Source organism: Diadema setosum, chromosome 19, assembly GCF_964275005.1.
Source record: "Diadema setosum chromosome 19, eeDiaSeto1, whole genome shotgun sequence".
NCBI lineage: Eukaryota > Metazoa > Echinodermata > Echinoidea > Diadematoida > Diadematidae > Diadema > Diadema setosum.
The window spans coordinates 27,705,581-27,776,083 of NC_092703.1; the positions used below are offsets into that span (position 1 = coordinate 27,705,581).

General features: G+C 39.0%; 3 protein-coding genes across 3 annotated transcripts; 2 read left to right on the forward strand and 1 right to left on the reverse strand.

The window, feature by feature from the left end:
• The first annotated feature begins 494 nt into the window (after positions 1–494).
• Positions 495–12,581, forward strand: LOC140243139 (probable inactive peptidyl-prolyl cis-trans isomerase-like 6). Its single transcript, XM_072322866.1, has 8 exons — positions 495–610; positions 2,234–2,396; positions 3,192–3,313; positions 3,746–3,808; positions 4,710–4,863; positions 5,297–5,353; positions 7,814–7,949; positions 8,818–12,581. The coding sequence occupies exons 1-8, from the start codon at positions 521–523 to the stop codon at positions 8,933–8,935; spliced, it is 903 nt and encodes a 300-aa protein (XP_072178967.1). The 5' UTR covers positions 495–520; the 3' UTR covers positions 8,936–12,581.
• A 1,639-nt stretch (positions 12,582–14,220) lies between these two features.
• LOC140243031 (sorting nexin-12-like) lies at positions 14,221–30,361 on the reverse strand. Its single transcript, XM_072322771.1, has 4 exons — positions 30,176–30,361; positions 26,378–26,473; positions 24,193–24,320; positions 14,221–19,746 (listed from the first exon to the last, which is right to left on the reverse strand). Exons 1-4 carry the CDS (start codon positions 30,344–30,346, stop codon positions 19,641–19,643), a joined length of 501 nt encoding a protein of 166 aa, XP_072178872.1. The 5' UTR covers positions 30,347–30,361; the 3' UTR covers positions 14,221–19,640.
• Positions 30,362–36,357: 5,996 nt separating this feature from the next.
• On the forward strand, positions 36,358–50,036 carry LOC140242243 (AFG1-like ATPase). The gene is made up of 11 exons (XM_072321987.1): positions 36,358–36,490; positions 38,222–38,463; positions 40,026–40,185; positions 41,054–41,184; positions 42,925–43,083; positions 44,177–44,231; positions 44,912–45,013; positions 45,360–45,460; positions 46,273–46,413; positions 48,133–48,249; positions 49,300–50,036. Exons 1-11 carry the CDS (start codon positions 36,358–36,360, stop codon positions 49,528–49,530), a joined length of 1,572 nt encoding a protein of 523 aa, XP_072178088.1. The 3' UTR covers positions 49,531–50,036.
• The last annotated feature ends 20,467 nt before the right edge of the window (positions 50,037–70,503 follow it).

Below are 70,503 nucleotides of genomic sequence, written 5' to 3' on the forward strand. Positions count from 1 at the left end.
ATCAGATCCTGATATGTCTGAACCTTGAACGTCCTTTTTCGTTTTGGACCCAACATTTAGTTTTGAGAACTGTCTCAATATTGTCTCTGTGGGCCCGTCTCTGTTGTTCCCCTGCTGCATGATGACACAACGTATTTTTGCATCTTTCATATCCACGTTGTTCATATCCAACAACGACGGCACATGGTGGTAACTTATATAAGAACGTATATAGTCCGATTTTCTTCAAACTTCTCTGATGTATTTCCCCCAATACTTCTGCATTTCCTGAATCTACATACATATTTGGGGGTATATTCCCCTTCTTCTGATACAGAAGTTTTCCTTCTGCTTATCTCACGGCATTATAGAGTCTATCTCTCAAACTCTTCAATCTCTCTCAAAACTCCCTCCCTCTTCTCAATGAACATTACTGCTACTTGTGCTAGTACTGTATTTCAGTCTCGATAGCTTGCATGTGCGCATGCGCGTTACGTTGACAACGTGCAAAGCGAAAAACGAATGCTCCGTAAATTCCAGGATGGCCCCGAAAGGTGTTGTACAGTACCAGTTAACAATCGTAGGGCTATTGCCCGACGAAACATTTCATATGGCCAGATGCTGTGCACAGGTATGATTATGAAAGTAAGGTTTTGCATGAATCAGCTAAGTTTGATTAATGTATTTCGCAACACAATCAACGATACAATGATGCAGTGATTAGCCGCGCAGTAGTCCCACCTATTGTGATTTGTGTTTCAGTCCGCCAGGGTTATGGTAGGCCCTAGTGCATTATTTTTGGGCCCAACACAATTTACATCTTCGCGTTTTTACAACAAGTAAATTTATGTTGAAGTAGGAATAGATATATAGGTACAGGATTTATGTACGTTAACCCAACCTCGAGGTGCTGTATTACTATTAGTATTAGCCTGTACTAGTAGACCAGTGGCAGTGTAATTTAGTACTAGATACTACTAGAAGCGCCCTGCCTGCCTAACGACTTGCGTGCAGTTAGAAAATTCTAACAACAAAGTGATGATCCTAAGTGATCGACGAGATACACTCTTCAACAGCCTTGTCACTGTAGGCAGTAAACTTAATGCAAGCCACCAGCATGCCATAAGACTGGTCTGGAATTAGAAAATTCACAACCACTCCGGCACAAGTACGCTGTCCAAAATTTACTGCCTGCTACGTAGTTTGTTGGGTGTTCATAATACCGGCCACCTAATGTTTTTCTATCAATAGAAACGTGAAAAATCTCACAATTTGCCTGAAATTTTACTCACGTGTGGAGAAAATACTCCGGATTCACAAGCGCGCACTGAAAATGTGATCTGAGGTACGCGCTCTAGATGGCGGCTTTGAACGCGTGGGGTGTCATTTTTTCCGCACTCAGTCGCCCTGTTCATTTCAACCGACCACCCTGGCAACACGTATAAAGGGCACTTAAATGCGTTTTTTCGACAGGCCGCTGTTTTTTCCAGACGTCATTTTTTCCCCAATAATATTTGAATATAATATTTTGAATCCTTCGATATTACTTTTGAAGGACTGTTTGATGAATTTGAATTGATTTTCATTGGGAAACTTTTCATCGTAATTGAAATAAATTAGATGAGTCGGTTTGTTTTTTCACATTCATTTCTCGTTTCTGCTTCAACTCGTACGGTCGTAGCGGGCGACAAAATAATTATGTCATGTGTATGTGTAACGTGTGTGCACGATCCTACAAGCGGCGGTGACAATTTTGCGGTCAAAATCGTCAAATTTATTACGGAAGGATACTCTACATCTAACAACGAGTCAGCAAAGGTAGGCCTAGTTATATGTAGTTACACGATAAATCTTATTCGATTTTGCTAAATTTCGTTAATTTAGAGGGAATACTTATTTGTTTTCGCCTCATTTTACTCGGTAGCGTAGCCCAGTGAAGAATCGAACACCGTTGCGCGTAGTCCCATGCGTACATTTTCTTTCTGTACGCGCAATGCCATTATAGTGCGTGGTCGGTTGATATGGACCCGGTCGGTGTGTTGAACACTTACCATACATGCACATGCATGATGAAGAAACCTATGCCCTCGTCTCATACTCGTAGCACAATTTTGCAGACAGTTGAACCTTGGTGCGGATGCAGATCATATCATCATACAGCTTAACTGTAACAAACTCAACTAACTCAAATTCACTGTAAAGATTGTAGTTTCTATTTGATTGGTATCTCTTTCTCATCATCCCCTGCATGTAGGAACTCTACCAGGCCAATACAGAGAAGTTTTTGTCTCCCAAAATTCAACCACTGCTTGAGTTTGATTGGGAGCTCTGTTTGGAGGAACAAAAGAAGGCTCTCCGAGATGAAACCTGGGTGTTTGAGGAGAAGGCCATGGCCTATGTCAATGGAGAATTTCTAGGTAATTACAGCATGTTTTGTCTATCTCAGTGTGTTGTAGCAAGACAAGAGAAAGAGGTGCACAGCATTTGCACTAAAATATTGTAAAAAAGCAAGAAAAGATTTAGGGTGATTTATGGAGTTACATTGAACATTCCTGAAATATGACTTAGTTAGACTGGCCTTGTCTGCCCATACCATGGTTTTTCCCTTTTAAGTTTTACCTATGCCAGTCAGCAAGATGTCGATGAATGGATTTCCACAGCCAGCTTAATCCTACTGTAAATTCATGAATATTGCTTTAATCTTTGACTGTCTGTCTCATTGTGTGATCAAATGACCAGTTTTCTTAACATACGTTGTACATAACAAACAAGTTTGTTGAGTAGGCTGTTACTGTTTTGGAGAGCATTTTATAGCATGGTATTCATGAGAAGAGTTTTTTCAAGTTCCAGGTCAGGAAAAGGCTTGATAGTTTAACTCAAAATGGTGTAAACAGCTGTTGAGACCATGGAGTGAAACCAGCTGAGAGCTCTTAATGCTTAACAACATAGACATCCCAAAAGGTAGAGCACAGAAAAGTGGTCACCTCAGTGCATCCCAAGGGTGAATGCTAAAGGCTACACCCTCCCCCCCCCCCCCACAATAGTTTGTGAGCATGTCTATGATCAACATTCTTATAAGCCACAAGCGATTTTCGTCGTGCCATTTGCAGACCTTTGGCCATCCATGGGCTTTGTATCATCTCTATGTGTCAGTGTTACTGATACTGCTGCTGGTAATAATGTTCTCATTTACTCTTATGTTGGTGTAACAGGTGGCCCAAAGGCCTTCAAGCAGTGGGCTGAACAGCACTGGGACTATGTAGAGTTCAAGCCAATGCCTTTGTATGTTGCCATTGCTGAAGAGGCGTACAAGGAGCATATTCTTGCCACTCAGGTGAGGGGAGGATTAGTAATGTGTAGCTCAGTGTGTAACTCAGTGGGTATAAATGAATGTTGTTTGTGAGGTATAATGTTGTGTAAAATATGATTATGTTTTGTTTTCAGGCCACTAAAATTTAAGATTCAAAGATTTCAGTGGACCTAAAAGGCCACCAGAGAAAAAAGTTAGGTTTGAGTCCTGTTATAGGGTTTGAAAACTTTGAAAAGACAGTATTCAAGACCCAATTTTTCATCTAACACAAGTTTTTCTACCTGCCCATGTCCCAGGTATAAAAGTCTGGAACGTTCAAGTGGTCTTACATTATAAAACCCCCTCAAAATTTGAAAGGGAATCCTCGTACTTTTCTGTAAGCTCTGTTTGTTTTATTACCTACATGAAGATTGATATTTCTTCACCTCTTTCCAATTTGTGTCATTCTCTTTGCAGCATACTTTTGTGTACTTTGATGTGGCCGTTGATAGTGAACCGATTGGTCGGTTGCTGTTTGAGGTATGAAATAGAATACATTTATTCTACCCTTACAGATGTTCTAAAATGCAATTCTTGTATACCACAGACTCAGATTGTGGCTGAGTAATTTCTGTTGTTTTGGACGAACAAGATTGCAAAAATGTTAGATAAATATGTAAATGCTAAAAATTATGCTCTTCACATTGTTAATGTTGAACTGAAGATTAAAGGGGGGGGGGTATTAATAAGCTTTGCAGTTTTTGATCACCAGATCTGAAATATTCATCACCAAGTGCCACCAGGAATGATATGAGAAGTAAATCCGTATTTTTGAAGTGTCATGAGATATGAAAATTATCAGAATCCTGACAAATATTGTCAGCATGATTTGAAGGATATTATACGTGGTAATCTTTCCTGCAACATACAGTGTGACAACATCAGAAGAAAAAGAAAGGGAAAAAATATCTTGCTCATCTAAATTTGGATATGTGTCAGGAAAAACTTGATTTGGTAGGTACAAACATGGAAATCTCTGAACAAATGTCATTATGAGTAAAGTTTTTATATGGAATGCTGGTGTAACACAGGGATTAAAAACATCATTTTTATTTTTTTAACCATAGATTTATAGCTGTCTCCACTAAAAAATTTACAGATACTTCATGCATTATATAGTGCGCAGAAATTGAATTCTTTGTACTAGATTTTTTGGAATGTTTCGTTTGATGTAATTGCTCTAATGAAAAAAACAAATCCTAATTCATAAAAGTGTAGTTTGAATAGTGATTATAGAACTTGCCATCATGTTAAAGGATGCATCCAAATGAAGAATCCATGTTGCTTTATATCAGCTTTTATATATCCCTCCTACCCATAGGATTTGAGAGGCAAGTTTTTTCCAAGCACAATCATATTTGCATCTTTCTGTGCATACCAGCTCTACACGGACAGGTGCCCCAAAACATGTGAGAACTTCAAGGCGCTCTGCACCGGAGAGCGTGGACACAAGACAGACGAATCGCTGATGAAATACCACTACCTGAACTCCATCTTCCACAGAATCGTCCCCAATGGATGGATCCAGGGTGGAGGTCGGTGCAGTTCAATTTCAATTTCTAATGTCTTAGGCAGTTTGCAACTGAGAGTTGATTTCTTTTTCCAATTTGTTTGTTACTTCTTTTTTTTTAATTGGTTTGATTTTTTGAGATGTATTCTTCATAGTTATATCTTGTATAGAATTTGCTTGGTTTGCTTTTCGAGTTTTTCTCAGTCAAATTTTGTCAAATGAATTTTTTTTCTTATAAATCTAGCTTTCTGGATTATTTCTTGGCTTCATTACTGTTTACTGTGAGTTGAAATGGAGAAAAAGGCATAGTATGAGAGATTCTTACCTGTAAGTATTTTGGTTTTCATAATTTTTATCATGGTGTAGGATGCTTAACTTTGGCATCAGCAACTTTGTATCATGTGTGTGTTGGTAAACATCATTTGCATTTTTTGAAATTTCCTTTTGTCATCTCACAGATATTATGTACGGCAGAGGGGACGGAGGAGAGTCAGTGTATGGCCCAGTCTTTGAAGGTATGTTTGCCCAAAAGGAAAATTGACCGTAACGAGATGTAGGCCTATTTCTCAAGATTAAAGCGGCAAACTGAACAAACTGTACACAGTGTTTTAGAGCAGTGACAGACAAGCATTTGAAAATCTTGATGTTTATGGAACTACAAATCACTCATCCCACACAAGGCCCCATATGGACACTGCAAAAGCCCTACCACTTTAGTCCTATATGATCACGTCAAACTTGCAGAGAATTCATAGCAATGTCAAATTTGCATTTGGAAGTTAGAACCAGGACAACTATGGATTAGTCATACAATGTGAGGTCCTGTGGGCATTGCAGAATAGCTCTACTACTCATAAAATCATTGTTTGAACTTGCAGAGGATTGCAACTTTTTAACGTGAAAAGTCATCAACTACATCCCTTTCTCCTGCAATGATTCATTTTATTTGACTCTCCTCAAGACTATTGTACAATTATGAGCATCTGCAACCATGCTTTAAGGAAGCCAGTGTCATCAAGCAAATTAAGGAGAAATAATTTAAAAAAAAACCAACAACAACTGTTAGTTGACTTTTGATGTACAAATCAAAGCAGCATTAAGATGGAAATCATGGCACATCTCATCAATCAACATGGCTATCATCACTTGTCATTATTGTGGAAATTCCATCCTGATGTAAACATTGCTTTATATGAAAAAAAAAAAAGAAGTCAGAGTCTTAGATTGATCAGTTAAGATGTTGGGGGAAATGGACATGGTGAGAAAAAAAAAAAAGTTTTGTACAAGTCTAGAGAATAAGGTAAATAAGCAACTTTGTAAGAAATACTGTAAAAGAGGAAATTTTCGCACATTTCGCACAATCAGAATCTAGCGCGAAAATAAAAGCACGCAAATATTTTTGCATGCCATATGATACAGTAGATGATGTCTTGATTCTGAGGAATTAGAAACACACAAAACTCTTCTCACCTGGCCAAGCACAAAAAATTAGTAGCGCAAAAATATCCACTTTTACAGTAGGTGTTGAGCACCTCCCCATTTGTTTTGTACATAGAATTTCACTAATTTTCATTTTTCTCAAATGTTTGGACACAGACAGAAGTAAAGAACTAAGACAGAACTAAAAGCATATCACTGTGATTATGTTCCAAGAACAGGTCTGAAGAAAACTTTTGTTGGGAAATTTGTAAGTTTTCCAAGCAACATGATATTAGGATAGAATTTCCCTTTAAAGTGAATTTCATGCACCATCTACAGAGTGAAAACAGATGATCAGAATTGTAGAAGTTTCAGGAAAATTGGACGTAGAAAATGAAAGTTTAGGAATCGTTTTTGCAGGTGTTTTCCAAATAGTGATACAGTGTATTAGTAGCAACCCTAAAATGCAAATTCCTGATGTCATCAATGTACATCAATGAAGCTGTGGAAAAAAAAATCAAGTTTTGGGTTCCCCTGGAAGCAATCATTCATAAGTTTACATACTGTAAACATAACAATCAATTAATGTGAAGGGTCCAGTTTGTTTGTTTGTTTGTTTTTTTTTATTTCTTATAAGTAATGAAAATTTAGTGAAGATCAATGAGAGAGTTGTGATGCAATGATGTCATCATTTCATCTACATTTTCAAACTGTGACATTCCATAACTTTTCTATTTTAGGGCCATTTTTATGAAACTTTTCTATTCTGTCTGTTTGATTTGAATGTACTTGTTTAATTTTTATGCCAATTTGAAAGTAGAGTGAAATTGTACTATAATGAATATTTGAAGGCTCATAACTTTCTTGTTTTCTCAGATTTCATGTAAATTGTTACTAATTCCTTGTTATTTTTACTCTGAATTTTTACAATTTCACAACTCTACGAGCGTAGTCACACTTGGATTGTAACTTTAACAACACACGACAATATTTGCAATCGCTAGGGTAATCAAGCATTTACAATTGTTGTTGGTGTCAATTTGTGAAAATGGCATCTCTCAGAAATGTCTGTGACATCATTTGCGAAAATAACAGCTTATACCGTAGTTTGTGATTGGTTTGGAGAGGACAAACCTTTTAATACTGAAGGGGAGGGGGGGGGGGTTATTTTGTACACTCGTACCAGAAATATAATCTCATCCGCACTCTTGGAGACCGGTGAAGGTTCCCAGGGCATGATATTATATCTGCTAATGATTATGGCAGTATGAGTAAAAACTACTCCAGTATCCTCACCGAGGAGTATACATGGACTACAGTCGATGGGAAGTTATGACTGTTGAAGTGCAGTAACTGTTCACAATACCCATGTTTAAAGATGGATTGATACATCCAGAACACAAGCTATAAAATTTTTTATTGCATGGGCTGTAGAAAGTTGAGCACTGAACTTGCTTCTAGTGTCACAGTGCAATATTTTGACGTGATGATTTTATGGGTTGATTGCCTGCTGCAGTTTCTCAGTGGACAGAGCTTTCATTTATCTCTCTTGCCAGATGAGAACTTTTCCGTCAAGCACAGCTCTCGAGGGATCCTCGGGATGGCCAACCAAGGCAGACACACAAACGGATCGCAGTTCTACATCACGTGTCAGCCCGCCCCCTGGATGGACACCAAATATGTGGCCTTTGGGTGAGTGTGGGTGGACACTGGTCAAGATGATCGCTTTTTCAAGCCAGGCCAGGGCCCCAACGAATTTCATGATGCAAATGTATGGCAATCTACTACAACAGTGAAATGGCCAAATGCAGGTGTTTGTGCTCATATGCATGACATGCCTGTTGTCATGATATCCTACACAAGTAGAATTTTGTTACAAATTTCTTTTGTGCTCCTTCAGTTTTCATAAAGTGTACTTGCTTCTAAAAAACTGCAGATAAGTGTATTTCTGAACGTACTTCAATATCTCACAGTTATACTTGCCTGCTCTTCTGTGTGCGCTAGTACAGCAGAGCATGAAATTTTGGAAAACATTCCCACACTGGAAAATACTTTTTCGGTTACGATACTACATGTATATACCTCTCATTTCATCACTGTACCTTGTTAAAGGTATAGAAGTCCTTATGTAAGAGGGTTCTTCCAGACAGCTGGCCTGACTTAGCAAAAACATTTATGCACCAAAACTAGATTCCATGTGTTGAAAGTGCACAATCATAGATATTGTTAGGTTAAATAACTTTTAATTGCTCAGTCCAGAGAGAAAAATTAACCCATCAGTAACTGAAGCGCCCAAAACTGCCCGTCTTATTACTCCCTAAAACGCCCGAAATCGCCCGTCCGCTTTTTGATAGTTTTAGTAGTCAGTTGCTAAAAGGTTAAAGCAATAATTTTTAATACATCACTAAAACAGCTTATTTTTTTTTTTTTTTTTGTGAAGGGTTTGCGAGAGAGGTTTTAAAAAAGCAGGCAAAAAAGGCAGCTACTGATGCATTCAAGGAAATGATTCTTTTGACGCATCTGTTCTTCTTCTTTACCTTGTGTTTCTACGCCTTTGTAGGAAAGTGGTGGAGGGAACGGAAGTGCTGCGAACTCTGGAGGCCCAGGCGACTTACAACGAGAGGCCGAAGAAGGAATGCAAGATAGTGGCCTGCGGGGTCTTCACTCCAGAGGACTGATGAGGAACATGTTGTTTTAATTGTGGGAACTAACTGATGACCCCTCTCCAAAGAACATTGCATATTTGCTTCCGTCTCTGAATCCTGTCTCGTACCCCCACCACAGCAAGCACGAACGAAATGAATTCAAGAGAACCGTGCTTTGTGATTGTTGTCATTACAAGTTGGAGGAGGCAAGCTGTTGCACTGTTTACTTTGCTCTTTTCCACTATGTTTGTTTTAATGCTCACTTCACCAAGACCACTAGCATCATAAATGTAAGCATGGCAAGCAAACGGCTAATATCCTGAGTCAATGTTCCTGTAAAGCAAAGAGAGATGTGAAATTGTTTGGGTGCTGTAAATCCCAGCACTTGTTCGACCATGCTTGTTTGTACTTTGTCTTGAGTGACCTTTTTTTTTTTTTTCAATTCAAACTGCTAAAATTTCATTGTATTTATGAGATTGAGCATCATCACATACCTCACTTTTTCATCAGTTAATTACCTGTACAGAAATCAGTATTCAGATGTATATTTTTGTGGGGTTGTTGCACATTACTGCCCAAGGCATGCTGTAGAATTGATATTACCTATAACCTGTTGATTTCCTGTCTCCTTTTGCTTTTCTTTTTCTTTTTTCTTTCTTTCTCTCATCCTGCCACTTCCTCCACATCTAATTCTTCTTTGTTGTTGGTGCATGCAAACAAAACATGGTGTATCCAAAATATTCTCTCTTTTTGGTGAAAATACACATGCTGACAAAGAAAAAAAAAATGTGCTACTCTGTCAAAGCACCACAGGTACCAATTGTATTAAAAGAGAACTATGCATTATTGTTATTATGGCACACAGAAGAATGTGTTGTATTGACTACATGCACATTTTACCTTACAGATGCTTGAACGTAATTGCAGGTGCTGTAGTAATACTGTTCCGCTGAAGGCGAGTTACATAGGGTCATTGTCAACAAGTAATAACGACTTCATGTGACTTTGATATTACTTTAGTTCCTTGTTGAGGTTCACACAAATACCAGTAATATTTAGTTGGAATCACAGTGACCTGCACAACAAAAAGGCCAAAAAGTTACATGGGTAGTTTTCGCATGAATAACATCAGATCATGATTGAGCTTGCATGGGGGGATTATTTTATTGGTTTAGGTGGCTTTTTGAATTAGTGCATTTTCTGGATGATTACACTCTGTTTGACCCCCTTTATGAGTTTTTGAATGAGAATTGTGCCACCAATGTGTTTCATTTACATGGATTCAGTTAAGGCAACATTTTGAGCTTCTCTTTATTGGATGAAGAGGAGAATATGCTAGCTCTGAAATTGATGCTACAGTGCACTGTATAACATCAGTTATCTAAACATCTAAAATCTGTTTCAAATGGTTCCATGTCCATACAAGTATAAGCTGTACACCACATGAAAGCTCAGTCTGTCCTTTACATCAATGTAAAAAGCAAATCTACTAGCTTATTGGGTAGTTTGTAGCACCAGGTTAGACATTATTCATTTGTACAAAGTAACCCTGCTGAAAAAACAATCTGATAAAACAAGACCTCTTTTAATGCAAGGGAAATGTCACACTAAATATCTTGTCCTTAGGCTTCAATGCATTTTGCTTTTGTGATCATCAGTACAATTCATTTGCTCAGATCTTGCTCAAGTTGAATCTGATTCAAAAGGCAAGCTCATTCATTAAAATGCACTTCATGGGCAGTTATGTCCGGTCATTAAAAATCAGGAAACCAAGGGCGTATGTATAGTCCATGCTCGGCATCTGAGTGTGTGAAAGTGAGTGTAGAGATCATTTATCACCAACGAATGCACACCTAGCCAAGTGGTAGTATTATCACGATACACTGGTGAAACAGGGAATGTGTTCTTAATGATACTTATCATAAATCATATCCCATTTGATGAATCCTCTGATTATGTGAAATTGGGGACATAAAATTCCATTATTGCCTTCAGTCCCATATTACCCAAATTGCCTCCTTTTAGCATGTACACAGTGCGTATATACATGCACTGTATTAAAATACTCAAGTTTCCTTAGCGCAATAAGAGGTGATTGATGTGATAGGGATACAAATCAAATGTGTCTAATTTGTGAACTGACTAGCGCATTTGCAATTGACCAAGTAAAGTTAAATCTACCAGGTAATTCTATTGAATATAAAACACAATTTTATTTGGGGCATTGTTTATATCATTGTCCCCTGGGAATCTCAACTCCATGCTATGCCCTCGGAGTGAGCTTCTCGGGTCACAGCATCTAGTTGAGCCATCGGGCAGGGCAGTAACATCAACTATACCCCAAAAGCAGTCCATTTCTGTGTACATACTGGTGCCACTAGTATGACTATGACTGTTTCATGGGTTATACATTCAGAGATGTATGATCACCATCGTCAAGTGTTGGCAGTGGTTGGGTGAATGCATGCACTGTGAACTTAACTGCTGTTACAGCTTGTGCAAGTTGGCGCAAGGTGCCTTGTGTGCAGTTTGTCCATACCTGTGTGTGCTCAACTCCACAGGGTGCAGAGGACAAGAATTTCATGTGGCTGGGGGGGGGGGGGGGTGATTTCATCAAGCTGTTCTTTAAAGTTACGAACGATTTAGGAATGACTGGTGATCAGTTCTTGTGCTGAATTATTGAAATTCTGATAAGTATAGTAGCACATCAGAATGTGTTCGAGTCGTTCTTAAAGTGATTCATAACTTTAAGAGCAGCTTTATGAAACACCCCCCCCCCCCCCCCCGTCTTTTCCACCGACCATTGCCATGCCCTGTACCCTGTGTACTTCGTATTTTCCTTTATCATCAATGTGGGAGATTAGAGCACCTTTTATCATACTTCTGGAGTCAATTAGGATCTTGTGGAGTGTAAATTTTCATGCAAGTGTGACAATTGTGCCTGAAGCATGAAGTCCTAAACAAACAAATTTTGGAAGTTTATATGTTCTCATGTTTAAAGGGGATGGCTAGTAACTGATCAGTGGGAATCAGTGGGAATGCTGGGGGATGATTGTTCCAATCCTTGAGGGATTCATTTAAGAGTACTATATACATGTATATATATTGTTGTGTGAAAATCATTTGCTTCAGAATGGTCTCATATTCAAGTAATGTGCAGTTTAATGTTTCCAGGTTAGCATGCCTGTACGGTGATGGGGCATTAAACTGCACATTACTTTGTACTTGAATATGAGACCTTTGTGAAGCAAACAATTTTCACACAACGTAGATATATAATGTACTCTTAAATGAATCCCACAAAGATTGGAACTATCATCCCCCAGCATTCCCACTGATTCTCACTGATCAGTTACTAGCCATCCCCTTTAATATATGGTTTGTACAAGCTTTTTGAAACAGCACTCCCCTGTAAGAACACTATATCGATATGCAGTGAAATAATTTGCGTAAGTGGACTCAATGTAAGGAGCATTAATATTTTGTGTTGTCATATTGTTTGATGTTGTATATATTGACATATTCCACCAGTGAATTTCATAGCATTGGTGCTCAGCTATTTTCATGCAACAGAGTAAATTAATATTGCGATGTATATATTATTGTATATATCAATCACACTGTATATATTTTCATGTGCTAAACAGAAATGTGAAAATAAATTTTAAGGACTTTGAAATTACTGTTGTTTTGACATTTCTCGGTCATTTTGCATGTACCGTATGCCTTGCTTTTTGTTCAAGCCATAGGAACTTTGAAAGCATCTTCTCTTCGAAGTGCCCTTAGCAAACTGCAGAAGACTACACTTGAATAAAAACACATATTAAAAACACACACACACAAAAAAAAAATATATATCTTCAGTATAAACCCTAATCGTCTTCATCATGTCACCAAAAAGTCAAAGATGAAGTCCTTAATATTATCTGCATATAGTAAACTAACTATACATGGTACTTCATATCAAAATTGTGTATACAAAATCTGTTTTATAACTGAGGCTGAAATGAACAAAACATGCCAAAGTTTAAGAATATCATATGTAAAGTATACTGAAAAGCCAGAAATATATGCACGCATGAAATTTTTGTAATGTTTGTGAGGTGCCAAGATTTGTGAAATCTGAATGCATGTAAAAATTTTTTGTCTGTACACAATGTATTGAATGCCAGTCACCAATTTATGAAAGTTTTATGGCTACAACTCGCAAAAGTTTTATGCCAAAAATGTTTCTAGATTTCACAGTATACGCATTTGGATTTTTGCAAACCACTTTAAGTTTAAATGTAAAAATGAAAAATTGGGTATAGCAATAGGTAGTACACATATACCTCGTCTATTCTTTGGGTAAACTTGCTGCAGAAATTCTCTCATCACAATGAAAGTGGCACTTTTGAATGCCTCTATTTGTGCTGGGGAGAAAGATGACATCAAACCAGTTCTAAATACCCAGTATAAATTGGTATGTTACAGGATGACAATGTTTGTGTCTTTTGATCAGCATTCTGCATGCCTGTATTCCATGAAAATGGCTGCAACTGGCTGGAATGCTCCCGAGTGAGTGAAGAGTGAGCACCGTCAGTGCTGGTTGGAAATAACATATCCAGTGACCGAGGTAATGCATGCGCCTTGTTGAGCACTCTAATAGTGGATTTTATGCAAAAGTTACGTATACATGCATTATTATTGTCGAGCCCACTGGAGGTGAGGGGACACTAATTATTTTTAAATCAGAGAAATATTCTAACAAAATTAACCACTTTGAGAAAGAAATGGGAATTCTTATATTCCAAGATATGTTGCCATTTGAAACTTCAAAACAAATTTTTGAAAATCTATTACCAAATAAAACAGTTCTATATGAACAGAAAAGGGCTCAACTGATCTTTTTATTTTCTCCTCACTATGAAATAATGTATATGCAGTATCCACAGAAACGTGTTTGTTTGTTTGTTTTTCTTTTTCTTTTTCTTTATTGGATATTGACATCATACAATTTATGATGTTTAATACAACTCTTCTGCCTTCATCTCAACTAGGTGTGACAGAGTTTGGAATGGCCAGTTGAGTCGCACAAAGTTTGGGGTTGTTACAATATGGTAGCTTTTACATATGTTTGCGTACCAAGGTAATGCATCTAGATTCATCTACATGCATCAAACTACCAGGTAGATCTACATGTACTCACTTTACAAGGTGTGTTAAAAAAAATAAATAAATAAAAAACCAAAAAAAAAAAAAAATCAGTATCTTCCAATGTAAGTCATGTTATTTACGCTTGCTGAAAATCTTGACATGAGACGCAAACAAGGCAGAGATCGAATTGACTTATTTTGATTTTTATTGATTAATAAGCTACAATTCCAGAACAGAACAGAAGGCAGATCACCCCCAAATTGAGACCACTTAATAGAAGGAAACCGTCAACACCAGCATTCTGGAGCTACATTTATCTGATATTACAACACCACAAAAACTGTAGCAACATGTACTCTCTTCTTACAAATAGAGGGAAAGAAAAAATGATGGCGGATGCCAACAAGCAATGAAACGCCACTCACCACATGGTAAGGAAAGTAAAAAGCTTCAGGAAAATGTCCATTCTGTGTCACCTGGGCCATATCTCACAGACACGAAGGTCCATATTGTACCAATGGCACACTGCATACTGTACTTGATGACATGTGAAACATACACCAGGTGTAAGCCAAGTTTCACTTTCTATCTCCAACAAGCATGCAGTATGCTGTTAATGTGGCAAACTCGTTATGTAATCCCGTGTGTGCAGCATAAATCGCTGGCGAGGCTTTTATGCCCCAATGTTGATCAATTATAGACACGTCAATAGTATTTCATGGAGGGCCATGGACGTAAACAGAATTGTTATTTTGTCACTGCATGGGTATTTCTTTCTTCCTCAAATGGGGGAAAACTGCCCTCAAATATAAAATAACACTTAAATCCCATACTGCATGACCTAAATCCCATTTTCAAAGTGCATGGGTATTTCTTTCTGCCTTAAATAAGGGCAAAATCACCTGCAAATGTAACACATAAAATCACATACTGTACGACCTGTTTCTCACTTCAAAGTCTCTGCTTTGATTTGAGTGGGGGGAAAGCCACACTCTTCAGGGAATTCCAGATTTTAAAATATCAACACGGCCTTACCTAGCCAGATACATATCTAGCAAACCATCCGAGTCTGCGTAAACTCTACAAAATTCACCACTGAGATACATCATGGCTCTTCTACCCCTAGATTTTGTCCATTTCATCCACCTGAAATCATGATCTGATGTGCTAATGAAACTCTTGGTGGCAATTTTGCTACGTAAGTAGACAATTTTACCTCATTGCATTTCACTCAATCCATACGTTTAAAACAAGTGAGGATGGTTACAAAAGGCAGAGAATTAGCAGATTATTCCCTCTGAGAACTGCATGCCACAAGCCAGTCAAAAATTGAAGAGGAAAATATAACAACTTGATTCAACTGATTTAGTGCACCCTCTTCCATCTCCCAAAGTAGCTATGGTAATGACCTGAAGTTCCCAAGACAGCTGCAAAGAGGCACCATCACCCTGACACTAAAGTATCATATTTACGCAACAGTTTATCCTTCCTAGCGTGGAAACAGTTTTCTATACACAAGACGATTCCGGAACTTGTGATGTACACTTGCAGCAAAATATCATCAATTTCAAAAGGACTGGATGTATGTGTACATGAATGAGCTACAAACCAATATGGATGCATTAGGAAATACAAGTATTTCTTTGAGTCATAAACAAGAAGGACCTGCGCATACAAAATCTAAATACTTGCTAACTGAATAAATGAGCTAAAAATATGACAAGATGAAAAATAAGTCAATCTTTATACGATGTACATGGCATCAATGACATACTTCCACATTGGAATATTTGAGAAAAAAAAAAGAACAAAAAAAAAAAGAGGACATGATAGAGATTATAATGAAAAATACAACAATGATTTACACATTGACAGAAACAAACATAGTCTGCAACTGTTTGCAATTATCTCCGGTCAATATGTTTCAGATAGTCAAGATTTTGTTACATACAATGTAGTATTGGTCGGAACCAAGGTTACAAACTGCATACACAGAATAACACCAGTGCAATGTTCAGATCATACACCATATACACCGTGCTCCATATTTATACAATGCTTACAATTCTTTATGTATACATTTTTCTTTTGATATTCACATCATGCTAATTGTGCATACACTATCTAACAAGGGGAAAAACGCATTACCAAGCGAGCCTTCCTACTATCAATCCACTATGATACAAAAATAGTTTGACATTTTTTTTTTCATCATGTTACGATGTAGCTTCATCATACAGGTAAGCTTAGTTTGTTTCATTTTTTTTTTTTCTCCACAGACTATAAAATTACATAGCGCTGCATGAAGTGAAAATTTGGTATAGATCAGCTACTAATTTTGAGGGTGACAGACACAATAGGTAAAGACTAGGTTTTGATCGGACATGTCAGCAGGACCACAGTGTACAGCTTGTAGGAAGGCTACAACTTCCACTTCCAACATACTCTAGCCAGCTAGTGCTGTAATGTGCCATAGGAGAGAAGCGGACACCTTAAAGTAAAGGAACCCTCAGTGAACTATCACGTTACTCAAATGAAGAGTGCTACAGATATCACATCTTCAAAATCTTTTGTTTTTTAATCAATGTCACTTATTGGCATTGGGGATGGACACTACAAACATACATGTACTTTGATATGTAGAAAAAGGTAGTTTGAATACACATGAGTTTCACTAATACGCCTGCAGTTGAATAACGATGGCAGAGAAATCAAATTAGTTCAGTGTCCGGGGAACTGCTTCTCCCCCAAATAATTGATCTCTTTTCACTCACTCTGAAATGTAGGGTTGTCGGCCTCGCATCCTCAAAAGGTATTTGTTAGGTAGTTCTCAGAAATTTGTGAGAAATGCAAACACATGTTTTGGAATGGTCTTGTGCAGGGGAAAGACTTTACACACCTTCAAGACTGTCCATTGTCTAAAATAAGGGCAGAAAACTTCAGCATGTTTGTCCCCAGTTCCTGCACAGTTGAAGAAAAATCTGCACTTTCATTTCTAGTTACTGCACTCATAAGAAATATCTACGTGCAGGAACAGCTTAGAAACTTGGTAAAGTGGGACAAACCTTGAAATAAAGATTGGTACGCCCTTATGTCTATGCATTCCCAGTCTATTCATTATCTTGTTTTGATCTACAATGCCCAATTAATTATGAAACCTTCACTTAAAACAAATTAAGTTTAATGCACTTTTTAATGCATTTCCCAAATGTACATCTTACTAACCATATACTTTGTACTACAGTAACTATCCTACAATCATACTTTTTGATACAACCTTGGTGGCCCATTATACTGTATATCTTGAGAGGCAAAATTTTCCAGGCCTTTGAAAGAGCACCATAAAATCTCTAATTCAACACACACACATAAGCAAAAATCAAAATATTGGTTTATTGGAGAATTGGAGACAAAATGAGGATCATCAGTATATCCAGAGTTAATTCATCCACACAGTAAATCTTGTTTTGGGTCTTTTGGCCCAATTGTGCCAGTCTGTATCACTATAATTATCAAGTGTTGGAAGCTTATAACAATTTTTGAGTCCATCAACTGCCATGGCTATAACAAATAGTGTGGAGAGGGCCCATTCACCTCCTATCTTTTTCATCTTGGTCCATTTGTTCAAGTTGGGGCAGAGACCTTTATATTATGAAAAACTCTGCAATAAGTGCAACTTTAGCAATACTTGCTGTAACCATGGCAACAGCAAGGTAATATCAAGCAACCAGCTGAGAGCACTTCAGTTGTTGCCATGGTAACCTATCATAAAATTGGAGAAAAAAATGGAAGAAAAATACCACTGAGAGTTTCATCAATACACTCAGATCTGAGCAAACCCTGCAAAGAGTGATTAGGTAGAAAATGCTCTCAGGATTGGAGTGTGAATGAAGTCTCAAGTTGAAATGTAACACACTTTTCCAGGGTAAACTGGGACTGGACCTCTCGAGTACCAGTAAAACAGAGCTGTTTAACTGATTACAGACTGAATACCAGTGTTCCTCTGTGGTGAATTGCAAATTGGTTAGTCTTGCTGTTAACTCTGATTCTTTCCAACAGGGGGCTTGCAGTCATATGCAATGTGCCATCAAGTCCACAATAGTTTTGGAAACAAACAAACCAACCAGAACCCTAGGTAACTCTGCGATAACAAGATTTCCGTCACAATGTCATCTAAACATGATCATGTACTTTATGCTGTCACACCATATTCAGTTGTGAGGAGACACAACATGTGACCTCATTAAAAACAAACAAACAAATGATCATGATCAAATGTTCTACTTACTAATAACATATTTCTTTCTTTGACTAGGCCACACATGACCTATCCATTTTGATCTTATCTCCTTTATATTTGTTTATATTTGTCATCACTTGTTCTGTCTAGATATTTCACGGAATATACTTTTTTGTTTTGACTTTGTGATTTACACTGAAAAAGATATTCTGAGAATAATTGGAAGTTGTATTAAAATGCCTATGAGGATACATTTCAAAGTACACAAGATATTTCTCTGCAGTAATAACAAAAAGAAAGAAAATGGACAAGTGTGAAATAAAAAGTGTGGGAGGTATGCCAATACACCACTATTGTACAAGATAAATAATTTTGTCTGCTTTGAAGGAGTTTCATTTCCACGGGTGAATGAATACAGTAATAAGTGCACATATTTCATTGGATTTACGGTTACAACACAAGGGGCGTGGTTCCTTTGCTGTCAAGGGATACTAACGCAACCCAGCATTTCATACTTTGACTACTCACAGAGTATCACCCGAATTACTGCAGTTTCATGTGCACAATGTGAGCTACCATTAGCTCAATCACTTGCACGAACTTGGGAGCAAAAAAGAAAAGAAACAACTGAAAATATACTCATTCAAATCGATTCATAGTACTTAGAACAAGACCTACACATGTAGCATAGCATCTCTTTGCAAAAAATGAATTGGCTGAAGGATTGATATTTTTTTTTTAACAATCTCACAGAATGTTGCTGATCACTTCTTGGTATGTACAATAGACCACTACACAACATGTCTCCTATTCACAATGCATCTAGACATTGAGCATCTGTTGTTAACCGCAATATTCTGCTTGTTGTCATTTAGCTGAATGCAAAATCAGAAGACATACCGGTATGCAGAATCTACACAATCCATGTTGTGTGGTCAATAAATCTACAGACACAAAACAAACAAAACATTAACTGTGACTTAGCTCTCACTTAAGGCATATTCACATGATCTAAGCAGGTCAAATATTACATTCATAGCAGATAATCTGGATTACTATTCCTCAAGGCTGATCAGCCATGATGCTTAGCTTCTTTGTTTTATAATCTAAACATTTAGAAGCAGGAAATGGATTACTTTCATAAAAAAGCACAGGCAACCACTGTTTAGTTAACACTAGAGGGCCCTTTACTGGCAGTAGCCGATATCATAAGATATGTTTTTTAAAAAAAAACAGAAACGAAAAGAGAAAATGAAATCATGCCCTAGACATATCAGTAGAATATACAAGTATGTGTAATTTTGGTGCTGTGTACACAGTGTGTAGAGAAGTAATGTGCGCGGGGTAGTGATGAATCTGATGTTACGTGTTCCTGACTTTCCCGGGCACGTAGTTCTTGTCCATGACTGGTTCCTGCAGGAACATGTGAAGGCTCTTCTCGTTCTGTGCCAGTGGATGTCCAGCGATCCTGGGCAAGAGATACAACGACGAGAAGGAACAGACACGGTGAGAAGTGGTATTATGACAAACATGACGACTACAATGCGGTAATAATGATCCAACGACATGGGGGGGGGGGGGGGGAGGGAACTGACAGAGTATATACTTTAGAAAAAAATTATATTGTAATGAAGGAAAAACTATTCATGATGAGGATCCAAGCATCAAACCAAATAACTGAACAACCAAAAATTAAACAACCAAAAATTAAACAAAACCGTAAGACATGTATGCATGTGAGAAACTGGAAGTTTACATATTGATGCATACTCCGTCAGGATTAAGTATATCATTGTCATGAGAAAACAAAAACAGTGTAAGATAGCCTTAAAGGGATTGTACAGTTTTGGTTGAGACATAATTTCAGGTTTTTAATACTTTTTGGTGAGATAATGAGAAACATCTTATGAAATATGAAAGAGCAGGTAATTCTATGAGGAATTCAACATTTATTTGATGAAAATTGGTTTTGAAATGGCTGAGATGTCCAAAAAAGAGTGATTCTAATAAAGTGTGGGACCTACACTTTATTACGATCGCTTTGTTTTACTTTGTTTTTGGATGGTTCATTCATTCCAAACCCGATTTTCATCAAATAAACTTTGAATTCCTCTTAAAATGGTATGCTCTGTGCTATATCATAAGTGTTTTCTTGGTATCTCGCAAAAAGTTAAAAGCCCAATCCTCATCTCCACCAATACTGTACTATCCCTTTAATCAATAACATTGTGCTGTAGGAAAATGGAAATTGCCATGGAAATGTGAATCACACTACCATGAGCAATTTCACTGCTGTGCACGATTGACTGGAATGCCTCTGCTTTTCAAGCAATCTCTAGATCTACCATTTACATGTCCCTTCATATAAATTATCATGTTCAAGTTCATTAACCTTCAAATTTCTCTGCATAAAGAAAATATTTTCTAATTCATTTTATACATCAGTTACACCAATTATCATTCTACACAAAGTGAAATGTACACATGTACACCTAGAAAAAATATATACTTTTTTTTTGGAGGGGGGGGGGGTTAAAAACAATGTAAATACTAAATTATTATGATCAAAATAATACACAATATAAAATATATTTACTCAATAATGATACATAACTTAAATAATCAAAGGAGAGATGAATTGCTGAATTGTCGTACACATGAGAGCAAATGAAATAAAATAGATGAGCATTTGACTTCAGACATACTTCCTCATTCCTCAATCTCAAAGTCATATAGTTTATTGTGGAACTTCACACTGACTGACCCTAGTGAAACAACAAAAGCAACACTGCAAGAAATAAGACAGAATTGTTTTGACTTTGATAATCAATATCACTCAAGACAGACAAAACATGACAGAGTTCACAATTGTAGCATTTGTTACCAGATATGCTTTCACAGCATAACATACATAGCACATATTCTTCCATGAAATAGTCCTTCCTGAAAGTATCTGCATACATCATACATGTACACTTCAAACTCATTTGAACTTTAGCTAAACTTGAAAATTTATGATTGATGATGTGCTGAACATGCCACATATTTTGCAAGCATATTATTTCAGAAGCAGGGATGTGACAGACAATTCTGTGAGTGGTTGAGTCCTCTCTCGAGAACCACAGGGCACTTGACAAAATGTCCCTTTTGGAGAGAAATCTTTGCTATTTGTCAGATTATGCACTGCATTTTGGTGAATTCCTTATCTCACGCAGGGCAATATTTTCGCAACTTTAATTTCGAGAATACATTGTACCAGGCTACTTGCAAATTTTGGGGAAACAAACACACTTCTAAATACACATGGTGTTATAAAAGTAAATGGCTGGACAGGAACTTACTTTTAAAGACCTAATAAAATGGTTTAGGCATTTTTTTCTCAATGATGTAATAATATTAAATGTTAAATTCTAAGTAATTCTATGGTTGTGCGGGGTTTTTTACTGTTCTGAATTTTGTTCTATATTTGTTAACATAATGGATACAATTTCCTCGGTTTTGGAAAACTTGCTATACTTTCACCGCATGCGGCGCACTATCACTTCTAAATTGTGATGACGTCTAAGAACGGAGTCGTTCACGACCAGTCTAGCCGTAGCCAGCGAGCTGGCAAGGCTATGCTAGCGCAGCGCAGCGACAGCCGGCGCGCGGCCGGCGGCTGCACTGGCTAGCGCTGGCGGGGGAGCGAGCTAGCGAGCGCATAGCAGGTGCTGCGCTGCACTATTGTCATTGGCTAAGCCTTTAGACAAAAGAATATTTAATGAACTGTATCGGATTTAATACTGCCAATAATACAGATTACAACTGTGGTACGCTTGGATATCCATTATTTTCGGCGAACTCGTGAAATAGGCCCCACCACTGCGTGTCTGTACATGAGTAATAGTAATACTACGGCGACTCGCCTGTTTCAGCCCCAACGTGTGGCGTTCATCTCGGTAGGTAAGCACGGCGGTGGGGCTGCCTTCCACAGTGAATACTCGTGAATGCGGCGAAATGACTTCATAATATGGCCCTCGGCTCGACTAATTTAACGGCCAATTTAACCATAAATACAACCCTACCTAACCCTAAACCCTAGGAGGACCTACCCTTGCTTGCTATAACATCTAAACGCACGGGTACGGTGCACGCGTGACTGCGGTGGGGCCTATTTCACGATAGCCCCACCACCACTGCGTGTCTGTACTAATACTACGGCGACTCGCCTGCTTTATAGGCCTAGACCTACTCGTGAATCCAGCCCCACCGTGGCATTCATCGGTAGATAAGCACGGCGTTTGGGCCTCCTTCCACAGTATGATTTTTAGCATAAAACAAAAACTACTCAACCAAAATTGACGATCATTCTTGGTATCGTTTTTCTTAGAAAATGACGCATCTAAATTACTGATCATATTGCAGAAACTGACTATGGGAAACTGGTTAGGCTTTTTTTTTTTTTTATTTAGGCTCCTATTTATTTTTTTTTTTTTAAGCCACGACCCACCCTGTAACAACATATCCCCCTAACCGTTAGGCGTTAGAGTGTAGCCTCTGTACTACTACCAAAGATTCTGCTATTACTACTTACTAGTCTACTAGACCTAGTGCCGTAGTGGTAATAGTACACTACTAGTAGTAGTACTAGTAGACTACTACTACTAGTAGACTATTATAACTACTAGTAGACTGCTACTAGATCTACTACTAGACTACTACTGGTAGTTTAACTTGTAAGCGCCGGCCGACGGGCCAGGCCACGGCCGGGACGCTCCCGCTTGCTTGCTGCGGCCGGAGTAGCCGCTCACTTTGTGAGCGAGCTGGGCCTGTTCTTCTAATCTACTTACTAGACAGTTACAACTTACAATGTCAGTCATGTAGAATACAGTGTATCCTTTCTAACGTTAAACTATATGGGGGCATACCAGACATACCACTCTGTATTTCCCAGGCGATCGTTTCCGTGAGGTCTATTCTCGGGCTTGGTGCCATGTTCATACGCTCTTGCACTGGCAGCGGGGGAGATGCAGCTGGTTCACATATCGGTGAGGTGCAGCCCCACGATAACGTTCTGGTTCATCGGCTGCCTCTCTCTTCCCATCTTCCCCTTCAATTTCATGTGCCTCCTCTTCCTCTCCGCTATCGTCAGAGCTGCAGTCTTCATCATCATCATCAATGTCGAAGTTTACCCATAATAGGGGAAGACATTATGCTCGAGGTACCAGGTATCTGTGCAAGCTAACTTAGTGATAATGTACGTGGTAATGCGTACATGTCGACAGTCAGTTTGTCGACCGGGAGCGCACGTGAGCTATCGTGTACGCGCGTGTACCAAGCTAGTAATCTGAGTGCTTGTGCTGAGCGGCGTCTGCTAACTGAGCACAACTCCGTGCTTATACGTCATCAATCGGTTCAGGGGTGTTGGTCACGTGACTATCTTTTTCGCAAAAGCTGCAACGGGGTCCTCCAAAAATGTGATATTTGGGGGAGTTTCTAGAAGCGATAAAAACCGGAACGTCACTGACAACATATTTACATTGATAATCATGACATATATTTTACATTTCTTTTGCATATTAAAAAATTTTGCAAGCATTTTATTAGGTCTTTAAAATCAAATTCATGAAATCCTTCCATCGAGATATTTTCATTGCAACTGATTGACAAATTGCCCTAAATCAAAGTAAATAAGCACTGAATTGATCAGTGTTTTAGTAGTAGCCATGATAAAAAAACACTTGCTGTTGAGCTCGGTGGTCTGGTAAAGATGATGCCTGTCCAGAGATCAGGAGGTCTTACGTTCGAATCCTGCTTGAGTACATACATTGTACGTCCATGATTTTTTATCATGGCTACTACTAAAATACTGATTAATTCAGTGCTTAGTTATGTCGATGTAGGGCAATTTGTCAATCAGTTGCAAGGGACTTACTTGTTGATAAACTCCTCTAAGTGTTGTCTCCTCTCTTCAATGAACTCCTCCTCAAAGATGCCATCCCCCTTCTTCAAAAATGGAAGTTGTTTGGTGAGAGCTTTCCCTGGTAATGGAGGCACGACAATCTGTAATAGGGGAGAGATGCGACATATATTGAAATGTACGTTGCACCAACATTGGGTGAGGGCATACAAAGTCCATTGGGTACCAAGATTGTAGTAAGGAAAAATGTAATTTGCTGGTTTGTGGGTCTATTTGTTTTTGTTTTGACAAGATGATATTTAATGTGGTCTAAAGGCCATGACTAATGCACAGCATCAAGCTGTAGATGAAGTTCATTGATTTAAAACACACACACACACACACACACACACACACATACATGTACCTACTCTCTCTCTTTATCTTGCTCTTGTATTACAAACACAAGCATACAGAACAAATTAATAGTACACCATAAACAAATCAGTGATTACTTAAATTTCTTCAGGTATACAAAATCTTGGCAACTTATTTTCCAAGCCCAAAGGTTGTACACTATACCCTTGTGAACATGACTGCACTTTTGGGTGTAACGATATAGCCTAGTACAGATTGGCATGGATTTCAAATCCAAAATTCTTCCACTTATATTGTTTTGACAGCATACAGTCGTATGCCACAAAGGTGAAATGTACCTAAAGATGCTATGCCTATAGGATATAATAATTTTATAATGCGTTTTCGAGAGTAATTGAATTTTACACAAATAAGCTCATAGAAACTACATATATTTGGTCAATCTTTCTTGCCCATGCACTTTGTGAAACACGCAAGTTGATGTGCGGCATTGTCGATACCTAAACTGCAAATAAGCATGTATCGGCTGATACCGTAAAAGTGGAAATTTTCGCGCAACCAGAAATTCGCGCGAAAATAAAAGCACGCAAGCATTTTTGCTTGCCATATGTTCCTGTAGTTGATGTCTTGATTCCACAGAATCAAAAACATGCCAAACTCTTCTAGAAAAATCTGTCGCACAAAATATCCACTTTTACAGTATTTGACACTTAATGTACATCACAAGATATAATTGATCTGATGTTGGAATTTCTGTTAGAACAGAATTCACTAACATGCCCCGTCATACCAAGGAGGTTTTATACATGGAGATCCAACTGGCTGTAATTTATTCAAACAGTCGTCAGATTTCTATTGATGTACAAAAGAATTCCACAGGTGCACTTGTGCCTTTGATGATCGATGTTCCAAGCCGCCGTCTTGCTGAGTAATCTGAAGATTCATTTTGAACATTATCATAATGTTGGCCATATTTTGCTTATCTATTTATTAAATGAAATGAAATTTCACTTAATAATAAAGCATGTAAAACAGAAGTCAATTCCGCTCAGAAATTTGCGCAAAAGTGTAAATCAGAGCTGTATTATGTGAAAATGTTTAAAACTGTACCATCCTGGAAAGCTGGTTTTATCACTTTTCGACTCAATTTACCCAAAAGAAACTAACATGTAATAATCTTCAAGTATAATTCTTTATTGACAGATATATCAGATTAGTGCCCGCAGATGCCCAGTCAAGTAATTTTTATTTTCATTTCAGCATTTTTTCCTCAATTTCTGTTCGCGCATCCTCGTGTCTGTACCACCTACATAGCTTTTATAAGAAGGGATATTACCATCACAAAGACATATCTTCCATTGAAAGTGGCTGGTGATTATGCAATGAGACATGAGTCAATTGTCTTCGTATCGGCGCGGCAGATCCTGTTTGGCACATGCTTCAAATATTTTTGAGCGGCGGCTTCGAACATAGATCAAAGGGAATAACTCTGTTGTTACTCCATCTCTTCAACCTCCTTGGTCATACTAAAGTACACTGCAAGTTGTGCAAGTCTCTAATACATGTATCATCTTCCTTTGATTCTAGTCCGGTGAATCTTTCTCCAGGCTCTATTTTTTTGCAACACCAGAGATTATGTTCATTACTGTACTTTGAGGTCTATGACAGAACTCCTAATCCCATTAAGTGTTAAGAGTTTATATTATAGCAACTCTCGGTGGAATGGCAATTGTCAAGAATCCAGCTTCCTGATTGGCTGTTGCTATGGGAAGTTGCCATTCCAGCAAGAATTGCGACCACAGCAACTTTTCATGAAATGGGGCCCAGATGAAGGCTTTCTTACCTTACTGTCACGTTCTAGTTCTTGTTTCAGGAATTCAAAATCACTGTATCTCCGCCTCACTGTGGATTCCTTTTGTTTAAATACAGGTAAATTTGTCTGTGGAAATGATTATTTAAGGGGAGAAAAATGAGATAAAATTAATATTGATTTGTATTGGACAATGCTAATTTGTGCATTCAAGATATTAAACAAGTCATGGTCAGTCTGTTCTAAATTGGTTCAGTTTAACTGACATGCAAAAGTGAAAGTGCAATGCATCACATTAATGCATATTGCACATACACAATGTGCAATACACAATGTGCAATATGCATTAACATGATGCATTGCACTTTCACATGCGGCATACAATTGCAACTGACCTTAACTACATTCCACTTTTCCCAAATCATTACTTCACTTCTAAAATCTACTGTATAAGCCGTATTTTGCAAGTATGATTTTTTTTTTTTTTTTTTTTTGACTTGTAGAACAATTTTGCCAGTGGTTAAATTAGTAATTGAGAACAAAAGTCACAATGAGAAATAATTGATCCTCTTTCACGACAACAAAAGTTTGTATTTGAATTACAGTTCCAATATTTTCAGTTGTTAATTTAGTGAAAGTTATTCCAGTCTTTTACAATGTTTTATGCAAAAACAAAGACACACACACAAAAAAAAAAAAAAACCACCATGTACATACATCCTTATATTCAATGTACATTCTGTTGAGTTATCAGTCATACAATACTTTTTGGAGAATAGCTTACAACAACAATCTGAGGGACTGATTATGATAACTGACCTTTGAACATTAAGGAAGCACTGACAGAAAGTATTCTTGGGAAATGATACAAAGACGATAATGTAGTCCTCTGTGATTGAGGCACTGTCAAAGAGTGAGTTAACCCATTGAAGACAAGTCCCGAGTATACTCAGGCAAGTGTCTATAGGAAGTGTGTGTTGTAGCAAAATCAGCCCGTCTTCAATGAGTTAAAAGGTACAGTGTACAGGGTATTATATGACTCTCATGTATTACAGTGTAGGAAGCTCAGTAAAGCAAAGAAGAAACAGTACATGCAATGGACTATAAAAGAGATAACTTGGAATAAATCATGTACATGTGGTATGGCATGAATAAGACAGACTTTATCACCGGTACAGATTAGAGGAGAATGCATAATACATGTACAACCAAGAAAAGTTGTGCTACAATGCTGCGGTCATGATACAATAGCACGGACATATTATAGTACGCATGCACACACACACACAAAAGAAACAAAAGTCCAGTTTCATCATGCAAGCACCCAATGTGATTTGCTTGTGGAATGGCATGCACACAGGAGTGACTTCAATCTGTGCCTGAATGGCATAGATGTCAGGAAAGTAATTACCCATAAATAGAGATTGTAACCTAAATCTCCCTAATCCCTAATTGTGTAACCACGGCCTTCCTGTCTGACTGAATTACAAGAACAATGTGCATTGCTACAACTGACACTGCGTTCACATTGTCCCCCGCGCCGCGGGGAAAGTCCCGAGCTGTGGGACTTTCTCCTCCAAAACCATAATGTGAACGCTCGCTGGGACTTGTCCCCTCGTCCCCGCGAATCAAGTCGGGTACGGGGACAAGATTTGGAGGGGAGAGTGACCTTGGGGCGAAATTGATAGCGTCCAGCTGTGGTCATCAAATGTGCGCATGCGCTATGCCTGGCAGAGCTCGCCCCAAGCCCCAATTGCCCCCACAGCTCGGGGACAGATGAGATACCAATGTGAACGGTCAGTCGTAAAAAAGATAAGATCTCTTGAGGCTGTCCCCGCGGCGCGGGGGACAATGTGAACGCGGGGTATGTGGACTTGCAAGTTGGTCACGTTTGGATGGATTTCTGAATGGTGAGAAGAAAAATCTTGACAAGTTCTAAGACTTGGCAAGTTCTAAGTACCCGAGTGCATTTTAAGGGTTAATCAACTGGGTGGACATACAGATGGCCGATGAAGGGATCAATAAATAGGAAGTTTGTTCATATTGGGATGTTTTAGGGGAAACCAACTGTTCATCCAATTCTTGACACATAGCCAAGTACTTGACTCTGTGGTTGCTGTTGTACAGGCCTATTATGGGACTGCCAAAGACTGGAGTGGACCCAATATTGCAACAGTAAACTATCCATCTCAAAGAGATCGTATGAAGAACAGATTGGTTTACTGGTGCGGGGTGGTGGTTTACTAGAAAGAGCAGGATCTACAATGTATGCAGAAGGCCACAAATTCTTCAGATACAGAGAATAAAGCAGCGTGATGGGGAAACCCTGACAGAAAATGTAAAAGATAAAAATTTAAGTGTCCATTAACTGCATCATAAAACTTATTTGTCTCACATAAAATACATGTTAGAGTTGGTGATAGAGAAAGAAATACAATGTAGCTCTCGCAGGAAGGAAGGCCTTCCATTGTGAACTCATGAGGAAAATGCAGTCATCCCCTGCTATGCATACGCATCTGGGACAAAATTATGTGGGAAATGCCTAAACACTGACCGGAACATGATCCAAGGCACAATCGCCTGGGGTTAATGCACAGTGGAAGAATGTATGAAATATATCACAATGACCACATGCACAAACACTGTATGAATATATCATCCATCCTTTGCAGAGTTTACCCATAATTCATAGTTTGTACTCTCTAAGTGGTGATTTAGCATCAGTGTTCCTCGATATATAATACAAGCATTTGTTTCTGTAAATATCATAACGACGTCATTATGAGAAACTCTAAACCTGTGTAGGCAGTATCTGGTATGTAAAGCAATCAGTGGCAAAATGGTGTGACGCAGTTGTATTCTGATTCACAAGTGAAATTTGGCAGAAATCCAAAGAAATGAATGGCTATGATAAAGCCAGAGTACAGTTAGACAGAAAGATCCGTCTGTCCGGAGGAGTCTTTTATTTTTTTGCCATTAACGCTCTCCTCTGTGAAGCCAGACGCAGTCTCCACGGAACATTCCCCAACGGACAGATACAGACCGATCTTTCGGTCAAGAGTACAGTGTACATTAAACATTGTAACAGTTAAATGACTGGTCACATGTTTTAAAAGAAATCGAGTCCAACCCATCATAGAGATTTAACAGGAATTGTTCACTCTAAATGTCTGATAGATTGTTTCAAATTCATTAAATGGTCACTGAGGTTTGAAGTCACTAAATTAATAAATGACATTGCTTGGAAGTTGGATACCCAATCCCAATATTTCACTAACAAAATGATGTTGCCCCATGGCGTTCAGTCAACATTAAATACAAACTCTCGATATACCATGGGCTTGATCATGGATAATGTAATTTATTCATATTGTGAATTGTGGGAGGGCACAGACTACAAGTTCACAACACCATCTTTTTATTTATTCTATTTGAGGCCTGACATGGAAATCTTGACAATGTCAAATGAATTTCAAACCATAATTCAGAGAAAAGAGATGATCAGCTCTGTGAATATAATTTACAAAAAATCAAACAAAATGGTGAGCTTCAAAAGAAAAGACCACAAAACATGCTGTTATCCATCATACACCTCTGGACTAAAAGGACTTTGCTACAGTCTCAACAAATCCCTCAACAACATTCATATTAATTCATACACAGCTAACATGCATGCACTGCTGCAACATGCAGTGCAGTTGGCCTACGTTGACGCCTCCTTTTCTCACGACCTCAACGTGCAGTGTGCAGTTAGGCGTGCTGCTGTAACTACTAGTGATCGGTATGACTGCTGCCATTGGGTTGTACACACTGTAAAGTAACATCACTCACCCTCATTCGAAGTTCATAGTCGGTGTATCTCTTGTTTCCTACACCATGTGTTTGTGGATTTGCAACGTCTATTTCAAGAAAATTTGCAGGGGCAGCATAAGCATCGTCTAAGGTTTGCCTCTTTGAAGCCAAACGGCTAGTGTCAGCGGCTTTGCTATCATCCGACGCCATGTTTCGTTCCTTCCTGCTTTAGCAAACTGCAGAATCGATACTATACTCGGACTTCATTGATCGAAAAAAATCACGATCGTTTTGCAGTCCACTGTTCTCTCTACAGCTACCTACCCTAAATGGCTTCACATTCTACAAGTATGAACGCACCACGAGCAAGCATGCAAAAAGGGGTGGGCCCTCCCAACTGTTTTTGTACATTTTCGTTTTGTTTGTTTGTTTTTTTAAACAAAACTTACGCTGGAAATCTCTATCACGGGGCTATATTTACGAACAGATACTGGTAGACAACACTGTGACAGTACTAGTAATCCAATTGTAGTTGTCATGTTATTTTTTATTAAAAATACAGGCACAATGTTTGTTGGAATGTTGACAACAATTTCAAGCTTAGATAGGCCTTATGTTTTTAAAGTATCCATCGTGATAGCTACTGCGACTCTATTGAAGAATTTTAATTCACAAACCTGTCCGACGGTTACAGCGGATCCAGGCATTCCGAAAAGGAGGGGCGCCTTTACAAAATCAAAGGGGCGCACCCGCCCCCTCCCCCCCCCCCCCCCCCCCCCCGATACAGTATCGGTGGAGACGAGAATTAAGCTTTTAACTTTTTGCAAGATACCAAGAAAATACTTATGAAATAGTACAGAACATACCATTTTAAGAGGAATTCAAAGTTTATTTGATGAAAATCGGGTCGGAATGACTGAAACATCCAAAAACAAAGTAAAACAAAGCGACCGTAATAAATTAATGTACAGAGTGTGGTCCCACACTTTATTAGAATCGCTCTGTTTTGGATATCTCGGTCATTTCAAAACCAATTTTCATCAAATAAACGTTGAATTCCTCATGGAATTACATGCTCTTTCATATTTCATAATAAGGTTTCTCATCATCTCACAAAAAAAAAAAAAAAAATGTTAGAAACCTGAAATATAGGTCTCGACCAAAACTGTACAATCCCTTTAAAGGGGGACAGGTCCGGCCCCCGCCGCTGGATCCGCCACTGCAGTTAATAATAAAGTAGGCCTACTCTTCATACGTCATCCGATAAAGAAGAAAAACTATATTTCATGTGAGACGTTCATATTCAACTTGAAGCTTGTTATGACAATCACGTCTACATGAGTATGCAGCTGCATGGGTCGGCGGTACGTTTTCCAAAATGAGAGGGCCCTTTACATGGCCGACGCCACGTTTTCAAAAGTGGGGGGGGGGGGGGGGGAAGGGATGGGGCACTTCCGGGTTTCAGGAGCTAACAAGCAGTTGCGTAAATTGCCACTTGCGGACATTATTATGTACTCGTGGTGAAAAAAAAAAATGTGTCCCCCCCCCCCCCCGTTCCGCCAGTCCTGCTTTAGTAATAGGAACGGAAACAGAGACGTCGATTCGACCGTAATGGCTGTACGAGCAGGGACATTTTTTTTTTCCTACGCGGGATAAGGAGTATCATATTCTATATGCCCTATAATTATGATCTATAATGTTTGAGGAGAACCCTCGTGCGAGGGAGCAAAAGGACCGCGGGGAGTTGAGGGAAAAACACCTCGATCACATTAAAGAGGGCATTTTTACACAGAAGTGAAATCCAACGATATAACGATGGTGCAGTGTTTTTGTTGGCATATTAGAAATCTGTCAATCAAAAAAGTAAGAAAAATTAATAGTCAATGACAATGTTAACAACTATCTGTCACCTTTTTTCTGTATCTGCGTCTTCACTTCTATAGGCCCTATGAAAAGCCTTCACCACTGGATTTTGCAAATGAAACAAAAACCCAGCTTTAGTGTTTCAAATTAGTCATAAAATGTGAGTTGGGGATAGAAACAAAGAATGTGAAAATGTCAATCCAGTCTAAACATTAAATATTGTTGAATATACAAAAGCAGAATACTATAGGCCTTTACGATAAAATTGTTTCTAGAATAAATCGTTTACATTTATGGTTTATTGAGAAATACGTATTGATATCTCCATATTAGGCTTTATTTTTTATATTGTAGGGTGTTTTGCGATATACAACTGACCTAGATATAATATGCATCAAGTAATACTGTTATGATAACTCGAACATTTTTCAAATCACTGCCCCCAATGGTAAACAGTATAAGAGGGTGTTTGTAAACTCCCCTCCCACACCAGGGAGATTTTACATAGATGTATATAGGAGTGAAATCCAGCCACATCTGCATGGTACACACTTTTTGGAAGCATATTTGGAAAATTGTCAATCAAATAGTAAGGGAATTAATATTAGAGGACAATAGCTAATGTGGTATCACTATAACACTTTTTTTCTGTGTCTGCCTGCGTTTTCACCAACATCTTCCGTCTCCTGATTTTTACAAAGTCTCAACGATTGATCAAACTAGGTTAGACATGCTTTCACATCCAAACATCTGATCATTGGTTCTAAAAAAAAAAGTATAATTCACAAATCCAAGCCCTCTTTGTATATAGTTAATGTCAAATAGGGCCTATATTGCTTGATCAATAGTTGCTGTTTGAGTTTTATAGCACCTTTTTCATTCTAGATATCCGAATCGCGGTTACTGATCTCTTTGCAACTACTTTTATACTTGTAGGGGGAAAATACTAATCATAACAAACAACGCTTCCGGGTAATCCATTATGCCCTTTTTATAACTTCGGCTGTTCACTTTGGGACCGTTCCCAGATCGGACCATTTCACACTGACAGTTTCAAAAGTGAGTGTCGCTTCCCGTTATGTTTCTTAAGTATTTCACCCTTCTATAAACTCCCCTACCCCCCCCCCCCCCAATCGTGCAGATATAATTTATATCTAATTGTACGTATTTTTCGATAAGCACTTCAAGCACTCTGTGTTAAACGTTCTTTGATGTCCATCCTTAATTATTCGCTTCAAATCAATGTGTACACCGCTGGTAACTATAGATTGGAAGGTGAATACCAATTGAGAGTGTATAACCACCAAGAATAAGCATTAATTTTACGGGGTTACAGCCCAGTCGCTGTAAAAACGCGACAGGCTTTTTACGGCTACTGGGCTTTATCATTATAGTTAAGGGGTTATAAGCTTACAATATTTTCATAATATGTATTGCGAATCGAATTAAAAAAGTTTTGCCTTTTGTGATAAGTGAAAATCAGAAAGGGTTTTTATCAGGTAGATTTATTGGAGAGAATATTCGCCGTTTATATGATCTGATTTTGAATGTCAAAGGTATTCCAGCATTGTTATTATTGATTGATTTTGAAAAAGATTTCGATTCAATCTCTCATGAGTTTATAACAAAAGTGATGTCATTTTCAAGTTCGGTCCCGCAATAATTTCTTAGACAAATATTTTATTATTATGCTGACACTTTTTCGTCTGCTCAGATTAATGTTTTTTTTTTTTTTTTTTGATGAGATATTTAAGATAGAAAGGGGTTGCAGACAAGGCGACCTTCTTTCTCCATATATATTTTTGTTGTATAGTGAAATATTAAATTTGATGATTTCTGGACCTAATTCATAAGAAGGGATTAAAATGGATAATATGTTTCATAGAATACTTCAATTTGCAGATGATACACTGTTGACATTAAACGGTACAGAGAAGGATTTATTCATATAGCAATGAATATTGTTGATAGATTTGCAAATTATGTTATATCTGGTTTAAAAATCAATGAAAATAAAACAAAAGTAATATGGATAGGGAAATGTAAGAATAAAGAAGATAATAGAATGTTGCCTGAAAGGAGTCTTCATTGGGTGTATGAAGGAGGTTTAAGTATCTGTGTATACATTTTTTTTTTTTTTTGGTTGATTTAGAGAGAGCTGTTCAGTACAATTGTTATGAAAAAATGGAAGTGATTAGGAAACAAATGAACTCTTGGCGTAAACGCTCCCTAACGGTGCTTGGTAGAATTGTAGTTATTAAGTCATTGTTGTTATCAAAACTGAATTATTTGTTTTTGTCTTTGCCAAGTCCTGGGGCCTATTTCATAAAACTTGTCATCAGTGACAAGTTGCCATAGATGTGACAAGCTACTGAAATCCTTGCAGCTGACTGGATGAGAGCAAATTTGTCATAGAAATAATGTGGCAGGTAATTTTTGAATGATATAAATGATATGTTTTATAGTTTTATATGGGAAAGGAAGCCGGATAAAATCAACAGAATGCAAATGTCTCAGAAATATGCACAAAGAGGAGTGAAAATGATTTTAAAAAAAAAAATATTTACGTACAGGTTACAGCATTGAAAGTAATGTATTAGGCGATTGTTATTTACTACGGATAAATGGTCAGAAAAATTATTGAGTATATTTTTACCCCATGGACCCATCAATTAGATATGAGTCTCGGAAATGATTTTTTATTTGAACAAGCCACACATATAACGTGTAATCCCTTTTGGAAAGAAGTATTCACAGCTTACGGTGATTTACTTTCGGTTTATTGTAATAATTTTCAGTGTCAACCTTTGTGGAAAAATAACAAAATTACTGTAGGGAATGTGTCGGTTTTCAAACGAAAGTGGTATAATAAAAAAAGGAATTCGTTTTGTAAATGCTTTGATAGATGAAGAAGGAAATGTATTATCATTTACTGCTTTTAAGAGAAAATATGATGTTGATGTTAATTTTTTAGATTATTTTGGAATGTGTCAAGCGATTAGAAAAGCAGGTTGTGATAGAGGTATGAATAATATGGAAAAGTTTTGTCAACCAATACATACCCGACATTTTAAATTTGGTTATAAAACAACGTAAAGGATGTTCACATGTTTATGCTGTTTTGTTAAAGAATAGAGTTCATGCATATCAATGTAAAGGATTTTTAAAATGGCGACAATTGATACAACTTGAAGAAAAGATATGGCAATCTTTTTCGTTGGCCCCGTTAAAGAGCACGGAGGGTGTTAATTTACGATGGTTTCTGTCAGTTTAAGATAGTAAATAAAATTTAATATACATATAAGATGTTGAATAGAATTGGATTGGTTGAAAGAAAAGAATGTTCGTTTCGTAATGTATATGTTGAGACTTTAATACATTTTTTGAGTGTGTGTCAATATGTTGATAGATTGTGGGTTGAAGTAAGAGAATGGATTAATGTTAACGCGGGGTTAGAAATAACATTTACGACGGAAAATAAATTATTTGGTTTTGGGGTATTAACAATTCGGCATTGAATTGTATTACTATGCTTGTGAGATATGAAATTCATGCTTGTAAACTTAAAGAAAAATAATACCTCGTTTTGATGTATGTAAAGATAGTGTAAGGAAATATTATGATGAAGAAAAATTTATTGCAAGAAATAATCATAAGTTGCAAGTGTTTCAGAAAATCTAGTGTCTGTTTAGACGCCTGTTTTCTTGATATATATTATATGATGGCATGAGTCACGATATTTTATTGGTTGTTTTGTTTTTCAAAGTATATTGTATTTGAAATGTTGTGATGTTATTTGAAATACATGTACTATGATGTATTACGTGTACAGATGAATATATGTCTGATGTAGAATAATAAATTTAATATCCCAGTAGGGGACAAAATATATTTTCATAATATGCCCAAAGATAATTCATGAACAATAACATACAGAACTGTAATTGTTGTGAAGTACGGATGCGTCAATGTAGGGCTATACAATTATTACTGTAACAACTAAGATATAATCGCAAACAATGCAACAAAAATAAAAAAAAAAAGAGAAAGAAATGGGGCAAAATTTATGTAACGGAATTGCGCGTGCTTTTTAAAATTCTTTTGTGGTTGTTGTTGTTTGGTTTTCGTTTTGTTTTGTTTTTTATTTTAGTTATTGTTTAATTTTGTTTTGTTTTATTTTGTTTAATGTGTGTGCGTGTGTGTTTGTTTAACTTTTTTTTTTCGTTGTTATTTATAGTTTACGAAAGGTCGCGTTCGCTCGCATGCTCTCCACGCATTATTGACAAAATGTACACTTTTTTGTATGTCGTATTAGATACCGGTAGTGTGACGTCACGCTGTGCTGTGCAGCGGTGAAAATGTCAGTGGTGACTTATTGCGTAAGGCGAACCCGGCGTTTTACAGCAAATGCTAAAGTCTTCACTTCTGTGAATTACAAGCCAAATGAGTTCAACTCAACTAGATCCAGTCATCACCTCGTTAGGTGTCATGGTAAGTTGGTGTGCTCGAGTTTCCATTGTCTAGTATCCCTTTGAATCCATTCAAGAATAACAAGTCGTGATAAAATATATTTCCTGTAAGTCCCACACGTGAAAGTTTATGTTTGGTATTCACAATCACATAAGACAATTGGGCTTCCTTTGCCAAACAAAGTTTAAATTTACGCCTTGGCTTGGCTTGGCTCGCTTGGAGGATTGCCATGCAGACTGAGTTGACAATCTAGAAAAACTAGACCTTTTTGTCTGGCTATGATTGATTATTGACTCGCTAGAAGAGGTAAATTTGGCGTTGATCTCTGTGACTCATTACTCATCACGTGCTCATGAGATATCCTCTGGGCCCGGCTCTGTAGTTTAATGAGAGAGAGACTAGGCCCTAGATCTAATAAATATATAGACTGCCTAACGTTAAATCATGACATCTGGAAGAAAATATTAATCATACACTGTAACTCACAAGTTTTACCAAGAACCATGATTGTAGGAAACGAATGTTCCAAGGGTATAAAGTTTAAGGTGCAACTCAGTTCGGGAAACCCACTCACAAGGGGGGCCCCTCCTTATAAGTAACCCGTCCCCCTTATAAGTAACCCCGTCCCCCTTATAAGTAACCCCCGGGGCACCCCTTATAAGGAGTCTCCACGCTTTTTTGCAATGCAACGCGAAAATGAAAGGACTGCGGCAATTCGCTTGATTATGTCCATAAAGCTTCACAAGTTTCCTAGTTACTCACGAAATTTGAGCAAAATCGGTTTGAGGCATCATACCTAAAATCATGGATTTAAATGCGATGTCAAACGACCCATGCGAATGCTGAAATGCGAGCGATTACTGGCGTGAGTGTCGCCAGGCGCGGCGGCGCGGCAATGTTTGAGTGCAGACGTGGCGACTGACCTCCGTACTCAGTCGCCACGTCTGCACTCAAGCATTGCCGCGCCGCCGCGCCTGGCGACACTCACGCCAGTAATCGCTCGCATTTCAGCATTCGCAGGGGTCGTTTGACATCGCATTTAAATCCATGATTTTAGATATGATGCCTCAAACCGATTTTGCTCAAATTTCGTGAGTAACTAGGAAACTTGTGAAGCTTTATGGACATAATCAAGCGAATTGCCGCAGTCCTTTCATTTTTGCGTTGCATTGCAAAACAGCGTGGAGACTCCTTATAAGGGGTGCCCCGGGGGTTACTTATAAGGGGGACGGGGTTACTTATAAGGGGGACGGGTTACGAGGGGCCCCCCTTGTGAGTGGGTTTCCCGAACTGAACTCCATTCTATTTTCAAGTACGTTGCACATGACCTTGAAACTTGACAGGTGATAGACATTCTGCTTGGCAGAATGTTGTGTAGAGGAAAAGTAAAACAAAAAAAAAAGAATGCGACTTGCTGTAAGTTTCTTCAATTTTGATAAATCAGGCAAGCAACAATGAAGTGCCAGCTAAGTCTCTCAACCTACAAAACATGTTTTCACAACCCTCAAACAAACATAATATGAAAAAAAAATGTCAGTGTCAACTTTACAAAAATTGCTATCACATCACACGTGCAAGAATTGCAATACCACGTCACACATGCAAAGAGTGATGAAACCAAATTGACTCCATGAGTTTTGATTGTGTACTATAATTCTACCTCCTAAGCTTGAGCTTAATTATCATTAAGGTGGTTTACATACATGTAAGCATTTAAGTTATGCACACTATAATTGATTTTCCTTGGTGCAGGTTTCTTCCAAAATGGATGCAGTCGATTCACGGCAAACATATCTCATGCCCCAAGGAGACAGCAATACACACAGACGGTAACAGCAACAAAGAGCACAGGTCCGCTGGCTACCTACAACCGCCTGATACAGAGCAACCAGCTCAAGGACGACTCTTACCAAAGGGGTATCGTTGCTGGGTTACAGGAGCTTCACGACACGGTTGAAGGGTACCGGCCTGCAGAGCCCAGTTTCCTGGAAAGAGTAAGCCATAACATGTTCCTTAAAACGGGCTGAACAGGGACAGCGAGGTGAATAGGGACAAAACCGAGGAAAGTTTTTTGAATCTGCATGCTTCATATTTGCTTGAACTTTTTTTCTTATTTTTATCACAGGATGGAAGGACCATCCGACAGTGTTCAGAAAGTGGTCCACCTGATGTGAAAAAAATTCTGTAAGGGTACAGGAGGTCCAAATAAAAAGTTTTCAAAAAAATCACAGAAAATCAGGGTGGTCAAAACTTTTCTGCTCCTGTGGCCATTGATTAATGAAATTCGCTGAAAATGTGCATGAACCTAGCCTGTTAGGTCTTACACCACATGTCAGAATTTGAAATAATTATTCCAACAGGATTTTATGATAACATGTTTTTTCTTCTCGGGGGCAAAAAATCAGTTAGACTGGGGTGAATAGGGACACCATGGTGTTGTTTGATTGGCCCATTAAACTTTCTGTATGATTAGTTATTATGATGTCATAAATTGCCCTGAAATGTTTGTTATGTCCAGCTATTACTAAAAGCATGAATTTTTATTCTAAATCTCTTAACAAGAGAGCAATAAGATCTTGGGATATGTGGTTTCACCTTTGTATTCATAGATGAGAGTGAACTTTGCTGTCTTGACCCTATTACTACAGGAAGGGTCTGGGAACCCTGCCCCCACCAACCCTCTGGGAAATTTTTTCACTGCCTAAGACAGGCTAGGAATTTTGCACTTGTATTTCATGACCCCTTTTCTCTGTCTTCTGCATGTTTTAATGCCATTAACACACCTGTTTGGGTCAGACCCATACTTCAGGTGTTATAGATATGCTTTAAAGAGGGGCATGTTACATATGTGTGCCCATGACCATTTTGTAGTCCACATGAAGATTTGTCTTCAATCATTGTAGATGCTGGAGTTGCTAGATGATAGATTCACAATTTCCTTGTACTTGCTTGGTTGAGGATTTCATTATTTGCTCTGAGCATTTCACTTTAAAATGCAAAACTTTATAATGAGAGCTGTGGCATGGCTTGGCACAAAAGAGGGATCCATGCTAGACTGAGAGAAATCTCTTGAAATTCTGCCTATAGAGCTGCTACCACTTAATTATGATAACTCCAGAGTGAGACCTTTGTCCCAAATATGCAACTGTTCTGAAATTTTCAACATTGTGTGGTTGGCTAAAGTTCAGGTGAGCCTGGACTCATTGTCACCGGTAATGCATTGTCCATACAAACTTTGTAGCTACTGTTGAATGTGTCATTGCACTGGTAGCATCTATGATTGATGGATTTTAAATATAGATGACAATGCTTTGCTTTACATACATTAGATTTTCCTTCTTCATATGATAAAGTTTGTACAAATTGTACTATGTGTACAAGTATCTGATTAAAAATTGTGTCAGGTCTAACCAATGTCTCCTCCTGTATGAGACAGTTAAAATGTGCCTATAAAGTGTGACTTTGCCTTGTAGAACCTGTGTTCCTGTTTAACTGAGTCCTGATTTAATTGGGGCAATTGATGTTGGACTGTCATGCCTTCTTTCTTCACATTTAGGTTATGGGTAAGAAGCCGAGACCGGGCCCCAAGGGTCTGTATCTCCACGGTAGCGTCGGGACGGGCAAGACAATGCTGATGGACCTGTTCTTTGAGGACGTGGATGTGGATCAGAAGCTGAGGATTCATTTCAACTCCTTCATGCTGGATGTCCACAAACGTGAGATGGTTTTCTAGGTCTGGCTCATTGTGAGCATAGTTGGTTGACCCTTCATTTGCCTGGGAGCTTAGCTTAGATTGCTGAAATTTTTCATCAGCATGAACAGCAATCCATCCAATCTTGACCTTGTTATAAAGTTAGCAGGCCCACTTAGGTGTAGCAATGTCCCTCAGTCCAACACTTTGAGGGTCATGGTGACGCAACAGGGGTTAGTGGGATTGCAGTGTAGGTATCTCTATTCATTGACAATTACAGATGTAGTTGCAGACCTCTGTGCCAATTGGTGAAGAGAGCACAATAAGGATTAATTCTACCCTGGAACAGTAGTGTGATTGCTCTTCTTCCTACTAGTGGGGCATACACATGGAGAATGAATGCTATGTGGACTGCTTGTAAGATGTAATGTGCATTCAGCCTCATAATTTAGATAATGACGTATGTGTAGACGACATCATTGCAACGTCAGCTTTGTAACTTCAGCTTGATGTGATTTTTGTTTTCCTTTCTTTCTTTCTTTTTTTTCTTTCTTTCTTTCTTTCTTTCTTTCTTTCTTTCTTTCTTTTTTTCTTTCTTTCTTTCTTCCTTCCTTCCTTCCTTCCTTCCTTCCTTTCTTTTTTCTTCCTTTCTTTCTTTCAGCTGAACTACCTGTTGTCAAGCATAGAAGAGCGATTCATTGCCCTTTGTACATAATAAACCCACAATGTCTTACTGTGAGGGGGCTGGCTACAACAAGATTAGATTTTGATGCCAGATCTACCTGATCAATATTTCGTTAATTTTGACAGCATTATTTTCAATTGCTATATCATTTCATCAATGATCTGAATGTTTATCAAATTCTTTAATTTCACTTTCATTCCTCATGTAGGGATTCATGAGATAAAGAAGCAAATGCCCAAGGATAGTGACAGCACCAAGCCCCAGCCATTCGATCCCATCTCGCCGGTGGCGGAGGAAATCAGCAGGGAGACTTGGTTGCTGTGTTTTGATGAGTTCCAGGTAACGCTTCAGGAATAGCAGTTGGACTCCACCCCCTGTAGAATCACAACCATTCGCCCAACAAACAAATGGAAACTTTGTATCACTGATGATAGATATCAACCCGTTGAAGACTAGTCCCAAGTATACTTGGGAAGGTGTCTATGGAAAATGCATGCTATGAAGCAAAATCAGCTCATCCTGAATGGGTTAATCATGAATTGTTTTTTTGCCAATATCAGTGGCATATTTTGCCTTTTCCCTCGAAATTGTCATAACAAGGTAAATTTTTGTGCACAGATATTTGAAAACAAAATGAATTTTCTGTTTCATTTTTTCCTAATGCTGTTTCATTCTTCAATGCTTAGATATTTCCACTTTGTACAGTCCTTGATAGTGCAAGGTGAGGACCATGAGCATATTTTCTTTTTATCATGAATTCAAGCAATTAAGCATGGTGGCTGCTTTGTGTTGTACCCCCAAATCAGTATTTTGTAATTTTAGAGATTCTCGTGAACAGCAACTAAACCCTTTATGTGCCAAGGCACTTAGCCGTTACTTGTCGTGCTTTTTTCATTACCTTTCAGATATATTCCTCCAAACTTGACAAGCTTGTTTTAAGTTAGCCGTTCCACTCAGACATAACAATTTGCCTCAGTGCAAGAGAAAGCCTGTGGTGACACAACAGAGATTAAGAGGATTAGATAATCTCTATTCAGTGGCAATTATTTTCCACACATGTGCGCTAATCAGCAAAGGAGGCACTCCAGCGGATGTGTGGACGAACTTTGCTTACTGCCGAACAAAGCAGTAAAGGTTAAAGGTCCTGTTGACCCGTGGGAGCAATGATTTAAAAATGTTCAAGATATTGCATTTGATGCATATGTGTAGTTCAGTCGTATCACAAAACTATTGTTCACATTTTGTATATTTTACAATACTTAACCGTGATTATACTGGTTCAAATTTTTATACTGGTTCAAATTTTTACATTGGTTGTTTCTATCCCTAACTCACATTTTAGAACTATTTTGAGACACTAGTGCTGGATTTTTGTTTCATCTGCAAATGGTAAATTATGCCTTTACCCTTTTATGTGCTTTGAGTGCCAATTGGCACTGAAAACCCCATAGCATTGTTGCAAATTGTCGAAAGTCCCCAGCCCTGAAAGGATCTTGAGCATTTGTGTCGACAGTGTCATTTCTTTATGTAGAGACTCGGGGCCCCGTTTCATAAAACTTGTTATCAGTGACATGTTATGATAGTTGTTATAAGCTAGTGAGCTACTGAAATCCTTGCATCTGATTGGCTGAGAGCAAATTTGTCATAGACATGTATCAGTTGTTATTGATAACAAGAAACGGAAACCCAGGTTGTTTTAAAGGGGATGGTTTGTACGGTAACTGATCAGTGGGAATCAGTGGGCATGCTGGGGATGATTGTTGCAATCCTTGTGGAATTCATTTAAGAGTACATTATATATCTATTGTTGTGTTAAAATTATTTGCTTCAGAACGGTCTCATATTCAAGTAATGTGCAGTTTAATGTGCCGTCACTGTACAGGCATGCTAACCTGGAAGCATTGAGCTACACATTACTTGAATATGAGACCATTCTGAAGCAAATAATTTTCACACAACAATAGATGTATAATGTACTCTTAAATGAATCCAACAAGGATTGGAACAATCATCCCCCAGCATTCCCACTGATCAGTTACTAGCCATCTCCTTTAAGGCTGTTATTGTATGCCCCTGCAGGTTACTGATATAGCTGACGCCATGATATTGAAGAGGCTCTTCACCCAGCTCTTCAACAATGGGGTCGTCATGGTGGCGACCTCAAACAGACACCCAGACGACCTCTACAAGAACGGACTCCAGAGGAGCAACTTTGTCCCTTTCATCCCCATACTAAAGGTGACATCCATCTTTCATCAAGCTGTGGTCAGCATCATAAGTTTTCTGGATGTTCAGAAGTGTGACCTATCAATTCTTGGGGAAATTTTTCTGCAGAAATTATCATCTTGTCATTGATAAAGTGACACCTCTAAATTTTACTGTGTATCTTATATTGGAAATCAATGAGATGAAACTAGTTAATTTCATTAGATCTACACAAAATCAGAACAGATTAACACAAACCTCCCATGTTTGAGAGACATAACTGTGTTTTATTCAGTATCATTTAGTATCATTTATTTGACCGTTTTTTTTTTTTCTTTGTTTTAATCAGTTCCCCCAGTCATAGTATGGTCTAAATAGATACCTGTATCTCATAATTCCCCCTATCTGATTTATCACGGGACCTGCATCTGTACAAGCTTGCTTGTACGCAGGCCCCATCATATTTCTCGCATTATGACCATGGCTCAACTTTAATGCATGCAGACCTTTGAGTTTATACTTAGACAAACTGTTGTACATTCCAATGAAGTTTCATCTAATTTATGCCTTAAAGCTGATTTTGGTATTGTATGATTATATTTTTCTTCTGTGCTATTTGTATATAATATGAAAATAAATTGAAATTGAAATTGAAATCACAATTTGGTTAATACTGTGTGCTGCCCTCTCCAGACAGGATGGCTGCAACAATCTGTGCTGTCAAAGTAATATAGGGATGTTAAGAAACAGTTGAAGCATATCACAAATTTTCATGCTTGACAGAAGCATACACTGCTTGGACTTCAAATAATGAGATATTTTACTGGTGGAGATAGGTCACGGGTACCTTTTCAGTCCTACACAAGTGAATTCTGGTAAAATTCAATAAATATTTAGGACAGTTTATATAAATATGCACACATTACCCTTGCAATGTTTCAAAGAGAACATTTTATGAGTAATGCAGCAGATATACAGCTAGCCACATACAGGAACACATAGACCTGAGCTGGCAACTGTAATGACCACAATCACTTTGATCACTTGGTAGTCTATCATAAATGTGACACTATTGATGCGTAAGCTTGCATCAGAGTGCTAACTTTCTGTTTCTTTATCATCACAGAACCACTGTGATGTAGTATCTCTCGATTCAGGTATTGACTACAGGAAACTCTCAGGTAAGACTTGCACTTTCACTCCATTAGAAATTTGGTTTGCTCACAGGTACGAGGCAATGCTGGTAATAATCTACAGTAGGTCAAGTAATGTACTGCATTAAATGACCATGGAAGATAATGACCTTTGAACCATCTATAGTAATAAGTTTGTTGAACTCTCCAAGTATGGTGTCATCTACAATGTATAGTACTAGCAGTGTAAGTCATGTGTAACATTCTGATAATGTTTACTCTAATACTGTCTTTCTGAAAATGTTTTGATATTTCCAAATTGTACTCGGGGGTTTCTGCTGTGTATTCATGCTTGTGTGTCCAAGTTTGTGTTCTCTTACTTTTGCTACCTGCAACGTTGGTGAGTGCACCATTTCCTCAAGTAATTCACAACCATAGTACAGTGTACTTCCATTACCGGTATATGACAAAGTTCTTGGGACCAGCGGTTTTTTGTTGTTATATCTTTTGTTAATTTTATTGGACCTGGCTTTTGATTTCATTGTAACCAGAATTTTGGTTATAACCACATTCATTATTAAGGGAGTGCACTGTATGCTAATTTCTGTTATTGTTATTACTGCTGCCTGTAAGAGTGAAACATGCTAATACCAAATGACACATAGAAAACTGAGTGAGATAGAATGAGAGATTGCCATATATTTCTTTCCCTCTCACACTACTCACAGGTCTTCCAGTGGATGGTCAGGTCTATTTCATCAAGAGCCGGTGTGACGCTGACAAGATGTGCAGCAACCTCTTCGCCAAGATATGTGCCCGAGAAGGAGGAGGTAAGACAGATCATTTCCACCTTCCATCTTGCACAAATTAGCAGGGATTGAATCTGCTCCTTTTGCAGCTAACCCACCCTCTTAAAAATCACCCAAAATCACCTGCAACAGCCCTCATATATGTTTGTGAGTGTGTGAGTGTATTTGTGTAGGGAGTGGTGGGAAAGATATTTTGTCATTTCATCTTTTTTTTAACTTCCTCTGTAGTATTTCTTTTGTGTTTTGGCTTTGTTTTATTTGTTTGCATGTTTGGTTGGTTGGTTGTTTGGTTATTTGTTTGTTTGTTTGTTTGTTTGTTTGTTTTTGAGGGTATTTAATCTCATTCTCTTCTCACTCACTCTTCCAGAGCCTACAGAGAAATTCCTGCGAGTGCTGGGGAGGGACTTACATGTACCCCAAGCTTGTGGGAGGGTGGCCAACTTCAGCTTCCAAGATCTATGCCTGAAGGTATGCTGACAACTCATGAAGGAAATACTCAGGAAGTTCTCATGACCAGCAGTTTTCTTTTCTAATGTCAAAATTTTGTTATAGTGCAACATTTAAAAGTGTATAAATAATGAATTTGGAACTGGAATTTTGACTTGGGTGTTAAGAGAGTTGTATCATAACCCTGTTCGCTATGATGGGAGTATATTGTACTACAAATATTAGCAAAGATTGTACCTGTGTTCAGTGAATAACTTCATATCACTAAATGAGACAGTAGTCAAGAAGTGCCTGGGCTATACAAAGTTGACTTCTTTACTGCTCAGTCAACACAACCATCTTACAGCTTCGTCAATTTGAGGGAGAAAAATCAAATCAAAATCAAAATCAAAATCTTTTTAATAATTATTATTTATATATGAATAGAGAAATATTTGAAAGATTTTGTTCCCATGTGTACCCGCGTAGAGACTATCTTGTGGTATCATGCATTCTGAGAATGATTATTATTATTATTATTATTATTATTATTATTATTCACCAGCTGTTTACTGCAACAGCACAAAAGCCTAGAAACCTCTTTATCAAAGCCAGTCTTATTATTCTGTACAGTAAAAATGATTCTATCTGTGCACTTCGGTGCTATATACCTTCTGCTGTATACTGCATTTGTGATAAATACAAATGAGGTTACACAGCTCCTTCTATGCTCAGTTGATATCATGACTAGTATTGTATGACTTTGATTCAAACCTTCTTCTGCCCATCTTCTTGTTGCAACATAAGATTCACTCACTCAGAGCATGAAATATTTTCTGTGTCTCTGCTGGCAGCCACTGGGGGCAGCAGACTACCTGGCCGTCGGCCACAACTTCGACACCGTCTTCGTCCGGGACATCCCCCAGATGTCTCTGAGCTCCAAGTCGGCAGCGAGGCGCTTTATCACCATGGTGGACAACTTCTATGACCTACAGGTGAGGAGGTCTTGGAAGGAGGCTAAGCTTCCTTGGTCTTAAAGGACTTATTAGGTGGAAACACATGTTGACTTGTGTTGATTCATGATTCCTTTAACATCACTTGTGTGGCAAAACGAATATGAAAATATGTTCCATATAATAGAAAAATAATTGTTTGCATTATTTTTCTTCAGATTACTTGGATACGCCCACGAAAATAAAAATCTTCCAAATCATGATTCTACTTGTGACCTCATCTGTCAATCATTGCTAAAGTAAATAAGTATGTTAACCAAAAGACATTAGAGCACACTTTCCCCTCCACTTAACATATTTCCCTGCAATGTCTTTTGTCAGTCATGTTAGTAACATGGAAGCATGCAAATTATGCTCATTTGAGGAGAAAATGCATTCAAGTGTCCATACGGGGCCCTGTTTTATCAAAAGATATAATCGATTATAGATTTCCTTACCACACAGGTTGCCGTAGACTTATGATAGAAATCAATTATAACTCTTCTAAAACGGGGCCCAGTAATAATATGTTTATGATTGACAGATTTATAGGTCACAAGCAGAATCTTGGTTTTGAAGGTTTGTTGTATTCGTATCCAAGTAGTCTGGAGAAAAAAAAAGTAGAAAATTATTATGAAATATATGGAACATACTTTGATATTCGTTTCACAACATACAATGTAAGTAATGCTGAGGGTATCACACGAAACAACATGCATTTGCATCATATGGTTTCTTTAATTCCTGCCTTCAGACTGAATTGAAACAGAAATAGAACAAGATGATCAGCAACTCCTAGCAGTTGTATTGTTCTAATTATCCACTGCAGGCATTTGCCTCCTGTTTGAAATAGCTGGAATTACCATAGAATCAAAGTGGCTTGATAGCACTGATAGCAATGAAAATGGCTTGATAGCACTTGGTATGAATGAGTTTGTGCTGTAAGTGCATGTGCTCCATCTCGATGAGATTAGTGTGAACAGCTATGTTAAGAAACCTGTGTGCTTGTGTGTGCAGTGGAAAGTATTGGTGATAGCGCCATCTCTTGACATAGGGCAAATAACACCTTTGCCAGAAATAATTGATGTCATACACTCATGTGAACAGTGTACAAGTATCAAATGTGTTGACACTTATTTGATACAAGTGTGATATACATTGTACCAGTAGAGAAATGGACAAATAACTCTGCAATCTTTTTTCCCCTAAATTTTTCTTGATTGATTTTCATGAGGAAGAGATTTGTTTTGCCACTAGATCAAGCAGCTGAGTGTCATGCCACACTTCACCATATTCATTTATGTATTCTGTGCCATGTTAGTATGGGAGAAATGTGGGTTTAACACATTGAAGACTAGTCCCGAGTATAATCAGGCAGATGTCTATAGAAATGCGTATTATTGCAAAAGCAGGTCATCCGTAACGGATTAACCAATGTATGAATAATGCTGGTGCATTTTTTTGTTTTCAGATCTATCCACCAATCAGTTTTTGATAGTTCATTTGTAACCCCAGGTGTCAGTTTCAAAGTTGTGACTACCTATGTTCATCCTGTATACTATTTTTGCTTTGCTTTTATAAAATAAGGACAAAAAAGTTTTTTTATGACTGTATGTATTCATCAAATGGTGTAATGATTATTCAGCCATTCGTCGACATAAAGCTGCTGAGCTGGGTGGAAACCAAGGTGAGCATCACTGCTTGATATCTTATGTGTTCCAGGTGCGTCTGGTCTGTAGTGCCGAGGTGGTCGCAGACGACCTGTTCGTAACTGGCGCCCTCACACAGCGGGACATGGAGGACAACTTCATGCTGATGGATGACCTAAACATTCAGAGGGTGAGATTCCATCTTTTTCTTTTCACACCATATGTTGTGATGGTGATAACATCATCATGGTTACAAATGGACTGGAGTAGTTACAGGTAGGGTGGAGGAGGTGGGAAGTGATGTTGATGACATTCATAGATGACAAGCAGATTGTAGATATGATGTCTACCTTTTTTTTCTTTTTTCTTTTTTTTTTGTGTGTGTTTTAGTTAGTCATGGTCTGGATCCAGCAAAGAGTATTAGTTATTATTGTTATTATTAAGAGTAGTGATGTCTGAGATGATAATAAAGTTCATATTTCATGCTGAGGGTGTGCAAGAAATTTAATCATGTATGTATCAAATCGTGTAAAATCAATGTCAACTCCAGATGTGGATGATGACAAAGATGATGATAATGATAAGAATGATAATGATGCTGATGTTAATAATAATGATGATGGTAATAATGATAATGATAATAACAGCAATGTTAATGCCGACAATATTGACAATGGCGGTACACTGTAGCATTGATGATGATAATTTAACTCTTTAAGTACTTTTTTTAGCTGTAGTAACGACATTGAACTTGATGCCATAATAATGATGGTATCAATCATGATAGCAGAACTGAACTTTGTTAACCCATTAGTAACTGAACCGCCTGAAACCGCCTATCTTGTTACTCCCTAAAACACCTGAAACCACCTGTCCACTTTTTTTTATAGTTTTATGCTTTACCTTTTTTATTGTTTTCATATAGAATATATAATTACGTAGTTTGAAAGAGGTCAGAGGTCAACAAAATTATGTCAGAATTATTTCTGTAACACACCAGTCTCTTGACAAAGTCTTAACAGGCTTTCAAATAAACATAACTTATATTAGACGAAAGTAAACATGCAGTGAGCTATTTTACATGATTTAGAAAGTTGTCGAAATGAGGGTAATATTGATGTACCTTCTAGGGAACAATAGGCCATTATGTACAGAATCTTCAGTTGCTAAAGGGTTACATCTTTCTCCATCTCTTTCTCCTCATCTCTTGCTGTCTCTGTCTTTCCTTTCGTCCACCCAGGGGTCGGAGCACTCCCAGGCGAGCATCTTCACCGGCGAAGAGGAGCTCTTTGCCTTCGAGCGCACCCTCTCCCGACTGGCCGAAATGCAGACCGAGGAGTACTGGACAGCGGCGGAGCTTGACCGGGCCGAGAAGCTGGCCAAGAGGAAAAGGAGCAAGAAGGCTGAGGAGAAGAAGAAGGAGGAGGAGGAGTCCAGACACGAGAGAGGAGAGGATCTCTCGCCGTTATGACGACAGAGGAAATCCACTATCCTTCTCTAGATTTTATAGTCATAGACTCTAGATGGATTGCATTATAGACACCTCTTTTTCTATGTCTCCCAATCTTTTATCAAGGGGTGACAGATACGACTCAAAGATCTTATTTATTGTATGCAGGAAATATGACAAGAGTTTTATTCATCAGGTTGTGCAGGTGAGTTTTATCGCTCACCTAGAGAGTGCAGCAACTATAAACCTCAGTATATAAACAGGAACTCTGACATTTGAGAAGTACACAAGCTGCCAAGTATAAAATTATCTTTAAAGTTGTCATAACACACCTATATTTCTTGATCTGTTATGACTCTGCCATTTGTGCTGTGTCATTAGGCCTTGATTGATGTACACAGAACTTGCTAAACTCTGTCCTTTGTCTTTGCTTGAGTTATGTCCATGTGACATGTGGTCCGTCATTGTACCAGACTGAAAGACACAGATCTCCTTATTCTTTGACATTGGATTGCTGTTTTTGTACACAGTATAGTTGGAAAACAAAATCCAAAACATATTTTAGTGCAAACAAAAATACTTCCTAACATTGAGAGAAAAAAAAAATGAATGTGTTCCCCTTCCCAACTATCATCTGAAGTCGTGCAGCCAACTTACGGAAATGCTGCCTTGCCCAACATCATGAGACCCTACCTCCTATAATAATTGGTCATTTCAGGTAGTATGCCACAGACAGTGACTGCATGAGGGCAGTTAAGTATACCTTTTTAGCGCTGACCTATGGTCATGGCTCTACAAATATGTTTTGAGAATTCCTCATCAGAACTGTGGTGTAGCAGTTTGACAGATTTTGTCCTTTATTTCCTTGGTCGCTTGTTGTGTTGTTCGTTTTTGTCAGCATCCACTCAACAGAAAGAAAATGTTGACACTTCCTGTCCACACAAATTTGTTATCAGCAAGAATTGTGGTACTGAATTTGTGTTCTGCACACGACAGCCCCAAAACAAAAATCGAACAAAACATGATTTGAAGATTGAGTGCAGCTGGAGATGGGGAATCCAGTTGATAAAAAGTTTGAGATGCAGTTATGCCGTAATTTCTTCAGCTCCCTAGATTTCTTTCAGAAGCTGGATAGTAACAATTTGTTACAAATATTGCATCATTTGCATAATAAAGTAAACAAAATGAGACGTAAAAATGTTGTTGATGTGCAAGTATGAGGACGGGTTTAACTTCAAAGAGCTGATCCTTTTTGTGAAGTGAAATGTCCAGAAACAAACCAAAGTACATATTTAGAGAGTGTCTATGCACAAAACATCAAAATAATCTTATCCAGAAAACTTACTTTTGATGTTTCACCTAAAGAGCGGTAAGGTGATGGTTTTTAACTTCCCTCATTACCTCAGCATTTATTACATAATTATGTGGGATTGTTGGGTTTTTGTTATTAATTTTTTTTGTAATGAAATAACATGACCAAAGGATTTTAACCATAATTGTTCACATTCATTGTTGAATATGTGACAGCACAGGCTAAGATTCTCACAAAATATTTTTCACTAACCAACATAGAATGCAATTGGCAGGTAAAATCTTGAGATAACCAGCACAAATGTTTGTGGGATGAAAGCTGCTTGCTGTCTGTTTGTACTCCATTCAATATGACTTCTTATTGATTCTCGGAAGATGCTGGCTGAAAATGATGATTATGGGACCACGCTATGCCATTGTCACACAACCATTCATTCACAAGGAATCAAAGAATGGTACTATGTATATCTGAGTTGGGCAAGAGAGTCTTTGACGTTCTTTGGGAAGCTACATATATGTGACCACATGGAGTTGGTTAACTTCCAACTTCTGGGCAGGACACGAGAAGGTAATACAATGGTATAATCCTGACGTTACCAGGATTGCAACTTGTTCTCTTTGCAAGTTTTGATGGTGATTTGAGTTTTACTTGCACTCAGAAGCCTGCCAAGTTTTAAGTAATATTACTCCACCGATCTCTGCCGTTACCATCACCTCAGCATTGCCTACTGCTAGTTTCCATTTCTTTTTGGTCACAATGTCACCATATTGTTAATATGTTTAGTTATCAGTTGCTGTTTCTCTCTAAGTCTCAACATTTTATCATGAATCAATAACCTTTGCGTACCTCAGTAAAGGAGGAAGGTCAATATTTCAATCGGCCGTCATATTGTACAATGTAGGATATACACAAGATGAAATACATTTTATGACAGATGTGCTCCGTACCTCCAGTAAAGGAGAAAGGTCAATATTTTAATCTGCCGTCGTAATATACAATGTAGGACATACGCAACAGTGGCGGATCCAGAGGGGGGCGCACCGGGCGCGCGCCGCCTCTTTATTTTTTTGTTAAAACAAAGCGCCTCCCCTTTACGGAATTCCTGGATCCACCCCTAGTTCCCCCTACGCAAGATGAAATACATTTTATGACAGATGTGCCAAAAATGCTGCGATGCTGAGTAATACCCAATTTGATGGAAGAAAAGTATGCTTGCTTTTCTAATTTGCATCATTTTTATCTGTCTGTAAGTATGTACATGTTGATTATCTCCTAACAAGAGGAATATGCAATAAAATAGTGTACTTACAAAAGAGACAAAATAATGGCGAGTAGATCGTTTGTTCATGCCAGCTTGTTGGTAAATCGCGTCGAAACAAGGCAAATGATGCAGTTTGAGTCATTATCTCGAGATGTTAACTGATATGAAATGATTCTGAGGGTGTGGCGCGTATATGCGGTTTTACGGTGTGTGTTGGGTGCGTTTATGCTGCCTGAATGTACGAGATGCGTGGAAGAACGTCACGGCGTAGAGCGAAAGTCAATCAATAGACGTTTTAACATACTGTAAGCTGTGTGTTAATATATAGAAAAAATGACATGTGAATATGACTTAACACATTTCTTTATGACTGCTGATGGTCTTTCTTCTTCTGCCCTCCTTCCGTTGTTTCTTCCTCTTCTTTTCTTTTCTTCTTTTTTCTTCTCCATCTTCATCAGCTCTTGTCTTCTTCATCTTCTTTCTTTTTTTTTCTTTTTCTTCCTTTTTTTTTTATTCTTTATAACATTTTTTCCCTTTTTGTATTTTCTCCTCCTTCTTGCTCTTGTTCCCTTTCCTCTTCGTCCGTTCTTGTCTTTCAGGCAGCACAATGCGAGGGATTGATACTGTTCTGCCATATACATAGTGCACTCGCTGTCTATAAAGATTTATTACTCCATGAATACCCACACTGAGAGTATTACACCATTTCATATCTACGTATATACATACTGCTTGTGTTCGCTTTTTCGTTATCTTATCGATGAAACCAGGTGTAAGTCCCCACCGCACCTGAGATGTAGATAACCGAGCCGATATGAGGCATGTACCGAAACGTGACAATATTAGTCTCTTGCGGCTGGCCGTAATTACATTTTTTTTTTTTTCAGGACATGCGAGAAGCTTCACATTCGATATCGCCTCTCTCACTGCCGTATACAAGCAAATAAACCGAGTGTAAATAGAACCGCAACATTCTTACAACAAATCTAATTACCTCTCGCTGAATGGCGACGTGTGAAAGCTGGCCAAAAGCCGTGTCCTTTATTTTCTTAGCATCATTACAATTTTATTCCACTTCCACCGCTCCATATTGTGTGCTATCGGAGAAGGAATTCGGCAAATCATGTTACACATAATCCCCCCGGTGTTGATTATCATTGAATTTATGTTTCGGCATTAATCCGTGATTAACTTGCGGCCATTCTTCGGCCGACACATTTTGATTGTGTCCCCCCATCGAAGGCTAAATCCATCCCCAGCAATCTGGAGCACCCATTTAACTGGCGCGAATAAAAGCATTATGGGGCACGCACTGATATATATATAAGATCGCATTCTGTCTTCATGTGGGTCCAATGATACGGGTAATCAACGAATTTTCATTGAGTCCTCCTCTCCATTCGTTATGTATTTTCGTATATAGGTAAACCAATCCTGTTCGAAGGACGTCTTTCTCCATCCTCATTTTCGAAATGTTAGAGCCGCTCGGAGGCTATATATGCCTTCTTCTATAGAGTAAAGGTGTGAAACTCGGTTATTATCTTTTGCCGGCGGCTTATCAGACTCGGCTTACATTCAATAATGTTCGCCTTTTTCTATATTGGTGCGATGTTCTCTTCTTTCTGGTCTCCTTGATCCCTGTATTGTTATCAATCCGCCACTTGCCTTCTCTCACCCACACATCCACTCGGAATCACCTTTCGTCATCTAAGTTTTTAACCCCCCCCCCCCCTCCTTCCTTGTACCCCTTCTTTCTCTTTTCCCCCTCGGTGTCATCAAAAAGCCATTGCTTTTGAAAATATTGATCCTAGCCCCAAGCCCAGTGGATATGTATTTGTATTATTCCCCCTTTTCATGCAGAAATCCACTCGTTTTGAAAATCAAATACTCGGGGGGAATTTTCTTAGTGGAGCGCTCATTTTTGTGTCTAGAGAATTGGAGTATAGGCCGTCATAAATACCGCGTCGTGAATATTTTATTTATGTAAGTCATTATGGGAAACTGCAACAGTGTCTTATGGACTAAACCTACGAGGGATGTATTAAGCCGAAACGCTCCGAGCTATACACCTGTCCTATATGACCGACTCTCCACTTCTCTATTTCTAACACTCTCTTTTCTCTCCCCACTCCCCCCCCCCCCGCCCTCTCTCAATCCGCTTGAAAAACTTTCAAGTGGGCTCTCACGGCGAACAGCATCTACCCACGAAGTATTTCTGACCACCTAGCCAAAAGTTAATTGGCCCAGATTAAGTTTACTGCGAGGTATTATTTCCCTCCTTTCTTTCTTTATGTCTACCAGCCTCTCCCTCCTCATAAAGAAAAGAAGAAAACTCCTTACATTTTCTCTTACCCCCCCCCCTCTTTCTCTCTCTCTCTCTCTCTCTTCCTTTCTATCTGCCCTTCGGCGCTGAAAATAACTGTGAGCTTATATTCACCTTGCTTTAATCCTAAGTCGCTGCATTTTTCTTAAACCCCAGTTACTAGGCAACAATCCGGCAGAAGAGACCGGTCAGTCAAAACAATGTAAACACCTGCGTAAAATTCACTCCGAGAGACATGTATAGTATATAGAATGCAGAGTATAGAAATTTAGAGGAAGAAAGTAATGTCATTACAAATGCTAAGCTGAACGTTTATGTATTCAATTGCAATTGTCATTATTTTAAAATTTATAATCTTATCTTGCTGATGATGAAAAAAGTGGGTAAAGTGTGCCGACGTGCCTGTAAAAATGGTGATAATGGAAAGAAAATGAAGGTAATATAACGGTGATGGAATAATACCAGCTAATGTCAGTGTAGGGGATATTGAGGTGGATTTAGTCATAACTCTCACGACACAAATTACTGCATACGTTCCTGCTAGAAAGTCGGAGGACTGGAGAGAATGCATATTGATTGAATCGTATTGAATCGAATTGCAGTTGCATTGAATCACAGTGAATTGAATTGAATTGAATTGAACTGAATCGAATCGAATTTAATTGGATTTATTTCAATCAAAGTGAAGCGTTTAATTGATTTGACTTACACTCATTCCCAATGATTGCACTGACTTCAACCGAATCTATTTTGATTTGATCTAACCTACTTATCGAATTCAATTGAATCGAATTTAATGTGGGTTTGAGTTGAGTTAACATGATAAATTTAGAAGTCGTTTTCACACTTTTACAATCAAAAACGAAAAATACACGACAGATTAATTTATTTGAATTAAGAATGGACATGATTCGCATTAGCATACCAACTGAACAACAGTAAAGCAAGAGAGGAGATTCCCGAATAGATGACAGATCTGTGACTTACTAGCAAAATCTACCAAGTCACGCTGTCGTATTGTCTATAAGGTTATATGCAAGATTTTCGTTTTATTTCATTTCACTTCATTTCATTTTATTTCATTTCACTTTATTTCATTTCATTTTATTTCATTTCATTTCATTTCATTTCGCTTCACTTCATTTTATTTCACTTCACTTCATTTCATTTTATTTCACTTCACCTCATTTCATTTCATTTCATTTCATTTTATTTTATTTCATTTTATTTCATTTCATTTCACTTCATTTCTGCATTGAGATTGGCGTACCTTATTGAAATGTATGTAAACCTACGTGGGAACAGTAAGATAATGTCATAGCTCATTACCAGATCTCTCTAACAGATGGATGTGAGTATGTCAATCTTACCTATCTTGCCACTTATGTCCATGAGAAAGTGACCGTGACAGACGTAATATATTTAACCACGCGATAACAGGCCGGATGGACGGTGCACACTATTGGTATTAACGCAGTCCAGTGCTTGTCTCATGATCAAAATAAAATGAGTAGATAAGAAAAATCAATAAATCAATTAAATGTGTAAATTAAGAAATATATCCAATGATCCCTAGGCAGAGATATAGATAAGTAGATAACTATAATGAACATGACAATGACTAACTGAATGAATGAATGAATGAATGAATGAATGAATGAATGAATGAATGAATGAATGAATGAATGAATGAATGAATGAATGAATGAAAAGTAATAATGCACGCATTACACCCTCGATAAAAAATATTGTAGCAATGTGTTGCCGATAAACTGAACAACTAGGGGAAGGCTAGTAACTGATCAGTGGGAATCAGTGGAAATGCTGGGAGATGATTGTTCCAATCCTTATGGTATTCATTCAAGAGTTCATTGTATATCTATTGTTGTGTGAAAATGATTTGCTTCAGAACGGTCTCATATTCAAGTAATGTGCAGATTCAAATGCCCCGTCACTGACCAGGGACGCTAACCTGGAAGCATTAAACTGCACATTACTTGAATACGAGACCATTCTGAAGCAAATCATTTTCACACAACAGTAGATATACAATGAACTCTTGAATGAATCCCATAAGGATTGGAACAATCATCTCCCAGCATTTCCACTGATTCCCACTGATCAGTTACTAGCCTTCCCCTTTAAGTCAATGTTATGTTGTAACTTCTGAATTGGGTGCTATTGAGAATACTGTGATTAGAACAGGAACATAAAACAACGCTTCTGACTCATCCCTTCCCACCCCCGCTCCTTTCTTTACCGCCTCACCTCTTAAGACCTTCCAATAGAAAGAGTACGATTCACACAAGGTATAGCTAGGTCAGTTTGAAACGAATAAAATGAGGTAGAGAGAGGGAGAGGGGGTGGGGTAGAGATATGACATCATCTTTCCGTTAAATTTCAATCTCATTATTGAATTTGCGTTTCAGCTAAGCCCACCCCGACTGTTCACCCCTTTTACTTACCAAAATGCGACCCCCTTACAATCGACACCACACACTCCATTTCAAAATTCCTCACCCATCCCTCTCCTTCACTGCAACCACCTCCCTCTCCCTCTCTACCTATCTCTCCGAGTTATCCCCCTTTTTCTCTATCCCTGCCCTTATTTGATACTTATTAAACATCGACTCCTCCGACACCCTCTTGCATTTATGTCTCTGCTTTCTCTTGTTTCTTTTTATTTATTGAAGAAAACAGGGAGAAAAAAAAACCGCCGAGCTCAAGTTGCCGTCCTACTCTATCGTCTGCTATTCTGCTCCCGCTTCCCGCAATCAATTTTGGCCGTGTCCGTTTCCTAAGCTATTCGGCGATTTCGGCAGGTGCGACTAGCGGGACCCTAAGCCGCCCATTGAGGTGAAAGCAATGTGTCAAGAGGCGGTTAAACCAGTCACTGATTAAGTCAAGATGAGAGGAAGCCGACGGTGGAAGAGATAAGTACGTGCCAACCGGATTGTCTTCCGAGGCCCACTTTGCAACAATGGTTTTTCCTCCACGTTAACCTCACCGTGACATGCGTGACGTAGCCCGAGTTCCACAGTTCGGAGGACTATGTCGTTCGCTGTCTTTGCTACCAGAGGTGTCCAGAGGGCAAAATGCGCGTTGAGCGTGCGACGATCGCGTCTACAGTAACATACAGATTACCCCGCTCCTCCCCCGTCCCGCTCCTATGCTGCACACTAAACTCTTCACTGAAGCAGAAAATATTTTCATTCTATTCGATGTCAGTTTCGTTGGTGGTCGCTCGATATCTCGTTCCATCTTCAAAAATGTATTTACAACACAATCTGTAAATCGTAATATCATAGGTCAATGACATGAGCCATACGTGAAATGAGTATTTTTGCTGCACTTATAGCATTGTTGTCTTATAAAACACAACAAAAAGTAGATTGATGAATATTGGCATTGTAGCAGTATCATGAACTTACTTTTATGCAATATGGAGAAGCCGGTTATGTTGTCCGTTTATGAGTTTTATGGAATGGAATGCAGTAGGCTATATGAAAATTGCTAGTGTATTCAATTATCTTTTTATCTGTGTTTTCATTGTGCTGATTCATGTGCCGAAATAAATATTTCAGTTGTGGTTGCGTTATTCATATCTATTATAAATTACAATCAGATGAAGCAAGATAGGGACATTGTTGAAACTGTTGACCATCATGCTTGGAGTGAATTTTAACAAAGTTTAATATGCTATAAGGTCAATCCAATTTCAGTTCAATTTAATTCGTTTTCCTTCTTCTTCCGCAGAACTTGATATAAACCTAAGATCATTAGGCCTACAAAATGATTTTGAGTACACTTTGATTGACACGATAGGATGAAAATTGGAGGTAATTAATCAATCTCAAGCATAATATCACACAATAGTTTCAAACCAAACTTGTTACATGTTAGTTTTATGTATTATGTGATCAATGAGAATTTGTCCCATTCGCTGCCACGGGATGAAGGCAAAAAGAAGATGAGAATCTTTGTATACCACAGCTCAAGACTAGTTTCGGAGAAGACCCGAGTACAACTTTTTGGAATGACCTACCATACCTATCTGACAAAATTAGGAATAAAACGTACTGGTCAAGTTTTCAAAAAGCTCTCGTAGAACTTTTGGTATAAAGTTGGTGCTCACATGAGACATCTGTTAGCATATAGAGCATCCACTGAACAATAAGGAGCATCGTAATGCTGATTGTCACTGGTTGTCATAATCATAAAGTTTAATACAGATAGAGACACATAAGTTCTGTTCTAGTCGGTATTCAAAATACTTTTTATTGCTTCCAAGGCAACATGGTCAACTGGTTTACAAAGGTAATAATATGGTCTCTTACAACATGGTCAACTGGTTTACAAAGGTAATAATATGGTCTCTTATGTACTAAGTGTAATAAACTCTTCAGTGTCGATATTATTCTTCAAGAAGGACCCGCCGTTATCACTACTTGTGACTACCTTAGAATCACTGTACACTTGGGTCGAGAGGTCCGTCTTTGGTTAGAAATATCTTATCCAAGGCTTAAAGGGCTCGTATAGTTTTGATTGAGACCTAACTTTAGGTTTTTAACATTTTGGGGGGAGATAATGAGAAACCTCTTATGAAATATGAAAGAGCATGTAATTCCAAGAGGAATCCAACGTTTATTTGATGAAAATTGGTTATGAAATGGCTGAGATACCCAAAACAGAGCAATACTAATAAAATGTGGGACACACATTGTATTACGATCGCTTTGTTTTACTTTGTTTTTGGATGTCTCAGCCATTCCCAAACCGATTATCATCAAATAAACTTTGAATTCCTCTTAGAATGGCATGCTCTGTACCATTTCATAAATGGTTTCTTGGTATCTCGCAAGAAGTTAAAAGCCAAATCCTCAGCTCCACCAATCAGCCAATACTGTACCATCCCTTTACGCTTTCTCCAGGACTTGAACTCTGGACCTCCATGTCAAACTCACGAATCTTGTCCACTACAGCACAGTTCCCCCACAATTCAAGCCCGCCGCGGCACAGCTGTTTGATAGTAAATAGACATGAATTCAAGTTACATCCATCCCCACTCTTTCTCAATTAGTATTTTAGGTGAAGTAGGCCTACATGACATTTGGTGTCTTCGCCGAAAATGGTGTTCATATGCCAAGAAACATTGTTTTTCTTCCTAAACAATTTTTCATTTATCTCCTTTTCTTCCCTCCATTTCAATTTAGGTGTTGTTGTTGTTGGGTTTTTGTTTTTTTCATTTCTCCCTCCCTATACCCAAACCAAGCTGACATCTATTTGCAACACCACTTTGTCAATTCAACTACTGGAGGTTTTTTTGGTTTTTTTTTTCTCAATAGAATAGAATAAGAAGAAGCGTCTGTTCTTAGCTAACAGATGTCACAGTGCGGAGTAGGTGACGCTTTTTTCCTTCTTCTTTGCTAGAGCTTTTTCTCCTTTGTGGAAAGGAATAGATAGATAACAATTAAATAGCTTATTTCCCTACAGTGTTATTATAACCTTTCGATGCCTTTTCAACGGCCGCCAATCCGAAGTGATTTTCCTTTTTGTTATCATTTCTATTCTCATCTGCTCCTTACACATATCTCGTGAAGATCCGCCGCAAAAATTGTGTGTGCAGCACGTGCCTTACATTAATCAAACTGAGCGCCTTCTCTACCAAGCTAGTTAATGATTGCTTAAACGCTTTGGTTTGACGTGTGTCAGCAGTGTATAGTGCATACAGCGCGGTTGAATAGTTGGCCCGCCTTGTCGCTTGCCGATGTCACCATTCCATTTTCATCACTTCCTTTGCCTTTGAACTCAATGTCAATTTGCATTTGTCAGTGTTTTCTCATCGTTATTCTTTCCCCCTCTGTAAAAGTTTTCTCTTACCACTTTCCTTTTGTTTCTGTACCGTGTTGCTATCATGATCGTTTCTTACGAAAGTCCCTCACTCTCCGACGCATAGGCCTTTTTTGAGAGCCTTGCCGGGGCCGCCGTGCACGCCACAATTCGGAACTAACACCTGGTGATCGGCACGGCGCGGGCTCGGCAGACTGCGCGGCGTCGCGGCTGTCAGTCAACCCAGTCGTTACCCGCCACCAGCGTGCAGTCTCTCGCTGAATGTGACTTGGATGCTTCCACATGCAGCGCGCAGGCGTTGACGGGACTAGTTATAGAGCCAAATCTTCGGTGGAGAAAAGCGGTAGAAGAATCAGCCCTTCAAACAGGCACAAAGATCAGGAGAAGAAATCGCAGTCATCGTACTTTGTTCGTTTACTCAAGAAGCACGACGAGTAAATCGCAGTGTCAACACCTTCTTGGCACTTGAAGATAGAATTACAAGACGGAACACCTCACTAGTCCTCTCCAAAATGAGAAAAGTAAAGGTTCTCTATCTCCTTCTTCGTTTTCTTTTGATTGTTAGTACCTCTCTCCTCAGTCTCTTTTTTCCCCCATTCTCTCTCCTCCTTCTTTCAATGCAAGAACAAAGCAAAATGGAGGTTTTGATTTGCGGAGAGAGTTCGAGGCAAAACCACTGGTTGAGCGATTGTCACGTTCTTGGAGGAGTCACGGTTCCTGAACCTTGTTCCAAGCTGACGGTATGGCTGGTTGACCGTGAGATGGGCTCCGAACCTGTGTTACTGAAGCACATGACGTGAAAGCTCCAATGAGCTTCTCTTTTCAAACTTGAACCTCTCCCTTCAATATCTCTCCTTTTAAAATCTGTTTAGTTTCATGACACTTCTGTCTTTCTTCTAACGTCCAACATCAGCCATCGTTTCTTCTACTTTTACAACTTGTTTCGAAAAGCGTTTTCTTGACGTTTGTTGCATCTTTGAAATGAACAAAGAAAGAAAAAGACGTTTAGTTGGGCATTTTTGCGAAAGGAAATCAACTTGAACTTGAGTCTTCCGTCCATCGCAATTTGTAAGACTGAAAATGGCAGGTATAGTCGGTCACCTGGAAATGGTTTTAACGGACGTGATATTATGTAGCTTTCTTAACTGTTATTTTATCGACCATGTTTTTCTCTCCCTTTATCCCACTCTTTCTTTCTCTTTTTATTGTTAACGGCTTTCGATCCATAACAGGGCAGTTTTCCCACCGAATGAAATGTAGCCTTATAGTATCGTTTGGGGTTGGAAGGTGAACGCAAAGCCAAAACGGATCCCAGGGCACGGGGGCTCTCTTGTTTTCTTCACAAGCTGACAAAGTGACAGCGAGCTATATAGGAAACAAATCGTTTGATGGTGACAAGAGGTCGCCCGGGGGGAGAGAGTTGAATTGTTAAACGGTGGAAAGCTAAAACCGAAAAGCTAAACTTCAACCCCGCGTCCTTTTCATATTTATACATTGCCAGTTCCTCAACCCTTCCCCCTTTTCCTATCACCCCCCCCCCCCTCCTTACTTCTCCTTCTCTATCACTTCTCTTACCATTCTCTTTTGCAACTCTCTTATTCACTTTCCTCCAACGACCCCAATACCCGTAGCGGATTTGATCTTGGCTTCCCTTAGCCTAAACACCTCGCTCTATAGACCGACTTCTCGGTTGAGCTGGAAAGAAAACACACCGTTCATGAGGCGGCCCCGCGGTGAGGGGGATATCCCTACACCCCCGGGGCTGCGGCGGCCATGTTGCCCGTTCTTCCCCCCTGTGATTCCCGCTCACCTGTGAGACGGGGATTACTTCGGGCTTGGGAAAGACACGTCGCGGTTTCGACTCTCCTGAAAAGAAGGCAAAAAGAAGAAAAACACTCCCCCATCAATAACACGCACATAAACACACACACACACACACACACATACTTTCAATCCCACACACAGACACGAACACACACACACGCACACGTACACACACACAAAATGATACAGTTACTTTCTCAAGTTCCAATAGATGACTGGGAGAGATGGAGGGGGAGGGGGACGAAAAAAGAGGGAGAGAGAATTCCCGTCAAAGATTTGGAACTCGTCTACAATAGCGAGACCAGAAAGCCTCGATGTGTCACGGCTTGCCGTAAAAGCCATGTGTGCTTACTATACTCGGGCGGTGTAACAGTAAACGGTGACATGACTCCAAAGTAACTGGTCCTCCTATAAAAGCAGGGAGAGCCGTCGGCGACCCCTCCTTCTTGTTTTTCTCATGCTTTTCAATATCAAGGAAGTTATAGACAGACAGGAGGGAGAATTGAGAACGAGACGAGAGGAGAGTGAGTAGAGTTGAGAGAGAGAAACAATGCATAGTCACACACAACTGGGAAGTTATTAGGCAAATAACAGGGGCTGGGAAATGGAGAGGGAGAAAAATAACAAATAAAAACAGTTAAGAGACGCATGACCATAATGTTTATTTGTGATTTCATCTTTTTATGAGGATAAGCATTCGAAGAGTAAAAAAGAAACCTCCAGTGCTGCAAACGCAAGCAATGCTTTCTGAGAAGCATAATGTAATAGCGCTTTTTTTTTTCATGCTGTATTTTTGTGATCCTATAGCCCCTATACATGTAGCCTCTGAAAAAGGTGTTTGTAACCATTGACAAACCTGTACCCGACTAAAACAAAGCCAATAAATGAAAATGAATAAATGAATAAATAAAGCAAGTGAAAGCTCCCAGATCACGTCATGTTGGGAATCGTGATCAAGAAAGAGCAGACGAAGTTGATTATAAAAGGAAAGATGTGGGAAAAAGAGATGATGGTAAGAAGAGGAAAGTTGGGGAAGTTACACACCCTCCCCTGGATGAAGGAAGACAGAGAGAAAGCAATTTGTTGATCTTGATAACATTCTCTTATTGATTGATTGATTGATTGATTGATTGATTGACTGATTGATTGATTGATTGACTGATTGATTGATTGATTGATTAATTAATTGATTGATTGATTGATTGATTGGTTGGTTGATTGATTGATTGATTGATTAACTGATTGATTAACTGATTAACTGATTGATTGACTGATTGATTGATTGATTGATTGATTGATTGATTAACTGATTGATTGATTGATTGATTGATTGATTGATTGATTGATTAACTGATTGATTGATTGATTGAGTTTATTTTGACTTTGCTTTTTCCTACATAAATGTAACACAAAGTCAATTGAACAAACTAATCGAGTACAATATTGTTTTAATATAACAGTTGAAACAGGTGAGAGATCAAAGTATCATGAAAATGAAGACGAGCAGGTGTTTTATGAATATGCAATGTTAAGAATCACACGTACTTGCCGTTCATTTTATTCAAGTTTTATTATTAGTTTGGTCAGTTAGTATAACATGCAAACTCTAATCAAAAGCAAAACAAACAACAAGAATTCATGACCGGGTGCGATGCTGCCGACTTAATGAGTGTGACGGAGAACCGTAATGTGCCTTGGTGAAACCAGGGTGGGGTGGAATAAAAGTGTCCATTCGGGACAGGAGAGTTGGAGTTGGCAAACATGGCGTGAGCAGTCGCAGTCATTCGGTGCTAATCCAAGAATGTTTTGTCGGTGTATGACAGATGTTATGTCGGTGCTGACGGGTGTTCTGTTGGTGCATGACATGTGGGGAACATGTCCGGGAAATGAACATACAAACAAGCCGTCTTTTGGTAGTATTTCGGTGTTTGTTACATCGTTGTAGTGATCGATGCCCGTTGGAGGTACATATATGTGTAGTGTTCGCACTCATGTGAAATGTGTACACAGGGTAGCGAACGTAACAGTGTCGTTCGTTCGTAGTAGCGGTATTGTATACTGCGTGACATTGCACGGTATGTGTAATGGGGCTGCGTTAGCAGTGGTTGTGAATGGAAGTGCGATTCGCGAAGCGATGCGATGAGTATGTTTTGCGCACTTGTACTGGTCTTCTCGCTAGCTGAATACCAGGGTTGCAGCATTGATTGCTGGAAAGGAAGGGTACGTATTACCATTTCCATTATGTCATTTTATCAGATTAGTGTGTCACTTTCTGGTTATTTGGATTAGCATCGTTAGATGTGGCTTTACGAGGAAATTGGACTCGAGGTATACGAGCGTTTGTCAGGTCTGACTTGCTTAGACTATTCTCGTAGTTCGGTACGCAGTGGAGTACTGTATGTAGGCAGTTGCGTTAGCGACGTAGTCTTGAAATCTAGTCGGAAAGCTAGATGTGAATAATCATGGCAGCCAAGTTCGACGCTGCAGAGTTTGTGAAAGACGTCACTCTTGGTAGATTGAGAGGGTTAGTGAAAGCCCAATTGATTGAGGTTGCAACTCATGTAGATGCTGATATCAGAGAGTGTAGTCGAAAGAAAGAAATCTTTGCAGTTCTGGTGGAGAAGCTTGAACTGGGTGGTGTAGAAAATGAAAACACAGACCAGAGTGAGAGTACAGATGAGATTGAGAGTGCAGGTAGAAAAACTGCTCAAAGTGCTACTACTATTACTAGACCTAGTGAGATGAGGGTAGATTCCACACAACTAGAACTGGCTAGATTGGAGTTAGAAAAAGAAAAAATAAAGGCAGAAAATCTGAGACTCGAACAAGAGTTAATGCAACGTCAAATTGAGTTGACCCAGGCCCAGGCCAGTAGCATCCCAGGGGATAGGCCTAATGTTACTATGTCGAGACCAAAGACGCCCGACATTGCAAAAATGGCGAACACAGTCCCCCGCTTTGATGAAGAGGATGTAGACTCTTTCTTTTTCTCCTTTGAGAGAATAGCCAGGAATTTGGAGTGGGAGAAGAAATATTGGTCTATGATAGTACAACAAAAGCTCACAGGCAAGGCACATTCAGTAGTGTCTGCTCTCTCGGATGAGGAGGCAAATGACTATGACACAGTTAAGGAAGCAGTCCTTCTTGCCTATCAGTTAGTCCCAGAAGCTTACAGGCAAAAGTTTCGAGGATATAGGAGAGGTTCGGGACAGACCTACGTAGAGTTTCAGAGAGAAAAAGAAATTCTGTTTGATCGATGGGTTCGATCAATGAAAGTAGATCTCACTTATGAAAATTTGAGAGAGATAGTGTTGATGGAGGAGTTCAAGAAATCGACACCTCCAGATTTGAGAACATATTTGGAAGATCGAAGAGTACATGATGTAAAGAGTGCAGCGGTCACCGCTGACCAGTATGAGTTGACACATAAAGTGAAAACAAAAAGTCCTGAGGGAAAGAGGAAATTTGATCAGTTGAGAAATCCTGACACTCAAAAGTGGCACAGTAGTCATAGTGAACGCAGGGATAAAGTAAAGACTGAATCACAGAAAGAGCGACCAAAATCGCCACGGCCTCAATACAAAGAAGTGAGATGCTTTTTCTGTGGGAAAACAGGTCACATTAAGTCCGAATGTAGGCGATTGCTGGAACAAAATGAAGCAAAAGAAAAACAAAAGCAAAGAGCAACACATGGTTTAGTCCATGCAGACACACGTCCACAGAACAGTTCAAATGCTGAAACAAACGAGAAACCGAACCAGACAGCCACCAATGGTTTTGTTAAGTCAAGTGTAAGTGATGGACAGCGTCATCCAAATGTGAAAAGTAGTGTCTCAAAAATGACAGATACATGTTCAAGTGGTCGTGTGGATGAAAAGTACAAGGACTTCATTTCCAAGGGTATAGTTACCATTGCTGAAGTTAGAGTACCGGTTGTTATTCTTCGTGATACTGGAGCTACACAGTCCCTCATGGTAGGAGATGTGAAGAGTATGCCCATAGACTGTAACACGGGTAGAAAAGTACTGATACATGATGTCAACGGAGGAACTCAGGCGGTCCCTCTATTCCGAGTGAATTTGGATAGTGGACTGATTTCAAGGGAAGTGATTGTGGGAATTGTTCCATTTCTTCCTATGGATGGAGTTTCCTTTTTGCTTGGTAATGACCTTGCAGGAGGTCGAGTGAGTGTCCTTCCGGTTGTTTCCGAAGTCCCAGTGTACGAGCAGGAAACTGAAAAACTTGTCGACGAATTTCCAGAAGTATTTCCAACATGTGCTATCACAAGGTTTCGAGCAAGTGAAGCAGAGCGTGAGAGAAAGGAGTCTGAAAGTGAAATTTCTCTTGATGACACATTCTTTGGAAAGGTGACTAGTGAAGGTGAAAGAGAACAAAGTTGGGAGGAAGGTGTGTTCAGTCAGCCAGCTTTAATCAAAGCACAGATGGAAGATGAGGAGTTGTTGAAGTTGAGAGAGGGTGCATTGACTGTAGATGAGGCGAAGGGAGTGCCAGAATGTTTCTATGTAAAGTCTGGTGTTTTGATGAGGAAATGGCGTCCTCCAGACCGTCCCGCAGATGAGGACTGGACGGTTGTCGACCAGATAGTTGTTCCTCCGCCGTATCGAAAGGAAATTCTACGTCTTGCACATGAAATTCCAATGGCCGGACACATGGGTGTCAAGAAGACTTTGTGTAGAATCAGAAATCACTTCTTCTGGCCCAAGATAAGAAAGGATGTGTCTGAATTTTGTCGAACGTGTCATGAATGTCAAGTGGTAGGAAAACCACAACATGCCATTAGACCTGCGCCTTTGATTCCTATTCCGGCTTTTGAGGAGCCATTTAGCCGTGTGATGGTAGATTGCGTTGGTCCATTGCCGAAGTCCAAGTCAGGATGTCAGTATTTATTGACTGTGATGGATGTTTCCACGAGATACGCAGAAGCATTTCCGTTGAGGAGCATAACTGCTAAGTCAGTTCTGGATGCCTTGTTGACTTTCTTTACTAGGTATGGGCTACCAAAAGAAATACAGTCGGATCAAGGTAGCAATTTCATGTCTCGTGTCTTTCAGGAGTTGATGTACCAGCTTGGTATTCAACAGATCAAGTCGTCTGCATATCACCCGCAATCACAGGGGGCCTTAGAAAGGTACCATCAGACGCTAAAGACGATGTTGAAGGTCTACTGTCAGGATAATCCCAGGGACTGGGATAAAGGGATCCCTTTTCTTCTCTTCGCTGCTCGTGAAGTGCCTAATGAATCCACTGGATTCTCCCCCTTTGAGTTGGTGTTTGGGCATGAGCCAAGAGGGCCCCTGAAAGTTGTGAAAGAGCAGCTGTTGTCTGATGAGGAAGACAAGGATTCCAATGCCTTACACTACATTTCCATGTTCAGAGAGCGTCTTGTGAGAGCGAATGAAGTGGCAAGAGAACACTTGAAGTCTTCGCAACAGACAATGAAGGAAATCTTTGACCGAAAGGCAAAGAGTCGTGTGTTTGAGGTTGGAGACAAAGTCTTGGTTCTACTTCCATTGCCAGGAGATGCATTGAAGGCTAAATTCAGTGGTCCCTATGTAGTAGAGAGGAAGCTTGGGAAGGAGACATATGTGGTGAGCATGCCTGATCGTAGAAAAACCAAGAGAGTTTGTCACGTGAATATGTTGAAGAAATACCATGAACGTGTAGAAGATGTAGGTGCAGTTGTGAGTGAGAGTGTCCTACACAGTGCTGAGAAAAGTGCAGAAGAGTTTGAACCTGATGCTCCAGATTCTCAGAGTGTGAGTTTCAAGTCAGGAATGATTCCGCGAGTAGAGAACTCAAAGGCACTAGAAAATCCAGAGTTACTGCTCAATCATTTGTCTGATTCGGAGAGGCAAGATGTTGTCGACATCTTCCAGGAATTTCCGGAGGTTTGCAGTGATAAATTGGGCTGTGCGAAAGACACTGTTCATACGGTAGATGTTGGTGACAATGCTCCCATAAAGCAGCATCCATATCGGATTCATCCTGCTAAGAGAGAACAGGTGGATAGGGAGATAGATTTCATGCTTGCAAATGGAATCATAGAGCCTAGTAACTCAAACTGGAGTTCCCCAGTAGTGCTAGTCCCGAAGTCAGATGGAACGTCCCGGTTTTGTATAGATTACAGGAAGGTCAATACCATAACCAAGACTGATTCGTTTCCGCTTCCTTTGATTGAGGAATGTATTGATCGGGTAGGAAGTGCTGAGTATGTCAGCAAATTGGATTTGATGAAAGGGTATTGGCAGGTGCCATTAGACAAGGATGCCAGAGAGATCTCGGCGTTTGTCACGCCATCCGGGTTATACCAGTGTCGTGTCATGCCCTTCGGGATGAAAAATTCCCCCGCAACTTTTCAACGGATGATGAATCGAGTTATTGCTGGTCATGATAACTGTGTTGTCTATATAGACGATGTGTTGGTTTTCAGCAATACGTGGGAGGAGCATGTTGCTCATCTTCGAGAGCTGTTCCAGAGGTTGTCACATGCAGGACTCGTGGTGAATCTGGCCAAATGCGAGTTCGGGAAAGCTTGTGTGACTTACCTAGGTCACAAGGTAGGCCGAGGTAGCGTCGCACCACGAGATGCCAAGGTCCGAGCCATCGTGGACTTCCCAGTGCTGTCATCGAAACGGGAGCTTCAGCGCTTTTTGGGAATGTGCGGATTCTACCGGAGATTCGTCCCCAACTTCAGTCACCTGGTGGTGCCCTTGACGGACTTGTTGAAAAAGGGTACAACGTTCCAGTGGTCGGCGAGCTGCCAGGATGCGTTCCAGAAGCTGAAGGCCGTCCTCATGAACGATCCTGTGCTTATCGCACCAAACTTCGAGAGGAGCTTCCAGCTAGCTACGGATGCTAGTGACCGAGGAGTAGGAGCCGTGCTACTTCAGGATGACGACAACGGACACAGCAAACCCGTGTGTTTCTTCTCCAAAAAACTGAATCGCCATCAGCAAAAGTATTCAACTGTGGAGAAGGAATGCCTCAGTGTCGTTCTAGCCGTGCAACATTTCGAAGCGTATTTGGACGGTGGAAGAGACATCGTGGTGTACACTGACCATAACCCATTGACATTCTTAGAACGCTTCAAGCACAAGAATCAGCGTCTCTTCCGTTGGAGTTTGATTCTCCAACCGTACCCACTGAGAATTGTGCACATAGCAGGAAAGGACAACAAATTAGCAGACGCTTTGTCGCGAGTTTGAAACTGTGCACGCGCTGATAATGTTGCCGAACGATAACAATCTCAAGTCTACAGTGAAACCTACATCAAGCTGAACATTTCAAACAAGACTCAAAACAGACAAGAAACTGATGTATTTTTTTTTTTTGTATATGACAAAGTATACATGTGTTTATGTATTTTCGTTCAGTTTTCTTCCTTTCCCAAGGATCTGTGAAGGAAGAAATTGTATTTGTGTTAATCATATTTGTTTTAAGCGAAAACAGTACATGTATATGTGAGTGATGCTAGGAAGTATGAGAAAGTACTAGTACACAATATTCTGTCTTTATAAGAAGACATCGCTTGAAAAATTTAATGATGTGTTACACGCCAAGCATTGTATGATACAGTTGTATTTTGAAAACCCAACATTACAGGAAGCGCCAGGATACAATATATGTGGTGTGTAAGATTACAGTGAAAGTTGTGCTTCAGTTGCACACTTCTACATGTATTGTGATTTCATTCAATGTACCCCAAAGAGTCAAAGGATTCAGATTTGTTATGTATACCGATACGTTACAGAGTTAATGCTAGCAAATGCAAAAAGAGTATAGCAAAACACAATCGGCCAGTCACAGGAAAACTGTTGATCAAATTATGAGTTTTATGTCAACCGATTTGTGTTAAAACAAAAGAATTTGTGTTGTTTTGTATAAATGAAAAAGTGTTGAGTGACAGTGAGGCATAAAGAAGCCTAGATGTTATAATGTCACTTTTGTAAATTAATAACCTGTATATGTATTTCGTTACAGAGTGACAGTGTCACATCTGTGTGTCAAGTATGATCTCGATATTTTCCAGAGTTTGCACATACACTGTATATTGCAACATCTTATCGCGTGACAGTACATTATGTGTGAAGGGACAAAAAGAAATGTCCGATGTTCAAAATTTTGTTGTTGTTTTGGCAAACGTATGACGCAGAGTTGACATAAGTATAAAATTTATGAGCAAGTACATTGAGTAGATGTACACGTGTGTCATAGTGTTTAAATACGATGTTGTTATAATCAAGAAATGCGTGCTGTTACCACATTCAGTGAAACTCCAATGAAAGTTTGTGTTGGAGAAACAGACATACATGTATCTTTGCAACAGTCGGAACAATTTCGTGAAGAAAGTGTATTTTTGGTTTTCACATTTAAAGATGAAGTGTATGTGTTACCAAAAACAAA

Excerpts from the sequence above, each read along its gene's own strand:
- LOC140242243 (XM_072321987.1), top strand. The coding sequence starts at position 36,358 with ATGTCAGTGGTGACTTATTGCGTAAGGCGAACCCGGCGTTTTACAGCA. Across the intron at positions 41,185-42,924 it reads TGTGTTTTGATGAGTTCCAG|GTTACTGATATAGCTGACGC; the intron begins GTAACGCTTCAG and ends ATGCCCCTGCAG. Across the intron at positions 46,414-48,132 it reads ACAACTTCTATGACCTACAG|GTGCGTCTGGTCTGTAGTGC; the intron begins GTGAGGAGGTCT and ends TATGTGTTCCAG.
- LOC140243031 (XM_072322771.1), bottom strand. The coding sequence starts at position 30,346 with ATGGCGTCGGATGATAGCAAAGCCGCTGACACTAGCCGTTTGGCTTCA. Across the intron at positions 24,321-26,377 it reads AACTAGAACGTGACAGTAAG|ATTGTCGTGCCTCCATTACC; the intron begins GTAAGAAAGCCT and ends CCCCTATTACAG. Across the intron at positions 19,747-24,192 it reads TTAGAGGAGTTTATCAACAA|GATCGCTGGACATCCACTGG; the intron begins GTAAGTCCCTTG and ends TCTCTTGCCCAG.
- LOC140243139 (XM_072322866.1), top strand. The coding sequence starts at position 521 with ATGGCCCCGAAAGGTGTTGTACAGTACCAGTTAACAATCGTAGGGCTA. Across the intron at positions 2,397-3,191 it reads TGTCAATGGAGAATTTCTAG|GTGGCCCAAAGGCCTTCAAG; the intron begins GTAATTACAGCA and ends TTGGTGTAACAG. Across the intron at positions 7,950-8,817 it reads ACCAAATATGTGGCCTTTGG|GAAAGTGGTGGAGGGAACGG; the intron begins GTGAGTGTGGGT and ends ACGCCTTTGTAG.